General features: G+C 43.1%; 1 protein-coding gene across 1 annotated transcript; it reads right to left on the bottom strand.

Moving 5' to 3' along the window:
• Positions 1–18,397: 18,397 nt before the first annotated feature.
• Positions 18,398–48,945, bottom strand: MEF2B (myocyte enhancer factor 2B). The gene is made up of 8 exons (XM_063457297.1): positions 48,881–48,945; positions 36,775–36,978; positions 30,438–30,548; positions 25,188–25,341; positions 24,718–24,824; positions 22,005–22,080; positions 21,809–21,926; positions 18,398–18,914 (listed from the first exon to the last, which is right to left on the bottom strand). The coding sequence occupies exons 1-8, from the start codon at positions 48,932–48,934 to the stop codon at positions 18,653–18,655; spliced, it is 1,086 nt and encodes a 361-aa protein (XP_063313367.1). The 5' UTR covers positions 48,935–48,945; the 3' UTR covers positions 18,398–18,652.
• Positions 48,946–72,089: the final 23,144 nt, after the last annotated feature.

Here is a 72,089-nt window from a genome sequence, read left to right as displayed (position 1 = left end):
AGGGGACTCAGAGGCAGGTAAGCCCAAGCAACAGGCTGACCGGGACGAGCAGGGAGCAGGGAGAACGGCCGCGAACAAGCTCCGCCCACAAAATGGCCACCACACGTGGAAGCCAGGCAGAGCCCAGACACGGCCTGCTCACAGGGCATGCGCACAGCATGCATGTGGGCCACTAGTGAGCTCAAGGAAAATGCGGTCGGCAACAAGCTGTGGCAACCGCTCTCACACGCTGTCACACACACAGAGAAAGGCAGGTGTAGCCGCAGGGGGAAAAAACCCCGGTGGGAACCTGGGGCGAAAAACTAGAGGACCCCAACCAGGCACACCACACAGCAAGAAATACAGTTTAAATACAATAAACAGAGCGAAACAATTAATCAGAACAATTATAAGCAAAAAGCAAAAAGCAAAAAAAACACATGAAGAAATCAAATACTTAGCTGGTCTGAGGGAGCAGCAAAGAAAGATGGGGATTGTGGGAGACACAGTCCTTTTATAGTCACTTCCTCTGTTATGTGATTGGTTGCCTGTGTGCCTATACCATTTTTTCTTTAATTTTTTATAATATTTATATTCCTCTATCTTTGCTGCTGAGGGAATGAAGAAAGAGTTATGCATAATAGGAGCCTCCATGTCTTTAATAAAATTATTGTACTCAGGGCCAATCCTACAGTGGTTTACGTACAGTTGGTTCAGTTGGTTTAATTGTCAACACGACTGGACCACCAGAGAAATTGCAATAGTTACCTGGGGCTACTGCTATTTCTGGTCCAGGACAAAGGCTTAGGGCATACAATAAGGTTTGAAATGCACCAGAAAAGAGTTGATAAATGGTCAGGCAGCAGGTCTTAAATAGAGGGCAAAAAATATTAATACCACCTTTTCTCAGAACAGAAATAATTAACAAAGCCCCTCAATTATTAGGCCTACTTGTACCTTGACTGATTGAGCATCTGTCACATATCACTGAAAACTTTCCAGGTTCCTAGAAAGATCAGCATGAAAGACTTAATAATGTAATTAATTGGTAAGATTGGGCAAAAATGATACCGTAACCCAGTAAGTAATGTTAAAAACGTGAAGCTATGAAAGTTGTAAGATAATTAGTGATGTCGCGAACATAAAATTTTCGGTTCACGAACGGCGAACGCGAACTTCCACAAATGTTCGCGAACGGGCGAACCGGACGAATCGCCATAGACTTCAATGGGCAGGCGAATTTTAAAACCCACAGGGACTTTTTCTGGCCACAATAGTGATGGAAAAGTTGTTTCAAGGGGACTAACACCTGGACTGTGGCATGCCGGAGGGGGATCCATGGCAAAACTCCCATGGAAAATTACATAGTTGATGCAGAGTCTGGTTTTAATCCATAAAGGGCATAAATCACCTAACATTCCTAAATCGTTTGGAATAACCTGCTTTAAAACATCAGGTATGATGTTGTATCGATCAGGTAGTGTAAGGGTTACGCCCGCTTCACAGTGACAGACCAAACTCCCCGTTTAACGCACCGCAAACAACTGCAAACAGTCCATTTGCACAAGGTTGGATACCAAGCTAGCCATGTCCCATTCCTTGTCCTCACTGATGTCATTGAAGGTCTCTTCCTCCACCCAGCCACGTACAACACCAAGGGTCCCCGAAAGGTGACAACAAGCCCCCTGGGACGCCTGCTGTGTTTGGTCTTCCACCTCCTCAAAGCCACCTTCCTCCTCTGACTCCTCTTCTTCAGATTCCTCTCTCTGCGTTGCCTCTCTCTGTGTTATTATAAGGTGTGTTAACCCCTTAAGGACGGAGGACGGTTCAGGACCGTCATCGGCATTTTTGCGTTGCCGACAGGTGACGGTCCTGAACCGTCCTAACCGTCCAATGTACTTACCCGATCGCCGTCGTTCCCCCAGCGGCGATCGGCGGTGCTCCCGAGTACAGGTTGGGGATTGCCTTTTGTGCAAATACATTTCGGCCGGGTACCTTCCACTGCGGTGTCCCAATAGCTAAAATTTTTTTGAACGCTTCAGACTCCACCAGCTTGTATAGTAAAAGCTGGCGGGCTAAGAGTTCAGTCAAGCCAGCTGTCAGACGCCGGGCAAGGGGGTGACTTTGTGACATTGGCTTCTTACGCTCAAACATGTCCTTGACAGACACCTGACTGTGGGCAGATGAGCAGGAACTGCTCAAGGCGAGAGACGGAGGGGCGGATGGTTGAGAGGGGGCAAGGAGGACAGCAGTGGTTAACGTGGCTGAAGATGCTGGACCAGGAGGAGGATGGCGGCTTTGAGTTTGTGTGCTGCTTGTACTCATGTGTTGATCCCATAGGCGTTTGTGATGTGCGATCATGTGCCTTCGCAAAGCAGTTGTACCTAGGTGGGTGTTGGACTTCCCACGACTCAGTTTCTTTTGGCACAGGTTGCAAATGGCATCGCTGTTGTCAGAGGCAGACACACAAAAAAAATGCCACACTGCTGAGCTCTGCAATGACGGCATTCTGGTGGTGGCAACAACATGTGTTGATTGGCGTGCTGTCTGGCTGACCCCGGGTGCCGATGCATGCTGTCTGACTGTGCCACTAGCTCCTTGTGACAACCTCCCCCTGCTTCCAACTCGTCTCCTCCTCCTCCTCTTCTCTGTCTCCCAATCTGAACTTTCCCCCTGTTCTTCTTCTCTTCTAGCGGGCACCCACGTGACATCCACGGACGCATCGTCATCATCAACCGCTTCACTTGTATCTGACAACTCAGCAAAGGAAGCAGCAGTGGGTACAACCAGGGCCGGATTAACATAGGGGCTGAAGGAGCTGCAGCTCCAGGCCCAGGCCCATGGAATAGGCCCATTGGTTTTAAAAAAAAAATTTTTTTTTTACATTTTTTTTTTTTTTTTTACACACTACTCTTAGGGTTGCCAGGTATTTCTCATGTATTTCTTAGGGTTGCCAGGTATTTCTCAGAAGTATTTCTCAGGTATTTGAGGCTGCCTAGCCGGTGCCGGTATTGCAGTAATACCGGCAATACAAATGTCTGTCTCAGTATAAACATAGATTATTCTGCAATACCAGCGCCGGCCAGTAGGGGTCGCTGTTTGTGTGGAGAAAGGCAGTGATAAGAAGTTACGGCATCTCCCTCCCTGCCTCTCTCTACTCACTGATCCGCGGGGGAGCAGCTCTGCACAGAGAGTCCAGACAGCAGCTCCGAGACATGGGGACGCTGAGACATTGGGACACTGGGGAACATGGGGACCCTGAGCATGGACGTCCAAAGGAATTTTTCCAGGGGGAGGGGAGGGGGGGCATAATTGTAATGACATCCATGCTTGGCCCCTTTTTGACAGTGTCATGAAAAGGAAGGAGCATAGTCATTTTCACATAAAGCAAGGATGAATAGCGTTTTCACAACTATGGTGTCAGGAATATATGTTTGTATTCCTGACACTATAGTGTTCCTTTCATCAAATTACAGGAACATTCTGGTCACCATAACAACTTTATCTAAATGAAAATGCTGTGATGCAAGGAGGCCCCTGGGTGCTCTTTCTTTGAAGGGGTGAAACCGCTCTCAAATGGTTTACCCCCAAAGGCTTACTTCAGCTCCAGATCTCCAGGTCGCTCAGTGGTATTCGACTTCTGAAACAGAGTGTCAGGAAGTGCAGATTGACGTTGGGCATGGGTGCCGCTGATTGGCTAGAGTGGTCAGCTGACACTCTAAGCCAATCGCTAGTTCCCGATTTATATTTTTTTTTACGTTTTTATGAATGGGGAGCTACTGATTGGCTTAGAGTGCTAGCTGACCCATCTAGCCAATCAGTGGCACCCCTACCCAGCGGCCCTCTGTGTTTCCTGACACTCAGTAAATAAAAGTGAACACATTAACACTGATATTGTTTGTTTTTACCTGGGGAGATGAGAAGGTCCCTGCCAGGCCCAGGTACCAACGCCTTATGATGTGGTGTCCAGAATGAAGTGCTCCAATCTCATTTTCTTCTCAAATCTAATTTTCTTCTCCTTCATTTGACACAGTCTTCTTTGTCTTCTGAGGCTCCTTCTGCTCCTTTACCTTTCTGCTTATTTTGCGCCCTTCTGCTCCTTTCTCTTTCTGATCCTTTTCTGCTCCTTGATGGCTCTTCCTGCTCCTTGATGGCCCTTCCTGCTTCTTGCAGACCCTTCCTGCTTCTTACTGCCCTTCCTGCTTCTTTCTGCCCCTTCCAGCTTCTTGCCGCCCCTTGCTGATCCTTTCTGTTCCTTTTGATTCTTCCTGCCCCTTCCTGCTCCTTGCTGCCCCTTCCTACTCCTTTCTGCCCCTTCTTTCTCCTTGCTGCCCCTTCCTACTCCTAGCAGACCCTTACTACTCCTTGCTGACCCCTCCTGCCCCTTGCAGACCCTTTCTACTCCTTGCTGACCCCTCCTGCTCCTTGCTGCCCCTTCCTACTCCATGCTGCCCCTTCCTACTCCATGCTGCCCCTTCCTGCTCCTTGCAGACCCTTCCTGCACCTTGCAAACTCTTCCTGCTCCCTCTTCCTACTCCTTGCTGCCTCTTCCTACTCCTTGCTGCCCCTTCCTACTCCTTGCTGCCCCTTCCTTCTCCTTGCTGCCCCTTCCTGCTCCTTGCTGCCTCTTCCTACTCCTTGCTGCCTCTTCCTACTCCTTGCTGACCCCTCTTGCTCCTTGGTGACCCCTCCTGCTCCTTGCAGACCATCCCTACCCCTTCCTGCTGCCCCTTCCTATTCTTTGGTGACCCCTCCTGCCTCTTGCAGACCCTTTCTACTCCTTGCTGACCCCTCCTGCTCCTTGCTGACCCCTCCTGCTCCTTGCTGCTCCTTCTACTTTACCCTCCTGCTCCTTGAAAACCTTTCGACCCCTTCCTGCTTCTTGCTGCCCCTTTCTATTCTTTGCTGACCCCTCCTGCCCCTTGCAGAACCTTTCTGCTCCTTCTACTTTACCTTCCTCTATGCGGTCTCCCCCACCCCCCATCCCTCACTTACCTGCTCTGTAGGCTGCCTCTGTGCTGCTCCCCTGCGGTTTCAGTCATGAGAGAGAGGCAGGGATAAGCTGTAGCTTCCTGCCTTTCTCCATTCACAGCGCTACCTACTGGCCAGCGCTGGTATTGCACTGTATTCTCACACTAAAACGAAAAATAGCATCACAAGCTGAAAAATCCGGGGAGGGGGGGGGGGAGGGGAGGCAAGTACCCCCATTTGGACGCCCATGACCCTGAGACACTAGGGACACAGTGGCCCCATGTCTCCCAGTGGCCCCAGTCTGTGTCCCCATGTCTCCCAGCCACTGTCCCTAGTGTCTCAGTGGCCCCATGTCTCCCAGTGTCCCCATGTCTCTAAGTGTCCCCTAGTGTCCTAGTGGCATCAGGACACTGGGAGACATGAGGACACAGACTCTAAGGGACACTGGGAGACATGGGGATACAAACACTAGGGGACACTGGGCGACATGGGGACACTGGGCGACATGGGGACACTGACAGGCATGGAGACACAGGGAGACATGGGGACACTGGGCGACTTTGAGACATAGGAGACATGGCAGTGCCCCCATGTCTCCCAGCCAGTGTCCCTAGTATCTCAGTATCCCCATGTGTCCCTGGTGTCTCTCAGTGTCTGTAGTGTGCCAGTGTCCCTAGTGTCTCAGTGTCTCAGTGTTCCCTAGACTCCCAAAGTCCCCTAGTCTCCCAATGTCTCTGTGTCCCCATGTCTCCTAGTGTCTCAGTGTCCCCTAGTATAAAATAAAAAATCTCAGGCACTCACTTTAGGCAGGTTTATTGGACACCACAACGTTTCGACCTGTACCCAGGTCTTTATCAAGTCTCCAATGTCCCCTATGTATCAGTGTCCCCTATGTATACGTGTCTCAGTGCCCATAGTGTCTCAGTGCCCATAGTGTCTCTGTGCCCGTAGTGTCTCTGTGCCCGTAGTGTCTCAGGCACTCATTGTGATAGCTTTAAGCAGGTTTATTGGACACCGCAACATTTTGACCTGTACCCAGGTTTTTATCAAGTCTCCAGTGTCCCCTATATATCACAGTGTCTCAGTGCCCCATGTCTCCCCGTGTCCCCTCGTGTCTGTCACCCAGTGTCCCCAAGAGTCTCAGAATTACCAGGTCTCCCAGTGTTCCCTAGTATCTGTGTCCCCATGTCTCCCAGTGTCCCAATGTCTCTCAATGTCCCCTAGTGACATGGGGACACTGGGAGACATGAGGACACAAACACTAAGGGACTGGGAGACATAGGGACACAGACATTCCCCCTTTTTGTGTATGTTCGCCCTTTCGGATGTTCTGGTTATGTGATTTGTGTCAGTAGCCCACCCTTTTACCGCATCCATAGACTTCCTGCTTTACTGGACACTGCTGTTAGGGGGTATGGGTTTACTTGAAAGATGAAAGCATGAGATTAGCAAAGGGTATGTGTTTTCTCATAGTTGCATCCTATGAGTTTCCCTACAGCATCATCTCCATCAGATACATGACGCTTAGGAGGTAGGACTGTTTTAGTGTTTTTGGTCAATAAGATTTTGTAATTAGGCCCATCATAATTATCAGCACCAGGCCCACTGGGCTCTTAATCCGGCCCTGGGTACAACATCATCATCATCACACCGTACGTGTGTAATGCTGCCTGACTGAGACATATCCCTGCTATCTACATCCTCTGGCAATAATGGTTGCGCATCACTCATTTCTTCCAACTGATGTGTAAATAACTCCTCTGACATACCAAGTGAAGCGGCTGTGGTGCTAGTGTTGGTGGTGGCGGCAGGCGGGCGAGTGGTAACTTGAGAGGTGCCCGAAGCTAAGCTGGAGGAGGATGGTGCATCGAGGTTCCGAGCGGAAGCTGTAGAAGATTGGGTGTTCTGTGTAAGCCAGTCAACTATGTCCTCAGAACTTTTCAAGTTCAGGGTACGTGGCCTCTGAACACTGGGCATTATTCTAGGGCCAAAGGGAATCACAGAACCACGACCAAGACGGCCGCTGCGCGGTGGCCTGCCTCTGCCTGTCATTTTTTTTTCGATTAGTGGTACTATGCGTGCAAGCTACTGTGACAACAGATATGAGTGGCACTGGTGTGACACTGTGCCCTGGCAGGCCCTGAAACGCACACTAGTGAAGGAAACTGACTGCTATTATATTACAGTCCAAAAAGTTTTTTGTTTGTTAAATGCAAGCTATTGTGACACCAGATTTGAGTGGTGGCACTGGGCAAGTGGGCACAGTATACGCTGCGAGCTTGACACACATGCTGGCAGACAACTAACGGCTATTCAATCTATGACAGTCAAAATTGGAATTTATTTTTTAAAAAAAATGTACACTACTGTTACACCAGATATGAGTTGCACTGGTGTGACACTGTGCCCTGGCAGGCCCTGAAACGCACACTCGTGAAGGAAACTGACTGCTATTATATTACAGTCCAAAAAGTTTATTTTTTTTTAAATGCAAGCTATTGGGACACCACATATGAGTGAGTGGTGGCACTGGGCAGGCCCTGAAACGCACAATCGTGAAGGAAACTGACTGCTATTATACTACATTAAAAAAAGTATTTTTTTGTTTAAATGCAAGCTATTGTGACACCAGTGAGTGAGTGGTGGCACTGGGCAAGTGGGCACAGTATATGCTGTGAGCCTGACTCACAGGCTGGCTGGCAGGCAGGCAACTGCAATTACATTACACAGAAAAAAAAAAAGCAGACTGATGTTCTAGCCCTAAAAAGGGCTTTTTGGGGTGCTGTCCTTACAGCAGAGATCAGATGAGTCTTTCAGGACTGTAGTGGACACTGAATACACTAGCCTAGCTATCAATTTCCCTATCAAATCAGCAGCAGCTACACTGTCCCTACTCTCACTAAGAATGCAGCTTCACAATGAATGTAAAATGGATGCTGTCCAGGAGATGGGAGGGTCTGGGAGGGAGGGTCTGCTGCTGAATGGCTGGAATGTGTCTGCTGACTGTGAGGTACAGGCCAGGGTCAAAGTTTACTCAATGATGACGAATAGGGGGCGGATCGAACAAGCGATGTTCGCCAGGAACTATTCGCCAGCAAACAGTTCGGGACATCACTAAAGATAATGTATTAGGTGTAAGTATTGCTCATAACTAGCTGCTGTAGGAAAATACTGTATCTTCTCAGTGGCTCGTGTCTTGGTGCATAATCCAAATCTGGACCTGAAAACATATTGGCAGAATGCTTTTAGACCCCTAATCCTCTCTTTTTTGTTTCCATCACTCTGTCATTCCACATGTTGTAGCAGCAGTTATAACCATACCTGAAACAGAAGAAAATTGTTATGCTGAAAGGTTTTTAATGAGCTCCTGTATGGTTAGTGGGATAAACTGTATAACACCCAGGTACTGACGGACCTATCTTATGCTAAGCGGCTAAACAATTGAACAAAGATGTATGACTTGGGAGGCCTTTCTAGTTGTGAAATGGCGATGAGCTGCTCTAACCATGAGTTGAAGCATTGGGTATGTATGCCACCAAGCATTGTGGTGGGGTGTCGGCCTCTTGGTGATAATAATTTGGAGATTCAAGATCAGGCCGGGACTGGCCATCGGGCACACAGGGCAAATGCTCAGTGGGCTGCGATGGCTATGGGCCGAGGCCAGCAGGGGGGGTCACATAATCTCCCTGGGCCAGTCCATGCAGGGCCTGTGCTATCCAAGCGCCGGCCCTGCTGTATTCCATGATGGGCTGGTGGGGAGATCAAAGATCTCCCTCACCAGGCCCACAGGCAGTGACATGCGGCCGCAGGCTAGGAAGGGAGACAGGAGACGATATGACAATGCTTCGGGTCTCGCGAGAGTGAACTCTAGCCTCAGAGCTGCAGGTTACAGTTCACTGCCACCTGACCACCAGGGATTGCAGGAAATGTCCCCCATCCCCGAGCAAAGGAAAGAAGAAAGGAGGATATAAAATGTAATAATTTTTGTTCTTCTTATATTTCAGACCATACCAGCCTATTAATAGTTTTGAATACTTCATTGTTTATGGCTTGGTATAATAGTCATCATAATTTCATCATCATAATTTAATTTGCTCCCACCTGCTCCCCAAAACACAACACACACACACCCCACTCCTCACTGCACCCCTCTCACACTCACACTGCCCCACACATACACACACTCACTGACTCCTCAAACACACACACATACTGCAACGCTCCGACCTTGCAAGAGGAAACCCGCAGGGGTTGCAGGCTAGAGCTCCCGGTCTCCTCTCTCCCTCCCCTGCCGGCTGCCAGCAATGTACCTGTGGGCTGGAGGCAATGTGCCTGAGGCAAGGGAGAGGGAGAGCTGTACAGTTTCTCAGGGGGAAAGAGGGGAAGGGGAGGAGAAGTGGCAATTGCCCTGTTGCTCCCCCCCCCCCCAGATCCTCCACTGTAAGGAGAGGGGTAGTATCAGAAAATTGAGTCACTTGCGTGGTGTCCTGAAATGTGTATGTGAAAACAATGAAAACCTAATTTGACTAAATATATATACCAGGAAGCTTGATGAAAGCTAGAAGCCTAGAAGTTGATAGTAAGAGAAAGTGAATAGAAAAGTAGAGGGCAAAACGTGTATGGTGGTTCAATACCCTAAACCCAAAACCGGAATGTGACACAAGTAAACCTAGTGTTCATTATTCAGAACTACGTTACTAAAACCGTGAAAATGTGGCAGAATGATTGCCAGTAAGGTAGGTAATGTACCGTATATACTCGAGTATAAGCCGACCCGAATATAAGCCGAGGCCCCTAATTTTTCCCCAAAAAACTGGGAAAACTTATTGACTCGAGTATAAGACTAGGGTGGGAAATGCAGCAGCTACTGGTAAATTTCTAAATAAAATTAGATCCTAAAAAAAATATATTAATTGAATATTTATTTACAGTGTGTGTATAATGAATGCAGTGTGTGCGTATGAGTGCAGCGTGTGTGTGTATGAGTGCAGCGTGTGTGTATGAGTGCAGTGTGTGTATGAGTGCAGCGTGTGTATGAGTGCAGCGTGTGTATGAGTGCAGCGTGTGTATGAGTGCAGCGTGTGTATGAGTGCAGCGTGTGTGTGTGTATGAGTGCAGTGTGTGTATGAGTGCAGTGTGTGTATGAATGCAGTGTATGAATGCAGTGTGTGCAGGGCCGGTGCAAGGATATTTGCCTCCCCCCCATATGTCCTGACCTCCCCTCCTCCTCCCTCAGTGGTCCTTACCTCCCCACCCCCGTGTTCCTTCACCCCCCTCCCCCAGTGGTCCTGACTCACCCCTCCCCTAGTGGTCCTTACCCTCCCCTCCCCTAGTGGTCCTTACTTCCCCGTCCCCTCCCCTAGTGGTCCTTACTTCCCCCTCCCCTCCCCTAGTGGTCCTTATCCCCCCCTCCCTCCCATAGTGGTCCTTATCCCCCCTCCCTCCCATAATGGTCCTTATCCCCCTCCCTCCCATAGTGGTCCTTATCCCCCCCCCCCTCCCTCCCATAGCGGTCCTTATACCCCCCCTCCCTCCCATAGCGGTCCTTATACCCCCCCTCCCTCCCATAGCGGTCCTTATACCCCCCCTCCCTCCCATAGTGGTCCTTATCCCCCCCTCCCTCCCATAGTGGTCCTTATCCCCCCCCCTCCCTCCCATAGCGGTCCTTATACCCCCCTCCCTCCCATAGTGGTCCTTATCCCACCCCCTCCCTCCCATAGTGGTCCTTATACCCCCCCCCCCCTCCCACAGTGGTCCTTATACCCCCTTTTTTATTATTATTTTTTTTATTATTATTATTATTTTTTTTTATTATATTTCTTATTTTATTTATATATTTTTTTTTCGTCCCCCCTCCCTGCTTGATATATGGCAGGGAGGGGGGCTCTCCTTCCCTGGTGGTCCAGTGGCAGTTCAGTGGGGGGAGAGGGGGGCTGGCAGAGCTGTACTTACCTGTTCTGCAGCTCCTGTCAGCTCTCTCCTCCTCTGCGCCGTCCGTGCAGCTCCCTCTGTCAGCTCCCAGTGTAAGTCTCGCGAGAGCCGCGGCTCTCGCGAGATTTACACTGGGAGCTGACCGAGGTGCTGAACGGACGGCGCGGAGGAGGAGAGAGCTGACAGGAGCTGCAGAACAGGTAAGTTACAGCTCTGCCAGCCCCCCTCTCCCAGGGCCGGACTGGCCTACCGGGATACCGGCATATTTCCCGGTAGGCCGCCGGCCCTGGGGCCGCTTTGAGACATGGCTGCACTTTCAGCCACAAGAGAAAAAATTATATTTAGCCTGTTGGTCTATGCGGCCGCGGACTCAGCCGCAACCGCGCCGCCGGCCGCTACTGCGGCTTGCTGTAAGAGGAGGCTGGAACTGAGGGGGCGCACAGATTTTTCCTGTCAGCCGACGGATGTGAGCGGCATATGACGTCACATCCGGCGGCTGCGCGGCGGCGGTTCTACAGTCAATGACTGCACCATTGAGCTGCATCGTGTAGTACAGCAGGTAAGAATGGCTTGGGGGACCTATTGTGTTTTGCATTTGGGGGATGGTGGGGTCAGTAATGCATTAGAGTGGTCAACTGTGTATCAGGGGAGAGGAGGGGAGGGGGGGACAACTGTGTATTAGGGGAGGGGGGTCAACTGTGTATGAGGGGAGGGGGGAGGTAAAATGTGCATGAGGGGAGGGGGGTCAACTGTGTATTAGGGGAGGGGGGTCAACTGTGTATTAGGGGAGGTCAAATGTGTATTGGGGAGGGGGGTCAACTGTGTATCAGGGGAGGGGAGGGGGGGGAGGTAAAATGTGTATGAGGGGAGGGGGGAGGTAAAATGTGTATGAGGGGAGGGGGGTCAACTGTGTATGAGGGGGGGGAGGTAAAATGTGTATGAGGGGAGGGGTGGTCAACTGTGTATGAGGGGAGGTCAAATGTGTATTGGGGAGGGGGGGCAACTGTGTATTGGGGGAGGTCAAATGTGTATTGGGGAGGGGTAGGTCAACTCTGTATTAGGGGAGGTGAGGGGGGAGGTAAAATGTGTATGAGGGGAGGGGTGGTCAACTGTGTATGAGGGGAGGTCAAATGTGTATTGGGGAGGGGGGTCAACTGTGTATTGGGGGAGGTCAAATGTGTATTGGGGAGGGGTAGGTCAACTGTGTATTAGGGGAGGTGAGGGGGAGTCACACTGCCCCCACATATACACACACTGCCCCCACATACACACACTGCCCCCACATACACACACTGCCCCCACATACACACACTGCCCCCACATACACACACACTGCCCCCACATACACACACACTGCCCCCACATACACACACACTGTCCCCACATACACACAAACACTGCCCCCACATACACACAAACACTGCCCCCATACACACAAACACTGCCCCCATACACACAAACACTGCCCCCATACACATTGCCCCCATACACACACTGTCCCCATACACACACTGCCCCACAAACACACACTGCCCCACAAACACTGCCCCCATACACACACTGTCCCCATACACACCGCCCCACAAACACTGCCCCCATACACACACTGCCCTGCACACACTGCACACCCATACACACACAGACACATACAGTGCCCTACACACACTGCTGCCCCCCATACACACATTGCCCCACACACACACGACCCCCCTATACACACAGTGCCCCCCCATACACACACTGCTCCACACAGACATACAGTGCCCCCATACACACACTGCCACCCTCACACACACACTGCCCCCTAACACACACTGCCGCCCTTACGCACTCACACTCACTTCACCGCTGACACACACACTGCACCTTTCACACACACACTTCACCCCTAACACACACCACTTCTCCTATGCCCTATATCCCAGCAGACCCCAGGTAAGTTGTCAAACTGTTCTTAAACGGTATGACTACTTACTCTGGGGTGGGATCCTGGCACTACTGGCACCAAAACTACTACACTGAGCTGTAGTGGTTATTGTGCCAGGATTATTTTTTTTAAATAATCTATAAGTGCCCCTCCCGAGATCAGGCTCTGGATCCGCCACTGGGTCTGGCGGCACACTCACGGATACTGACAGGCGTGCAGCTGTCAGTAAGCATTGGAGGAATGAGGATGGGGCGGAGCTAACTACCATGCTCCCATGCGGTTCCCACAATTCCCAGCACAGCCACACCATAGAGTAGTAATTACTCTATGATGTGTCCATGCAGGGAATTGTGGGAACCGCATGGGAGCATGATGGAGAGAGAGAGACAACATCACATTGCTGTCCCTGCCGTTCTAGATCTGATTTCAGACAAGGTCAGTCTCAGTGGGTGAAGGAGAGAAATAGTGGGAGGTGGAGAAGAGAGACACAGGGGAGAGTGATACAGAGAGCTAGTAGGGGAGAAAGAGGGGGAAGAGAGAGACAGAAGGGGAGTGAGGGAGAAAGAGGGGAAAGAGAGACACAGGAGGAAGGGAGGGAAAGAGACAGAGGAGGGAGAGTTAGAAAGAGGGGTAAGAGAGACACAGGGGGAGGGGGGTAAAGAGACACAGGGGAGAATGAGACAGAGGGGTAGTGGGGGAGAAAGAGGGGTAAGAGAGAGACACAGGAGGAAGGGAGAGAAAGAGACAGAGGAGGAAGAAAGAGGCAGGGGGTGGGGGAAGAAAGAGACGGAGGAGGAGAAAGAGACAGAGGAGGAAGAGAGAGAAACAGGCGGAGGGGGGAAAAAGAGACAGAGGGTGAAAGAGGCACACAGAGGGTCTGCGGGAAGAAAGAGGCACTTAAAGGGACTGGGGGAAGGCAAAGAGACACACAGAAGGTTTGCTGGGGGACAAAGAGACATACCAAAGGTTTGTGGGGGACAAAGCTGGGCTGGGGGAAAAATATGCACACAGAGGGACTGGGGAAAACAAAGAGACACACAGAAGGTTTGCTGGGGGGGACATAGACACACACAAAAGGCGATGGGGAAGAGACATAGAGAGGGCTGGAGAAGGGTAAAAAGAGACACACAGGCTGGGATGAAGTAAAAGATACACGAGGGAGTTAAAAGACACATAAGGGGGGTTCTAAGAGACAGGAGAAAAATTAGAGACAAGATACACTAAACGAGTTAAAAAAAAAATCAAAAGAGGGAATAAGCAACACAAGAAAACAAGCGAAGATGCATTTTTTGTGTGTGTGTTTGGCAGTGATGCATTTTTTGTGTGTGTGTTTGGGGGTGATGCATTTTCGCCTGTGCTGCCGCGGCGCATTGTTGGGCTGGTATAGAATTTTTTCCAGGGCTGCTTTTAGTTCCCAGTCCGGCCCTGCCCTCTCCCCCAGTCTGTATTATGGCAATGCAAATTGCCATAATACAGACCTTGACTCGAGTATAAGCCGAGTTGGGGTTTTTCAGCCCAAAAAATGGGCTGAAAAACTCGGCTTATACTCGAGTATATACGGTAAGTAAAATGAACCCAGAGCGATTCAAATATTACAGATTAAAAGATACCTATTAAACTAAGTGAAATTGAACAGTATATTAAATGACTCAGTTGACCATTTATGCTAAAATAGCCCTAAACAAAACTTACTGATGAGGTAGAGAGGTGGCCATACTTCATAGCCCTAAGCAAACAGAATGCTACGTACAGCAATTGCCAAATAAACATGAACTGAACAGTGAGAAACTGTAATAATAAATGTTACTGTAGATGAGGGTTTTTTGTTGTTTGTTATGTACAGGGTCACCATAACCTCTTGCATCTGACAACAGGTAATCGTATGTCCAACTAAAAGCAAACTGCACCCTTGTAGTCAGGGCAGAATTAAGAGCTTACTGGGCCTGTTGCTGACAATTATGATGGCTCAAATCACAGAATATTACAGACAGAAAATACTAAAACCGTTATACCTAACAAGCGTCATCTATCTGATGGAGATGGTGCTTGATGGAAACTCACAGGATGCAGCTATAGGTAAACATATACTCTATGCTAATCTCTCGTTTTCATCTTTCAAGCAAGTCCACAAGCCCTAACAGCAGCGTCCGGGTGTGTGGGGTAATGGGGTGGACCAATGACACAAATCATGCAGGCTTGCCCAGAAGGGTGCGGGTCTGTTCGAAGAATTGGATGGTCATTCTGGTGTAAATGCATGTCAGATTGCCTGCCAATCATGCAGGCTGGCCAACTGAGGGTGTAGTATGCAGACAGGGCTTTGAGCTTGTTGCAAATGTGTCTAATGATGCGCTATGCTTTCTGTGGACTGTCTCCAAGCTGCAGTACTAAGAAATAGTATTTATGAACTTCGGGATGTAACTTAAGCCAGCAATTGTTAATAGTCACAAACACCACCCAATTCTGTAGAGGTGTTATAGATAGCTATTTAAAATATGGATTATTAATTGTGAACTGGATTCCAACCTCCTGCTAAACGTTTGAAAATTAAATTCGCTCAACTAGGAACCAAACAGGTTAGGCTGAGAAATATAGGAGTTGCAGTGTTAGAGCCATAGATATTGTAATGGTTAATTTCTGGCAACTTTGTGACTTTAGATTAAAAGTGCTCAGAGGATAAATAAGTTTAGTTTGAAGTATAATGCAATAATCCAAAACTTGTAAATTCAGCAACAATTAATGAACAATAGATAGGTTTATAAAAACACAAGTAGGACACTTAGTACAAATTACACTTAGGGACGCAGTGCAGACTAAGTGATGATATAAAAAAATTATATGTAAAAGCCTAATGACAGGTAGCTTTGCTGAACGAGGCTTAAAATAAGTAATGAAATAATAGGTGGCAGGTTGGAGCGGAATTAGGGAGATTTGGTGGTAGGCTTGTGGCTGTACTCACCCACAACAGCCTTTCTGATGCAACCTCTCCTTAATGTAAGGAAACTACAATGGTGTATATGCTGTAGGGAAGCTTATTGCAGTCAAATAATAGCTGTTTTAGCGTAATAATCGAATAACCATCAGGTCACCAGCCTTCTGTGACCCTACAGATAACTATCCATATTGGGGTTCGCATCACAGTCTTTTTAGTCTTCCCTTGCATAAGTCTGAGGGTTTTGTAATGGGTTGGGTTTCATTGATATTGGCTTAGCATTTTTATCGTAGTCATCATTGTTTCTTGACCTGGTATTAACTAGGACTTGATTAGCCCTCACCCATCTAATTATATAGTTCTGTGTATTTTTACTATCCATGATCTCCATGGCTATTCTTGCTGTGCCTTCATCAAGGTGTTAAGCCTGGCCACTCTAAGGCGCTGTAATATGCCCTGTATCATTTCCATATTTAGAATCTCCAAAAAAAAGTGTGCACACTCGCTTTAAACCAGTGACAATGTGAAACCTTTAATATAAAAAAGCAGCAGGCACCATAACATAGAAATGTGTAAAATTAAGTAAAACAAACCAAAAAAGTAATGCGCTCCACAATTCTCTTAATTGAAGAAAAAAACAAAAACATTAAACTTATACATTGGTGTTGAGCCTTCGTCCAAAATAAACAAACATTTCACGTGTATCTACAACATAAAACCCAAATATAATGCAAACATATCTCCTAATCATGGTTTAGTATATTGCCCCTCTGTCTCATTTCAATACGTATATTTGCACGCGTGAATGTAAAGTAACTTTTTATGCTGTGTAAAGATACTAATTTTTATTAAACATGATACATTGTACAAACGTTTATAGAGATACTCGAACATGGGTGAATATAAGACACCATTTATGTCTGTTCGTCCACCCATTGTAAAACGCTCTATAAATATCATAATAATAATAATAATAATATAACAACATTAATGGACTCTACACGTATATTTATTTTTTACTGGCTGTCCAATTAAAAGCAAAAGGAAGGACTGAAATAAAGGTCCAATAAAGCATAAGAACTGGCAATTGTCAATACTATTTAATCAGAAAGGGTGAACAAAGATTGCATCTGAAGAAGTCCACGTGTTACGGACTGGCATGGATTAGTGAGATTAGGTGGCTGTTGGTGAGTTATAAGGGAGATTAGGTGGAAGGTTGGTGAGTTAGTAGGGGGATTAGGTGGCAGACTGGGAAATAATTAATAGGTTTAGAAGAGGTTTAGAAGAAGGTTTAGAACAAGAAGAGATTAGGGTGATTATATGGGGAGAAAGACAGAGTAGAGAGATTAAGTGCCAAACTAAGAATTGGTTAGGGATTACATTGAGGGGAGGGATTAGGAAGATTAGGTGGCAAACTGCAGGTTGATTAGGGAAGTCAGATGGCAAGATTGGAAGGAATTAAGAAGATAAAATGATTATGGAGTTCAGATGGCAGGCTGGGTAGGGATTTGGTGAGATAAAGTTGCAACCTGGGCAGGGAGATTACATGGCAATCTGGGTAGAGATTCGTTAAGTTAGGTGGTCTGTTAGGGAGGGATTAGTGAAATTTGGTGGCAGATTGGCAACAATTTGGGGAAATTACCTGGCACAGTGTGTGGAATTAGGCAAATTAAACAAGTTAGGTTGGAGGTTGATTATGGTTCAGGGTAATTAGATGACAGGCTGGGTAGTGATTAGGGTTATGACGTGTACAATAGTGTCTGTGCGTGTATCAGAGTATTAAAGTAAATATGTGAGAGTATTATTAAATGAAGGTGACGCCATCACTTCTGAGTTTTCCATTCTCCATATGGCAAAGTAGGCAAAATATGGCAAATAATAGAGATTCATGGCCACATCATGCCATTGCTCAATAGCAGTCACTCACACAGTCTATTGTATGGTATGCAACTGGGCATTCACGAGAGACCTATGGAGGTTCATGCAGTCATCTAATTTTTTGTAGGGGACCAATAAGCAGAAGCTAGCTGCTAGCTGAAGGACTGCGTTCGTGAAGAGTGCAAATGTGTGTAAACGTGGATGTTGATCTATGTGGAGTACCAGTCTGCGAATGCATTGCATTGTGTATTTGTGCATTGCATTTGCCTATTTCTATCAGTCCCTACTAGAGTACGTCTCTTCATCTGCCCCATTGTATTTCTCCCAATTCCCATCTGTTCATTTCACCATCTTCATCATATGTCTCTCTCTATTTATGCTATCCTTGTGTGCTTCTCCCAAAACCAAAACCCAAAAACGTTTGTTGAGACATGAACCAATGAAAATACAGTTGTGTACAGCACATGATAGAATACAATATACTCTTCAAATTATTACATAAAAAGATCACCATTAAGCATTATTATTTATGTGTCAATATCTTTATATTTCAACATATGTTCTAGTTTGAATAAAATATCACCACAAATAAATCCCAACTGTGTCTTTTATTTAACTATTTACACAAATTGATCTATAGTAATGTTGTCCAACATTTTAATAAAGATGGTTGCAGTTCATATAGAAACAGCATAGTTCTAGTTCCCCTCATTCCAGATGGCAATCCTTATCAAGCATATGTAGGTGTTACTTCACAGCTCCCATTTCTGAAGATAGCATCTTGCAAATAAGTTCTGTTTATCTACCCAAGGGTACCATAAAGTGCAAAAGGGGTCTGCAGGTGGTCAGCAGCTTCTGAAGGCTTTTAGCCAGGTAAAAGATCTGTATGCCACTAAACTAATATTTAAAACGTGACAGCAGAGAGCCGCCATGCTGTTAAGGTCAAAAATGTTTAAACCTTAATTCCCCTATGTCTTTGTATGTGGAAAGACATCCTCGATGCAGTTATTACTGGTATACTCCAAACTCCCATCACTTTAGTGGTTCCAAACTACTGGCAACTGCAGATGCCTATTGGAATGGCCTGATCTCTCATCCACCAAAGGCCATGGCCGTATAATGGAGTAAGGGTGGTGGAGTTCCGTGGTATTCCTGTGCTGGGGCGATGGGGTGTGCCGAGAGACTGAACATTCCATTGGTGAAGTAAGCGGTTCTGTTTTAATGTTGATGCCTTGTGGATGAGATGGAATGTCTGGGGGAGTCTTGGTTGCCATATCTTGATGAAACCTGCTAGAAACCCTAGAGGAAGATGAGAACAGTATGGATAACAAAGATAACACTTCCTCCTACGATTTTGCTAATTAGATAAAATCGGTTAGCTGCATAACTTTGGGGTAAAAGCAAGTATGTTTGATTTTCTATTACTGGCAGGCAGGTAATAATTATAACAACCCACTTGGTGGCAGCAAAGTATACATTTTATTCTAACTTAAAGGACAACTATCACCAGATTTAAAACATATATATATATTATTATTATTATTATAAGAATTTTTGCAGCATATAATGAAAAGATATGTTTTTTTTAAATGAAGTATATCTAAAAATGCCTGGAAATCTGTCCCCTACTTTCACAGAACACTAGATCCCTCTGCCATATTCATACACCTTTTGGTCTGTGGACCAGGTACACTATGTACTGACACTACTTAAGCCACACAGGGCAATGGCTGATGACATCATCACTCTGTTCATGGAGTGATGCAGGAGTATAACAGTCGGATTCTACCTCAGTCTAAACAAAGCTGTATAAATATGGCAGAGTGTTCTGTGAAAGTAGGGGGTGGATTTTCAGGTATTTTTTTTTACATATGCTTCATTTTAAAAAGGCATGCTGCAAGAATTCTTGTAATATTAATAAAACATAAATTTTTAAAAAACATTTCTTGTGTCCTTTAACAGATATTCTGCATTGTTCAACAATTTCTCGGTAACTATCACACAATACATTTCTGTCATCCTACCTTAAAGACTGTTATTTTACAGAACAAAGTGAAGACCTTTCCTGTTATATGCCCTCACTTTTCCCCTCACAGCTCGGCAATCATCGGAACTCGCCCTGCCTCATCATCGGAACTCCTCCATCCTCAGGGCATCGGGATCCAGAGGGAGGAGGAGTTCTGATGACATGAGAGGGGGAGTCCTGATAATTGCCGAGTAATGAGTGGAAATATGAATGGCATGTATCAGGATCCCAAAGTAAACATTATTACACTAATGATAACAAAACATTACTTCATCTTATATTTTATATGAAAGGGACACTCTAGGCACTATAACAATTTAAATTCTTTGGAGTCCCTTTTGCTGTCCCTCTATTCATAATAGATGCCAAACATCCAGATTTTTCTTTCCAGAACAATCCCACATTTTGAGAGTCTATCCCATGAAAAATGGGTTCTGGAAACCAAACCTGCATTTTCAAATCTGCCTAGCAGTTCCATCGTCTGAGCTGATTTCAGGATCTGGCACCATTCACAGCTGCTCTCTGTGCATGATTAGCCATGAATGGGGCTGTCAGTCAGGCTGGCCACCAAATTTAAGGCACTCCCACACAATTTATGGGCAGACAATTATTCTGTGTGAGTCAGCTATGCATTCAGAGTTGCAATAGTACAAAAAATTCTAGCACACTAATGATGGGCTGTGGGTAGTCAGGAGAGTTCCTGAACACCCACAGTCCAAACCCCACTTAAAGGATCACTATAGGGTCAGGAACACAAACATGTATTCCTGACCCTATAGTGTTAAACCACCATCTAGCCCCGCTGGGCCCCTCATGCCTCCATAAATATAGCAAAATCTTACTGTATTCAAGCCAGAAGCTGTAGATCTGCATGCTGTTTGCCGGAAAAAAAACAAGCAGTCTGCTGAAATCATCAGAAGTGGTAGCCTGATCCAATCACAGTGCTTCCCCATAGGATTGGCTGAGACTCACAAAGAGGCATATCAGGGGCAGAGCCAGTATGATTCAAACACAGTCCTGGCCAATCAGCATCTCCTCATAGAGATAAATTAAATCAATGAATCTCTATGAGGAAAGTTCAGTGCCTGTATGGAGAGGGAGGAGATACTGAATGTTTGGATGCATTTTAGGCAGCCATGACCCAGGAAGGATCTCTAACAGCCATCTAAGGAGTGGCCAGTGAAGTTATCATTAGGCTGTAATGTAAACACTGCATTATCTCTGAAAAGACAGTGTTTCCAGCAAAAAGCCTGAAGATAATGATTCTACTCACCAGAACAAATTCAATAAGCTGTAGTTGTTCTGGTGACTATAGTGTACCTTTAAAGTACCAATTCATACCAGCCATGGGCAACTGTGATAAGCTAAAACCACTTCCTGCCAATCATCTCCCCCCATTGTTGCTCAGACTAATGCTCCAAAGGACTCTTGTTTAGTTTTAAACCATTAAAAACTGGTAACACTGAACAGAAATACTGCACTAGGAAACTCCAGACACTTTGACCACTTCAACGCCTTCACCCATCATGAGCATTAGAGGTATTCCCTCATAACCCACCATGGTGTTTACAAGATTGGCACCCTTGTAAACATAATTTAATGAAACATCTGTCCATAACGTTAAGGGCAATGGGACTACTTAAAGATATTTTTTACGGTGCAATTTAACCACATATAGAGGGAATATGACAAAATACGATGCAAAATTCATAGGTATATGAGGCAACATATGGGCAATATTGTGATGGATATTTGCTTGGGTGATTACAGAATATTTAAGAATATTAAGGTATCTGTGGGTTAAATAATCCACATCCAGAGGACTGCAGCATAGATTCAGAGTTAAGAAAAATAGAAAAACATTGGCAATCAATAAATATAATTTAATCTTGTTAACTGAACTTTAACTTCATTATTCTGTAAGTGATTTATGATGATGAAATGTGAATACTGACATTATAAAAATACTTTGACACATTACTTTCCCTAACACAGGAAAAATTGATTTTGGTGGCAAGTGATTGGAAATCCCCTCATGGTGAAGGAATTAATTAAAAGTATAGATCTACCAGTGCCTGTAACCTTTACATTTGTTTTGTTGAGGAATATGGAGTGCATATTTATCTTACATGTAGCATTATGGTTTTTGAATGTATTAGTTTCTCACCTGAGTGGAGTGTGTCTCTGTGGGGAGTAGGGATGAGTCCATGGGGTAAATGTGTGTCCTGGCAGCCTAGGTGGAGAACTCAAGGTTGGATGATCAGAAGAGTCAGAGATGTGGTAATCTGAAACACATGCATTAATAGATTAGACATATGTGGTCACTTGAGGTTCATACAATTAAACATCAGCTGGACATTCACCTGTGTGATTCACAGAGAAGTACGGATAACTTGCCAAACCTCGAGACTGCACACCAGAGTATGCCAGAATTCTTTGCTGAAAAAAAACAAAAAAAAACAAAATGGTATTAATATGTACTTAGTAGTACCTATAGTATAGAATAGGAGAGAAAATATATTCCATTAATAATGGCTGGAGAAAATATATAATTGTCTTCTGTACATTAAAAAATAAATCGTATATTATTATTAATATATATATTAAAAAAAATTCAAAGCAGTAAAACAATCTATACTTTGGAGCAGAAGTCTAAAAAACACTTTACTGCAGCTACTGAGGGAGACAGACTGTGTTTTACTCTTGCTGTGCCTTTGTGGGAGTGGGAGACAGCTTTGGTCATTTATTCTATTATGCAAGGTGAGGGCAAATATACCAAATCTTTAAAACAAGCCTTATTGTCCAGCTCTAGGGCAATCATGACTTTCAGCAAAATGTTCATCGGATCACTATATACTGTTCCTGAGTGCTACTATTGAAGTAGGTCAGTGGGTGCCTTTCACTATAGATTTATGGAGTGCTCCTATTGACCAGCATGCCTTCCTCTCCTTGACAGCACACTGGTGGTAGCCCACAGTGCCTGGGAATTGTGGGGCAGTGGAGGAGGCCTGAGCTTAGCAGCATGTCAGTCTGGGAGTGTATCTGTAGAGCAGTAGGGCTGTCAATCTGTCCTGCTACATACTGAAGTGATGAAAAAAAAAAACACACTGCAGCAAACATACTGCAGGCAATCTAACGTATGGTGTAAAAGTTGTTGGCAGATCAGCAATTGGACAAATGGTGTCAAATTGGTTGGGAGATCAGGATAGGCATTAATCTGCATGTTGACTTCATGGTCAAACCTCTAACACACCCTATGTCTTATAGTGAAGGGTGCAATTCAGGGTGCCAACACAAAAGTGGCAACCATACGTGAGCATTGCAGTAGGATTGCTGGGCATTTCCACAGTAGTGTAAGGGCTATCCAAATCTTGAGACAACAGCAAGAGGAAAGCGGGCTTACCACAAACTGCCAGTACGCAGTAGAACTCTACTTTAGACATGCTGGAAAGAATTATGGAACATCAAAGGGAAATTCATAGTCTATTTTCCCACCACTCCATCGGCATTGACTCCTCACTGTGGCATGAGGATTGGACAATAATAGTGGGAACTAGTGTCAGTTCTTATTCCATTTAGGTACATAACAGAAACTTTGAGCCATGTTAATGCCAGTTTTGGACAGCACATCCCCTTGTTCACCCACCTCATAAACAAGATGGATACCTTCCTAGAAAATAGGGAGTTAGCTACTGGTGGCACACTCCACACCAATGTAGAAGAAGTGGTCAGAAAGCTGAATAATCTACTCAATGCGTGCCAAACAAATTGTCAATTGCCTTAACTAATGCTAGCTACTCCGTGTGATCCTAGGATTAAGGGAAAAGTGGCATTCTGATATACCATGACATACTGAAGGGACAGATATATTAACATGGTATATTATTTGCAGGGAAAGAGAAGCATGCTGGTTGAGGAAGATGTGCACATGGAAACTACTATGTTGTTGCAGTCTACTACCTCCAGCAGTAGACTGCAGAAGCATAGCCCCAAGACAGAAGAGCAAAACAGATGCGGTTTGTGCTGAGGATGTTGGCAGTTTGGTGGGAACATGTGAAACAGCAGCAGCTGAAAGAATAGTAGTGCCTCTGAAATGGTCAGAACCTCTTTTGTCTCCTAGCGAGGACCCTCTGAAATACTGGATAGAGAATAAAAGTGTGTGGCCTGCTCTGTACCTGGTTGCCCAACAGCTGTTGTGATTTCCACCGAACAATGTCCAAATTGAACGTTCACAAAGAGCATTCTAAATTCCTAATACTCACAAATGTCCCCACAATTGAATAAGTAAATAGTCATCCTCGAGTTTAGGCTTCTCAAGTTGGATTACCCTGCTCTTCACTTATTGCTAGCTGAAATGCAATTGGCCGCTAACCTCTCCCTTCCAAGTTGTTGCTAAATTTGGTGATACATGAAAAGTATTTTGAATTACATTTCTTCTGCTGCTCCCCCTTTTTCAGATGCTTTTCATTGTAGTGGTTTTGACCTGTCTGGCTGAGTCTTGCAAGGTGACTATGCCTGTTACCTCCGCAGATACAGTTGGGAGAAGCTGATAAGGCACTGTTTTTACCACACTGAAGGACACTAGAGACTGGATGTGTGGGAAAGCTTTGTTCCTGTGAAGGTGGAAGGGGTGAGTGAGTAGGTGGTCAATTCACCATTGACTTTTTCCTTTAATTGTTGGATAAACCTGAAATGACTACTTCTACCCATACTGTGTTAATACAAAATAGAAAAAGTTAAAAGATTATAATGCTGCATTATAAAACGAAGTTCAATCAATTCACATTTTTTAGTGAAGATATATAATAATCACATTTTTGCAGATCAGCATTGGCATTGCAAAAATGCATGATATTGTGTAGCCATTAGGCCAGGCAATATTGTAGCTATGTTAGTTACAGGCACCATTTCCAATGCATTTTCTGACTGTCTTTCAAAACCAAAATTTGTCCAAGCCGAACAGCACCATGAACAACATTTTGCCGAAAAAAAATATTTCCCGTCAAAGTGTTTTGTTCAGACTGCACAACAAGTGAACTACTGAACTATCTCACAGATTCTTTATCAAAAACTCACCTTGGCATTGGCCAGATCTGTCTTCTGAGTATCACCACCCTGGTATAAGGAGGTTACAGTCTTGCTCTGGCCTCCATGACTCTGGTTGCTGTAAGGTGGCAAGGACCCTGTATATGGATTGGACAGGTGTTAGTTAACAGTGAGAGCGACTACACAAGGTACACTATATAACAAGTTTGAGATCTACTTTAAACTCAATTGACATGTGGTCCACTGTAGTTTTGTCAGGGATTTACCTGTGGAGTCTTAGTCACTGAATTAAACTCCCCAGTAAATCCCGGCCGATTGATACAAAAAAAAAAAAATATATATATATATATATATATATAATACATATATATATAATTCTGATGAAATGTCCTAAACAAGTGTTCAACAAGTCTATTAATTAATGCTAATTATCAGTGGGTGAGGATGCAGGTAAACGGGCATATTAAGCTATTATAAGTGCTTGGAATTGAAATAGGTACCTTGTTGTATCAGACTCTCCGTGGAGGAATTTTTCAAAGCTGTAGGTTTGAAATTCAATGGTCGGATTATGTTTTGAGGTGAATTGTGGTCCCCATACTTCTTGTGGGGAGAGGAAGCTGCACTCAGAGTACCGTGGCTCATCTGCAAAGGCTTCTGGGGGGGAAAAAGGAGACGATAGGTAACAATACGTTTTCATTAGGAGACATTTTTGTATCTCCCATTACTGGTTATTGCAATCTTGCTACTAGATGTGAACTAAAAGGACAGGCAGAGACCAAACGCTGTAAATATTCAAACAACAGAAAATAACACAAGGGAGAGATGAACACATAATGGAGCCATTTCTAACTACATATGATCCTTTAGTCTTTTTTTTTTTTTACGTCTCTGCTTGCATTGTCTATATAAGTATATCTGTGGGTTTTATACAAAAAGTAAAGCAATAGCGACTATTTCTATTCTTAATGCTATATTTTCTGAAAAGGAAATAGAATGGTTTACTCATTTGATGGTGGAAGTGTCATAGTAATATGGTATATTTTACCACAAGCTTACAAGAAATGAGAAAGAGATAGAACGACAGATAGAAAGAGGAAGCTTTAGCTCTAAAATACCATCTTAAATACAAAGACCAGAGGGGCATTCGAGGCCATTCATTTGCAAAAATTACACTTATCCATAACCTTAGAATATATCCACTTAATGCAAATAACAAGGCAGACATTCATGTTGTCTGTTTGCCACCTATCTTGCCCCCTTTACCTTCAAGTTACAATTGCAAGAAAACGTTTGTGCACTTTTTCTAGTGCCATAATATCCTTTATTAGAACAGGTGACCACAATTGCACAGCATATTCAAGGTGTGGTCTTACCAGTAATTCATAAACAGGCAAAATTATATTTTCGTTTTGAGAATGAATGCCCCTTGTTATACCTTACTGGCCTTAGTCACTGCTGATTGACCTTGTACATTGTGGCCTAGTTCGTTATCTATTACAATTCCCAAATTCTTCTTGTGTGTGTGGTTATCCCAAATTCACTACCATTAAGGTTGTAAGTCGCTTGGGCATCCTTTACTCTGAAGTGCATAACTTTGCATTTTTCTACAATAGATTTCATCTGCCATTTGAGTGCCCAGTCCCATTTATCTAAATCCCTCTGCAGCAAAGTAATATGCTGCTCACATTGTATTACTTTACAGAGTTTTGTGTCATCTGCAAACACTGAAACATGACTTTCAATGCCTGTTTCAAGATCAATTATAAATATGAAAAAGAAATGAAGGATATGACCACCCCGTTAGAAACAGGCTAATCACCTTCAAGCCACCCCAAAATGGCGTCTCACACAAAATAATAGATAACTTTATTGGAAAAATAAGGGTAAAAACTCAAGCGGCAAAAAAATGCCTAAAAGAAAATGAGTAGCAGGGCTAAATTACTAATAGGGTTGCCATGGTGATTTATACTTTATACTTTGAACTGACATAATTTACTAGCAGGACACTATACTTTTCTATTTAGGAGCCTTTTTTGAGACTCTGGAAATCTATTAAAGGGAGGCTGGGCTACATTTTCTTGGTTCAACTGTGGTTTGATACTACCTGTATATATTATCTTCATCAGGTCCACTTTATTTTCACTCTTATGTTATGCCCTCCTCTATCCTTTCGATTTCTGAATTTTAAGTGTTAATCCTGTGGGGCTTGGTGCTTGCTACATTTAAGCTACATTGCTAACTGCATCCATACTTTCCATTATTGTTACAGTTTGTAACCAACACTCAAGATTGATATTAGGATGTTTAGCTGTAGCCACCTATTAGTAATTTAGCCCTGCTACTCATTTTCTTTTAGGCATTTTTTTGCCGCTTGAGTTTTTACCCTTATTTTTCCAATAAAGTTGTTTATTATTTTGTGTGAGACGCCATTTTGGGGTGGCTTGAAGGTGATTAGCCTGTTTCTAACGGGGTGGTCATATCCTTCATTTCTTTTTCCTATTTGTGCTGTATGCAGGGTTATGCCCTTTTCTCTACCCCAATAACCCTTTTCCTCTGGGGCTCCCTATTAGGTTTTATACCTAGGAAGCACCTCTTTTTTCCTCAATTATAAATATGTTGAATAGAAGAGTCCTGAAAACAGAGCCCTGAAGGACACCACTTACCAGTTTTGCCCAGCTTAAAAATTTACCATTTCTTTCTCTGCTTAAAATTTCAGATTCAGTCTGAAATATTGTAATATGAGGGATACCATACAATCTCTAAAGTGTTGATCCCTACACCATTTCTTGTAAAGGCCGAACAAGGAAAGGTATAATTATTGTATTATATATATATATTATACAGCATTGTATACATACTGCTCTTTATTCCCTACATAATAAATGTTCACTGCTTATTTATTGGTTTCTTATGTGTTACACTTTGTAAAGGGAATGTTTTGGCAGTTTTTGCACCATAAATATACAAAATTAAGCCCTGCGCTCAAATTCCCACTACTCCTGGGCAGCAGCATTGACTATAGTACACATCAGCCCCAAGACATACAATAAAAACTAAAGAAAAAAAAACATACAATAAAAACTAAAGAAAATTGTTACTTGCACACTATCCCAAATCCCAATGGACATTTAAATAGTTGGAGTTTTTTTTTAGTATCACTCCAGTGGCCATTTAAATGTAAGCTCATCTGCCACATCAAGGGAAACCTCTTAGGTGGGTTCTACATTAACAATTCACCTTGCTTCTTTCAGTTTCAGGTAACAAGCTCTGAGACAGACAAGAATATTTTTCTCAACCCCTACATACTTATTAATAGGGAACATATAGGGTAGGCTGAAAGAAGCGAGGTGAATTGTTAGTGTAGTACTGACGGTTTTGCCTTAATGTGGCAGGTGAGCTCACTGGAGGGATATTAAAAAACCAAGGCATGTGATATGGTTCCACACAAAAGGCTAGTGTTCAAACGAAATGAAATTGGTCTAGATCAGTGATGGCGAACCTTTTTGAGCCCGAGTGCCCAAACCGCAATACATGCCAACTTTTTTTTCCTTAAAGTGCCAGCACGGCAATTGCCGTGGGGGGGGGGGGTGGTGCATGTGTGTGTGGGGGTGCTGTGTGTGTGAGGGTGTTGTGTGTGTGTATGAGGGGTGCTGTGTAAGTGTGTGGGGGGTGCTGTGTAAGTGTGTGGGGGGTGCTGTGTAAGTGTGTGGGGGGTACTGTGTAAGTGTGTGGGGGGGTGCTGTGTGTGTGGGGGGGTGTTGTGTGTGTGTGTATGAGGGGTGCTGTGTGTGTGTATGAGGGGTGCTGTATGTGTGTGTGGGGGGTGCTGTGTGTGTGTGTGTGTGGGGGGGGTGCTGTGTGTGTGGGGGGTGCTGTATGTGTGGGGGGTGCTTTGTGTGTGTGGGGGTGCTGTGTGTGTGTGTGTGGGGGTGCTGTGTGTGTGTGGGGGGGTGCTGTGTGTGTGGGGGGGTGCTGTGTGTGAGAGGGGTGCTGTATGTGTGTGTGTATGAGGGGTAAAATGTGTGTGTGAGAGGGGTGCTGTGTGTGGGGTAGGGGTGCAGTGTGGGGGGTAGGGGTGCTGGGTGGGGGTAAGGGTGCTGTTGGGAGGTAGGAGTGCTGTGGGGGGTAGGGGTACTGCTGGGGGGGTAGGGGTAATGCTGAGGGGATAGGGGTACTGCTGGGGGGGTATGGGTACTGCTGTGGGGGGTAGGGGTACTGCTGTGGGGGGTAGGGGTACTGCTGTGGGGGGTAGGGGTACTGCTGGGGGTGGTAGGGGTACTGCTGGGGGGGTAGGGGTATTGCTGGGGGGGTAGGGGTACTGCTGGGGGGATAGGGGTACTGCTGGGGGGATAGGGGTGCTGGTGGGGATAGGGGTAATGCAGGGGGTTAGGGGTACTTCTGGGGGGTAGGGGTACTTCTGGGGTGTAGGGGTACTGCTGGGGGGATAGGGGTACTGCTGGGGGGTAGGGGTACTGCTGGAGGGTAAGGGTGCTGGGGGGTAGGGGTACTGTTGTGGGGGGTAGGGGTACTGTTGTGGGGGGTAGGGGTACTGCTGGGGGGTAGGGGTACTGCTGGGGGGAAGGGGTACTGCTGGGGGTGGTAGGGGTACTGCTGGGGGGATAGGGGTGCTGGGGGGTAGGGGTACTGCTGTGGGGGAGTAGAGGTTCTGCTGTGGGGATAGGGGTGCTGTGTGTCAGTATCCCCCCCTCCCTCCTTCTTACCTTTAATGAAGTAGGGGGGGGGGGCGGCACAGCCATCCCTGGTGGTCCGGTGGTGGTAAGCACTGCAGGGGGAGGGATCTGTGAATCAGCTCCCCTGTCGTCCCGCGCGATGCTGTGTGGAGCGTTGCCATGGTAACGCTCGGCAACGCTCCACACAGCATCGCGCGGGAGGACAGGGAAGCTGCATCACATATCCCTCCCCCTGCCTCCAGACCCAGAAGCAGGCAGGTGCCTAATCTGCATTAATGGCGGACCTATGGCCGCGTGCCAACAGAAAGGGCCTGGCGCGCCACCTGTGGCACGCGTGCCATAGGTTCGCCATCACTGGTCTAGATGAAAATTTGTGTTCTTGGGTTGAACTTAAAAAATGGCTTAAAAATAGAGAACAGAGAGTTGCCATTAATTATATTTTTATCACATATATTAGGTGCTAAAAAATAATAATTCCAAAACTTCTAACAGGCACAATACCCACATGTTATTTGTGCCGCTTTCTGGATACAACCAGGTACCAGGTGAGGGGGGCTGGGCCACGGGACATGTAGCTAGGGCTCCATAAACATAAATTGCTGAAAAATGAGCAGTGAGGAAGCAGAGGCATGATATATATACACACCAAAGCTAAAATTCGTTAAGCTCGTTAAGCTAAAATTGTTTTGTGCTTAGAGTATCCCTTTAAAGGTCCCCTTTAACCCCTTAAGGACACATGGCATGCGTGACATGTCATGATTCCCTTTTATTCCAGAAGTTTGGTCCTTAAGGGGTTAAAGTACAAATGTTTGTGCAGATGACGGATTAACATTAAAGAAAATAATTCTGCAGAGGAAGAATGTTGCTGCATATGCTGCCAGTATAATGGCTGTATTTATAGTACAGCGAATTTCCCCTTTTTTAAAGCAAGAAAGTGGAACTGAAGACCTACAAATCTATTAATAGAAAAAAGTGGTCTGCTTTTAGTGTTTCTGCATGTAGAGACACATCTGAAAATAGCCATGTATTTTTGCATTATATGTGGCATATTTAACTTACAGGAGGCATGGTGTGACGAGGAGTGGACACGTTGACAGTTTCCCCTGGGATCCTCTGGGCCTGTTCCAATCCATCCTCAGTCTCCAATCCCAGACTCCTCCGTTTCAAAGTCTATTCACAAGAAAGGACATAATATGTTATCAATGAGCTGGTTTCTTCCCTAAAAATAACCCTGGAATTAGTCCATAGGCATCAATCTTCTGATCTATATCATCATAAGTAGAGTTCAGGGCGCAGCCATGGTGTACTACTAGTGATAATGTTGGGGTAGCTGTGACCTGTAGAAGTTAGATTAGTAACGGTCTTGATTATTTAAAGAAAATCGCATTGGTATTAAATGCTGCTAAATGCACAGGGGCCTCGACAATGTTTGAAGAAATAAATGAGAGACATTAGTTGCTGGAATGGGAATCTTGCCTGCCAAGAGTTGACAAATTATGTTAGAAACTATAATGAAAAAACATTAAAGGATCACCGTAGTGTCAGGAAAACAAACCCGTTTTCCTGACACTTTACAATCCTAAGGGTCCCCCCACCCTCAGGGTCCCCCTCCCGCTGGGCTGAAGGGGTTAAAACCCCTTCAGCCAATTACCTTAATCCAGTGCCAGGCTCCCTCGGCGCTGGTGACCTCTCCTCCCCGGCCGATGTCAGCTCCCGAGTGGAGCTCAATGCTTTCCTATGGATGTTCTGCACGCTGGATGCGATTTTCGCATCCAGCGTCGCAGAAGCGCCTCTACCTAGAGTAGAAAAAGTTTCTACTTAATTTTTTTACTTTTTTGTTATTAAATATATCTCACTAATGCACCTTAGTATACTATACTATTTGTCTAGTAAGCTTAGTAGCCATCACAAAAATAAAATTGCCAGACAATAGTTATGCATGTATATGAAGTAGACATCACAGGCTTTTTACCTAACACTATTTTGACATTCAAACATATAACATGTGTATGTGTATTTCATAAAGCCGATGTGTGCTATAGCTGTACAAAACCCATATTGGGTTTGGCTACATCTGCGGAGTACAATTTGAGGCATTATAGCAGTTTGACTGTTCAAACTACAAAGGCCTACCATTTGTGAAAGTAGACTCCAGGGTATCTCATATGATCTATGTTGTACCATTTTTCCCCGCAAATTTATGTCAGTTTGTGGTAAAAAAAAAAAAAAAAAAAAATTTTTTAACATACACGTTGCTTGGTATTGTGTCCCTTTTATTATGTGCCACTGTGATAAAAAAACCCTAAAAAAAAACAAAGTCCCCCACATTATGCTCAGTTACATCTTTTGAGTAAAACAATATGCCTAATCAGAGCGGATCCTGGGGGTTGCGGACTGCCAAGGTGCTCTGTAGATAGGAGGGGTATGCAGCGCTAGGATCCGACTCAAGGTGATCCTGCCCCTCTCATTATGCCCCGCCACTCTGCCACCCGATGCTGCTCATGAGGGGCCTGATGGACCGGATCTACCTGTGAGGGACAGAGTCTAGCGTTGCACACCTTGCCTGTCTACAGTGCACCTGGGCAGTCCACACCTCCACAGGATCAGCTTTATGCCCAGTGTATGACCAATACACTATTGTGTGAAGTTACAGTGCAGAGAAGAGACGTGACCATTCAGGTTTTTATGTGTGAATTTTCATAGATGGTGTTGATGGGTCAGTGTTCATTTTTGGAGCATTTTAGTAGGTTGCCACAAAGAACTACCATTTCTAAAAGAAAACACCCCACTATAGCTCCTATGCCCAACATGCACCCACCACAGTCCCTATGCCCTTTTCACCCACCATAGCCCTTATGCCTTCTTATACTCACCACAGCCCCTGTGCCCCCACTGCATCTCCAACACAGCCCCTATGCACTCACCACAGTCCCTATGCCTTTCTGCAGCCACTACAGTCCCTATGCCCACCCTGCACCCACCACAGCTCCCATAAATTCAGCCCTGAATCAATGCATCTCTAAAAGGAACGCTCAGCACCTACATGCAGAGCATGGAGACTCTGAACATCAGATTCTGCAGCACTGTCCCAGAAAGCACCTTTAGTGGGCGTCTTAGTGACTGCCACTGGAGGTGTTACTAGGAAGTAGTGTAAAGCCTGCAGGGGCCATACTATAATCACCAGAACAACTACATTAATCTTTTCCCTTTGACTAAAGATGGATCCAAGAAGGATTAAGCATGGATCATGCTCTGAAATAGTGTATAATAATTTACAAAGGTGATATAGCTGTCAGATCTATCTTCTGTTTACTGAGAAAAAAATGTAGGTGTATATTGGAAACTATAAAACTTATAAATAAGAAAATATTTTCATTCAGCATTGAATTCCATTGGAAGAGTGAGAATGTGAATGGGATTTTCAAGAGTCTCTAATTTACCCATTATACAAGCATTAGCTAAATATCTACATATACTTATTTCTGCCTCTTTGATCTCTTCTTAAAAACGAAAGCAGTGTTTTTAATGTATACATTACATTGTGGTTTTGTAAACGCTTGCCATTAACCTCACTATAGTAATTGTTTTAATGGTTTTACTGCACTTATGTTTGCATTGCTATTGATCATAAATGTAAGTGTGTGGTTTGCCAGAGCGATGTCTGGTGTACTCAGTAACACTCTTAAGCGTGGCCAAACTGCCCTGCACTTTCTCGCCCATTAGGCCCCTTATGCAAATCGGGACTCTGGTGGTAGTGGGTGGAGGCAGGGCCGGACTGGGTATGAAAACCAGCCCTGGAAAAAAATACATACCAGCCCCATAGCATTGCGGAGTCATCAGAATTCAGCTTCACAGCCCATTAAAATGCGGACGGCATATAACACCGTAACAGCGTTAAAGGGACACTATAGTCACCCAGACCACTTCAGCTCAATGAAGTGGCCTGGGTACAATGTCCCTCAGGTTTTAACCCTTCACATGTAAACATAGCAGTTTCAGAGAAACTGCTAGGTTTACATTTGCGGTTAATCCAGCCTCTAGTGGCTGTCTTCCGGACAGACACTAGAGGTGCATCTGCGACGCTGGAGGCACATTTCGCCTCCATCACGCAGAGTGTCCATAGGAAAGCATTGAGAACTGCTTTCCTATGGACACTTTAAATACGCGCGCGGCCATGCGCATTCAGCTCCAGTGACGTCGGACGGGGGAGCTGACGTCAGTCAGGGAGGAGAGGTCACCAGCGCCGAGGGAGCCTGGCACTGGATTAAGGTAAGTAACTGAAGGGATTTTAACCCCTTCAGCGCCACGGGAGGGGGACCCTGAGGGTGTGGGCACCCTCAGGGCACTAAAGTGTCAGGAAAACCGCTTTGTTTTCCTTACACTATAGTGATCCTTTAAGAGTTTAAGGGGTTATTTTGGCCTGGGGAAGCCAATGGTTATACACCTATGCTCTAAACCAGGAGTAGACATACTTTGCCACTCCAGATGTTGTGGACTACACCTCCCATGATGCTTTGCAAGCCTTAATGGAGATGTAGTCAAAAAACAAAGGGAGTGTCGAAGGTTCCCTACCCCTGCACTAAACCATAAATATATAATACAGTTCCTACCCCATAAATATAATATTTAATGCTCTCATCCAACCCCCTTCCTTCCACAGTTCCTAATAAATATATTACAAATATAATTCCCTCACCCCTGTAGCCCCCTCTATTTACATTTCCTTCTATACACACACACATATATATATAAAATATTCATTGAGCCACAAATATAAATGTAAAAAATATAATCATTGCCTCATCTCAAATTCCCAAGTCACATCTTTCCCGTCCCCCCTCCCCCTATCTAATACACTGCTGACCCCCCTCCCCCTAATTTACTGCTGTCACCCCCTCCTCTAATATACTGCTGACCCCTCCCTCCCCTTATACACAGTTGACCCCCTCCCCTAATACATTGCTGCCCCCTTCTTCCCCTCCCCAATACATTACTGCCCCCCCTCCCCAATACATTACTGCCCCCCTTCCCCAATACATTACTGACCTGTCCCCTTCCCCAATACATTACTGCCCTCCCCTTCCCCAATACATTACTGCCCCCCCTCCCCTCCCCAATACATTTCACCCCTCCGCAATACATTACTGCCCCCTCCCCCCTCCCCAATACATTACTTCCCCTCCTCCCCTCCCCAATACATTACTGCCCCCTCCCCAATACATTACTGCCCCCTCCCCTCCCCAATACATTACTGCCCCCCCTCCACTCCCCCAATACATTACTGCCCCCCCTCCACTCCCCCAATACATTACTGCCCCCCCTCCCCTCCCCCAATACATTACTGCCCCCTCCCCTCCCCAATACATTACTGCCCCCCTCCCCTCCCCCAATACATTACTGCCCCCCTCCCTTCCCCAATACAGCCCTCTCTCCCCTCCCCAATACATTACTGCCCCCCTCCCCTCCCCAATACATTACTGCCCCCCCTCCCCTCCCCAATACATTACTGACCCCCTCCCCTCCCCAATACATTACTGCCCCCTCCCATCCCCCCAATACATTACTGCCCCCTCCCATCCCCCCAATACATTACTGCCCCCTCCCATCCCCCCAATACATTACTGCCCCCCTCTCCCCTTCCCCAATACATTACTGATCCCCCCTCCCCAATACACAATACATTACTGTCCCCCCTTCCCCAATACACAATACATTACTGTCCCCCCTTCCCCAATACACAATACAATAGGTCCCCCCTCCCCAATACACAATACAATAGGTCCCCCTCCCCAATACACAATACAATAGGCCCCCCTCCCCAATACACAATACAATAGGCCCCCCTCCCCAATACACAATACAATAGGCCCCCCTCCCCAATACACAATACAATAGGTCCCCCCTCCCCAATACACAATACAATAGGTCCCCCCTCCCCAGTACAATAGCCCCCCCCTCCCCAATACACAATACAATAGGTCCCCCCTCCCCAATACACAATACAATAGGTCCCCCTCCCCAATACACAATACAATAGGCCCCCCTCCCCAATACACAATACAATAGGTCCCCCCTCCCCAATACACAATACAATAGGTCCCCCCTCCCCAATACACAATACAATAGCCCCCCCCTCCCCAATACACAATACAATAGCCCCCCCCTCCCCAATACACAATACAATAGGTCCCCCCTCCCCAATACACAATACAATAGGTCCCCCTCCCCAATACACAATACAATAGGCCCCCCTTCCCCAATACACAATACAATAGGTCCCCCTCCCCAATACACAATACAATAGGTCCCCCCTCCCAATACACAATACAATAGGTCCCCCCTCCCCAATACACAATACAATAGGTCCCCCCTCCCCAATACACAATACAATAGGTCCCCCCTCCCCAATACACAATACAATAGGTCCCCCCTCCCCAATACACAATACAATAGGTCCCCCCTCCCCAATACACAATACAATAGGTCCCCCTCCCCAATACAATAGGTCCCCCTCCCCAATACACAATACAATAGGTCCCCCCTCCCCAATACAATAGGTCCCCCAAGCCCCTTTATTCTTACCTTCAACAACAGCTCAGGGAAGAGAGGCCGCGATGCAGTCTCTGTAGAGCCGCCGCCGGGCAGCCGCCGGATGTGACGTCATGTAGTCATTTGCCGCTCACATCCGGCGGCTGACACAGGAAGTAGCTGTGCCCTCGCACAGCAAGCAGCAGCGGCCGGTGCAGGTGTGGCTGCGGCCGTGCGGTTGTGGCTGCGGCCGCACGGCCGCATAAGCAAACAGAAAAGATTTTTTTCATGTCTTGTGGCTGAGTGCAGCCACATGTCAAAACGGCCCCAGGGCTGGCGGCCTACCGGGAAATTTCCCGGTATCCCGGTAGGCCAGTCCGGCCCTGGGTGGAGGTGGGAGTTTGACTCTGTGAAACAACACTGGATGTCCTCACACTTTGCATGAAGATGTCGAGTATCTTGTAAACCCTGTGGGAAAGTATTGAGTCAATGCTTTGGTGTGGGGAAGGGTGATTTGTGTGTGGCATTCGCCACGCATGCGCCACGCATGCGCAATTGGTTCTTGGATCGTGCTGACATCATCGTTGGAGTCTGATCAGGTAAGAGAGTAAGATGTTTTTAACACCTTCTTGGCCAGGTTCAGGAGCAGAGAGGGCCACAGAGGAAGAAGGACACTGTAGTGTTAGGAAGGCAGTTTTGTATTTGCAACACTATAGTGTTCCTTTAATAAATTAAATACAAATCTTGGTGCACACCATATTGAAATGGGCTGCACACACACCTATGGTCACAAATAATCTTCTAAAGTGTTTATTACATGAGGTCTGACACCTGTTTTCTACATATCACAAGGTAGATGATCACCTACCTCCAGGATGTCTGAGTTAGTCCGGCTCTCATGAGGCTCGGTGTACTCAGTGTATTTTAGGAGCACATGGTCCATGTCAGTGCTAGCATACTGGAATAATCGATTGGACCCATTGAAAATGATGAGTGCAATCTCACAGTCACACAGGACACTCAATTCGTATGCCTTCTTCATCAACCCAAACTTCCTCTTGGTGAAGGTGACCTTAAAAGAATAGAAATTAGAGTGGTTAAAATAATTCCTTTTGAGATATACAGAGCTTACTGCTATGATGGGCTTGTGATAAAAGGGCCTCCTAAAAATCTGATTGTCAATGTGTTATTTTTTATATATGTTATACTGTTTTAGTGTATAACAGATCTCAACAGCAATAATAAAGCAATGTGTCTTTAAATATTACAATAAATGTGTTTTGAAAGGAGTATTTGTTAATAAGATACATTGTTCTTCTTCCAAATTGCATTTTAGTTGCATACTTTTTTTATTAGTAAGTCACCTAAAATTTATGAGAACGGCCCGCTTAATCCCTAGAATTAAAGTAACCCTATGTGTCCATTTGAAATGTTGAGAAGTATGGCAATGTAACACCTGTGAGGGAGATTTCCCCCACTTTATATAACCAGCAAATTGCAAAAAAATAAATACCTAAATTACATAATTTAGGTGAAAATAACCAAACACTTCTATAGCAGATTTGGAGACTTTTTCCAGATCAGCTATTTTTGTTTAAACTTTGCTATTCAGCTTTGGATTCACTATAATTTAGAGGTAAGTAAATAAACTGTGTGAGGAAGCAACATGGTTTATATACTGTATAGCATCACCTCTGCCAATCTCTTGCAACAAAGAGATGGAGGGTTAACCCCTTAAGGACCAAACTTCTGGAATAAAAGGGAATCATGACATGTCTCACACGTCATGTGTCCTTAAGGGGTTAAAGGGACACTATAGTCACCAGAACAACTACAGCTTATTTAATTTGTTCTGTGGAGTAGAATCATTCCCTTCAGGCTATTTGCTATAAACACTGTATTTTCAGAGAAAATGCAGTGTTTACATTACAGCCTAGTGAGAACTCAACTGGCCACTCCTCAGATGGCTGGTAAAGGTGCTTCCTGGGGCAGTCCTGCCTAGTGTGCAGCACTGCCATTCAGTGTCTCCACCCCCTGCATGCAGACACTGAACATTTCTCATAGAGATTAATTAATTCAATTAATATCTATGAGGAGATGCTGATTGGCCATGGCTGTGTTTGACTTGTACTGGTTCTGCCCCTGATCTGCCTTATTGACAGTCTCAGCCAATCCTATGGAGAAGCATTGTGATTGGCTCAGATTACCACTTCTTATTATGTCAACAGCCAGAGGCAGTTCAGGGGCAGAGACAGCAGCTTCAGACTTGAATACAAGTAAGATTTTACTATATTTAGGGACGCAAGAGGAGGCCAGGGGGCTAGATGGTGGTTTTAACACTCTAGGGTCAGAATATGTTTGTGTTCCTGACCCTGTAGTGTTCCTTTAATAATGAATTCCTAAGTTCTGTATCACAATGACTGTGCCTCCCCTTAATGAAGGACCGAAAAGCCAATTTCATTGCTAAAAGAAAGTTCCATTCACCAGCAGGATTTGCTGAATTAATACCCCCCATTAACTAATGTATTTTCATTATATTGCAATTAATAGTAGTAGTTTACTTAAGAAAACCAAAAGGAGGGCCGTGGCCTGGACCTGAACGTGAGTGGTCGCATGTATGGTTAGCTCCGCGGAATTTTGGCCCTCTCACAGCTTACAAGACCCATTAACATAAGGAGAACGGTGCCCTGATCATGTCCCACCACAAGGGCAGGCGGGCGATGACAAAGCAGGAGAATCTGCATTTCTTTGGTGCCAAGCAAGGGCACGCAAAAGGCGCTCATCAACTGGAGGACTCCCAAGATGGTGCCGATACGGACCACGAACAGGCCGTGCATCCGGAATCCCCGGGATTCATACTCACCACGGACAGCCTGCAGACATTACACCAGTCGTTTACAGACCTCCGAACAGACAGCCAGAAGTTGAGATCCCGCACCTCTGAGTTAGAAAACAAAAGGGAGGCACACGCGGAGGCCCACAACCACCTCGCCACTAAAGTGGAGGAAGCATGGGACAGGATCAACAGGTACGAAGCTAAACTGGCAGACATGGAGAACCAGGCTCGCTGTAGCAATATGAGATTAAGCAATGTGCACAAACACGTAGGCCCACACGACCTACAGGCCTACGCTACTGCACTCTTCCACCTGCTGATCTCAGACCTACCCAAGACATGTTGCTGATGGACTGCATCCACAAAGTAGCCAAGACACAATACTTACCTCCTGATATACCCAGAGACATAGTCCTCTAGATGCATTATCATCACGCAAAGGAGGCGATCCTTAAATCCAGTAGAACAAAAAAGGACTTACCTCCTGCATACCAGAAAACAAAGATCTTTTTCAGATATTTCCGCCACCATGCTCAAAAAAGGAAGACCTTCAGCACAAGCACAGAACTGCTCCGGTACAACAGCATAGCGTATAGGTGGGGATAGCCGACCAAACTACTGGTTCAACGCAACAGCTCTCTCACTGCCCTCAACACCCCTGAGGACGGCATACAGAAACTGAATGATTGGGGAGTCAAAACACCGGACAATCTGCCTGAGACCTCAGCCAGCGTATGCTACCTTCTGAATGGAAGAAAGCACGCAAATGAACAGTTCACCTTGTGGCAGACCACCGCAAATAATTCTCCAGAGTTTGCAAGTATAAGTTGCTGTTCCTATCTACTTTGTACATACTTAACAGTCATGATGTAGACTATATCACTACTAAGTCACTATGGGGCACACAGCCGCATATAATTCCCCAGAGTCTACAAGTATAAGATGCTGCTCCTATTTAAGTTGTACACATTTAACGGTCATGGTTTAGTTTAGATCATATCTAGATGTAAAAGAAACGGTGTCTCAGATAACCTTAACTGGCACCTTAAGGCATAGCACATCCACATGACTGAGACACACCGTAAGCGGTCGTATAGACTGTCTAAATTTGGGTCAAAATATCTACCACACACATTCAATGAGGGCCGACCTCACGGAAGCACTCCCCCAGGATCGAAGCTATCTGCTCCGACCCCCATGGCGCCTCATATAGGTGCCTAGCCACCGCTCTGGCTTTTTGGGTTCTATTTACTTGTTTGCTTCTTCCTTATTATGTGTTTTATTATCTACTAGGTCTCCGATGCGGGATGCCTGGGACACATGAATATGCTACAGAGAGACACACAGCGAGGAGTCTGCCTGGCTCGACCAAGCTGGGGAAGGCAGTGCATCAACATGGAAAAATGTCAACTGATATTACACAAATACTTCACACACCTACCACCATAAAAATCTATAGCCACAATGTGAGGGGATTGATTCTTCCGGTGCAGCGACACCTACTGGGGAGAGACCTAAGGCAAAGTGACGCTGACATAGTGTGCCTACAGGAGACACACTTCAAAAGGAATGCCCACCCTTTAGAAGTAAGAAGGCCCAACATTTAGAAGTAAGAAGGTAGCATTTGAACTACTCCTAGAGGATAAAGATCAGGATGGCAGATATGTAATCATAGTGGGACACATAAACAATGTCCTGTACACCATTGCTAACCTCTATGCACCCAACACCAACCAAAGAAACTTTCTGCACAAGATAACACACAGGGTTTCAGTAATCCAACAAGGCACAAACATAATATGTGGGGACCTGAACCACGTCCTGGACTCCACTTTAGACCCTACACTCTCTCACACTATTCCTAGATATAAACTGCTCAAATGCCAATCTGTGGCCTTGGTGAAACTGTCCATACACCATTATTATAATGCCTGGAGAGTCACGCACACAGAATACAGGGATTACACCTATTTCTCGTCAGTTCATAATACCTATTCTCGGATAGATGGGTTTCTAGTGGGAGGTGCGGCGTTGGGGCAGACAGTCGAGGCAGGGTGAGACAACTTCTGTGGTCAGACCATGCACGTGTGGAACTGATCCTTAAAGACACTTATGACTTCAAACATAGGAGCCTGTTGAGGCTTAACGAAACCCTCCTGACAGACCCTGTCTTCACAGATGATCTGTCTGACTCCCTACAACGCTACTTCACAGACACACAATCTGGCAACCCAATAAGGCTGTCGCATGGGGACAAGTGCCATACCTTTGACGCAAGACGCAAACTCAACTGTTAGACTGTCAAAAATAACTTTATACCCTAACAGCCCAAAATCAGGTCCATCTGACCCCGCAACTGTGGAAACAAATGTCCCTCATACGCTAAAATCTATGCCAACACGCACTTCACAAAGTGGGGTACCATTTGAGGAAGCTTAAAGCGGCTCATTACTCCCAGGGGAACAGGGCGGGTAAATTACTGGCGCTTCGGCTTAAAAAGAAACAACAGGCACAAAAGATAGGCACAAAAGATAGCATACCTAAACTCCAAGAAGGGGGGGGGGAAATACTGACACCTACAGACATTAGCAATGAATTTGCAAACTACTATTCCGATCTCTACAATCTTCAAGACGACCCAAACACACACAAGCAATCGGACTCGGAAATATCTACATATCTAGACAAAATAACACTGCCCACTCTGACAGCACTACAACATGACACCCTGTCCCAGCACATCACCCCAGAAGAGGTTATTGCGACAATAAAAACCTTTCCAAAAGGCAAAGCCCCGGGCCCAGATGGCCTCGCCAACCCTTACTATAGCAAATTCCGCTAAGGGTTGGCACCACGACTAGCGGGAGTCTTTAACAAAGCCATACAAGTGGAGTCACTCCCTGAGGAAATGCAATTGGCACACATTATTACCCTTCCTAAACCAGGGAAACCACCGATAGCACTCCTCAATACGGATGCCAAACTCTATGCATTGAGACTCGGACCTCTACTCCCCCACATTATACATGACGACCAGGTGGGGTTTGTGATGGAACGCCAGGGGGCTGACAACACCAGAAAGGTCCTCAGCATAATGCATAGCCTCAAAGCATTAAATGAGGGAGGGCTGCTGAAATCCCTAGATGCAGAGAAGGCCTTTGACCGCGTGGGGTGGAAGTTTTTGGAGGCAGTTCTACACAAATTCGGGCTCCCTGTGAGCTTCATCTCGACATTCAGGGCCTTATACTCAGCACCGACAGTGCGAGTTTTAAACTCTGGATTTGTCTCTGACCAATTTAACATTACTAACGGCACTAGACAGGGCTGCCCCTTGTCGCCCCTACTTTATGTGATGGCATTGGAACCTCTGTCGTCAACAATCCGAGCGAACATACACCCTGAACCTCTTCGCAGACAATATACTACTGACACTGACGCAGCCACATATCTCACTACCTAACCTACAACAATGCATACAGGACTACAACACAGTCTCCTATTACAGACCCAACTTAACAAAATCACATGCAATGGGTGTCGGCATTCCTGGGCACCTTATACAGACCCTGAAGACATCCTTTAACTTCTATTGGAGGGAAGACTTTGTAACCTTTTTAGGAATACGACTTACCAAATCGACACACTGTATAAACATAACTATGAGAAGCTATCACAGGAGATCACCCAGACGCTCCAGTCATGGGGTAGTGATTTTCTATCCTGGCACGGATGAGTGGAGGCATTTAAAATGTCCATATTTCCAAAATTACAATAGCTATTAAATAAAAACTCTCCAGATCCCTATCCCTAAACACTATCTAGTGGCCTTACAAAAAGCCATTACACAATTTGTGTGGGCGAACAAAAAGTCCAGGTTCGCAATTCACACTCTAAAGAAACCCACTTCAAGGGGGGGATGAACTTTCCAGATATAAAATTATATTATAAGGCCACACTCCTCTCCACTGTGGCAACTACACACATAACAACCAAAGCACCCCAATGGGTGGACATTGAATCTCACTGGTAATGCAGGGCTGGATTGCACCACCTATTTTGGGTACTGAAAACACAGAGACCTGCGATGCCACAAATACTGGCACCAACCACACTACTGCTGAGCACGTGGGACACCTACCACGAACACATAGGGGGACCTAATGCAATATCATTGGCCACGACAAGCATATACCTGAGGAACCAGACCTTTGACTATGTCACATGGATGACAGCGGAATGTACACATGTACACCATCTATATGAAGGGACCACTCTGAAACAGTTCCCAGACCTACAGACGCAATTTCACCTCCCTAACAGGGCACTTTTTTCTTATTTGCAGCTCAAATCCCTCCTGCAGCCGACTATGAACCCATGCTCTCCAAATTTTACACATTGTGCCTCACAGGAACACCACACAGAAAAATTATCTCGATAATTTCCGCAATACTGCTTGAGAGTAAATCTGAGTACACTGACAAATTCATGCAAGCATGGCAGGACGATCTTGGCTCCACAGATCAGTGGAGCCAAGCATTCACAATACATAAAGGGAACACAGCGTGCATCACACACTTTGAACAAATACGAAAATTACAATACAGGTGGTATTTAGTCCCAACGAGACTGGTACACATATATCCTGGCACATCCAACAAGTGTTGGAGATGCAGGTCTGAAATAGGCTCAATATACCACATATATATGGTAGAGGTTAACACAGTAAAGGAGTTTAAGCATGCGTGGGATATGCATAAGGCTATCCTAACTATAAGATAAGGCCAGGGAATTATGAAAGTATTTAAAAAATTGGGCAGACTAGATGGGCCGAATGGTTCTTATCTGCCGTCACATTCTGTGTTTCTATATGGTTGACATGCAAACTTATCTGCCCGTACTGGACAATGGTGAGTGAAATTCTTACCCACTTACTACCTATGTCCCTAGAGTTGACACCTGAGGTGTGTCTCCTGTATATATGGCCTGAGAATCTAGGGAAGGTCCACGCTAAACTACTGTTCCATACATTAATAGCTGCATGCACCCTCATTGCCAGAGCATGGAAAACACAAGAAACACCCTCTAAACGCATGTCCAAATCCAAACGAACTGGGACTATGAGCTAATGGCAAACCGACAAATTAGAAAGGGAGGTGCGACAGAGATGGCAGGACAGATATGGGAAAAATACTGGCTGACAGTGGGGAAACCTAAAGTGAGTGACATGTAGAGCTAACACGAGATTGAGGACAAACGATTGTTCATATGTCCGATACCCCAACAACAGTGAAACAGGGACACAAAGAGTTCAACGGAGTACCACACCGCACACTACACACCACACATCATGCCTGGGTGACATTGGGCACAAAAAGAAAAAAAAGAAAACATTTGTAAAAAAAAAAAAAAAAAAAAAAAAAAAGGGTCCCTCATCGGAACTCCACCCCTCTATTTACACACTCAGAGCTGTAAAGCTAATAACGAAAAATGACACCTCTCACCAGATAGATGCTGGCTACTGGCGGTAGCCTTAATACAATACACTACAACCCACTTGTATATATGTTTACCGACACTCCCCCTCTCCCCAACACAGTGCTGAATGTGAAGTTCAGGGTTGGGAAGGGTAATATCAACTAAGAGAGGTCTGAGTTGGGAAATCTACTAGACTGCACCATGAATATGATACAGATCTAACGATATAACCATGAGTGATGTCCTGCAACAAAGTTTACACAATGCGTATCATGTAACCCTTTAACATGATTAACCACCCCTAGCATTCCTTTCTGTACACCCGCATACTGCTATAAACCAATAAAAATAGTCATATTAAAAAAACAAACAAAAAACTAAACAAAAGGAAACCACCTGAGATTTACAGAGATCAGCAATGTTCATGATTGGATGAGATGAAACCCTGACCATCACATTGCAGAAACTATTCCCCACCAGAAAGCAATTTGGAATTTTCCGTGTGTTAATTGTTATGTGGTAAATGTAGGTGCCACAGTATGAGATAATATATTGTAATATCCTGCAGAAAAAAAAAGAAATATAAAGATACCTCTGAATCCCAATTGTTTTATGCAAATGCCCATTATCTGTATTACCCAATTCTGCTACTTCTATTGGTTTCAACTGCAGCACTGTGCACATCCTGAAAATATCTGCAAGAAGAGTTATGCAGTTCCTCTGTTGTAAGTAGCTTCATTCATTAAAACAGTGCGCACCATGTGGCTATAGCTACTTGTTGCTAGTCAAATATTTGTAATGATTGTTCTCTTGTGCATTAAAGAGACACTATAGTCACCAAAACAACTTTAGCCAATTCACAGAGGTAGAAAAGTGGATAGCGGATAACAAACTCTTCATAAACACCTACAAAACTATTACAATGATCATTGGAACTGTACCTAAATTACATAAACTACAAAATCAACAATTGTGTATCAGAATAAATTCGAATAGCACACTGACAGCAGTCTGCTCTTTTTAATATCTATGTATGTTGCTAGACCCCAATCTATCTTTTGGCCTTCACACTGAAAACATCTCTTCAAAACTAGGTGCCCTGTACAGAAACAAATCCTGCCTAAGCCCTACAGTAAGGAAACAGATAGTGCAACAAATGCTAATGCCGGTCATTGATTAAGGGGATGTAGAGTATGCACCCGTACCCAGGGCCGGTGCAAGGATTTTTAGCTACATAGGCGAAGATGCATTTTGACCACCCCCGCCTCCCCCCCAAAAAAGTGCATCTTCACCTGTGTGTCTTGTAACCCCCCCGTTTTGGGTTTCTTACTTTCTTACCCTCTTTAGTGTTTCATATCCCCTCTTTTGAATGTATTACCCCTTTTGTGCTTTAATGTATTTTATTCCCTCTTTAGTGTGTCTTACAACCTCCTTTGTATGTCTCTTACTTACACCCAGCCCCTTTTTGTGTCTCTTACCCCCAGCCCCTTTCTTTGTTTTTTTCTCCACCCTCTATGTGGCCATTTCTCCCCCGAGTCCGTTTTGTGTGTCCCTCCCCTCCAGATATGGAGGCAGAGACATATAGACACACAGGCAGAAACATACACAAACAGTCACACAGAGACATACAGACACAGTCACGTAAAGACGTAAAGGCATGAAGACACATACATACATACATACATACATACATACATACAGAGACATACATACATACAGAGACATACATACAGAGACATTCATACATACATACAGATGCATACAGGCGGCCAAACCCTCATCCTCGGTGACACTGCGCCCTCAAGGGGAAACTCCAAGGTCCCGTTACCTGGCGGGGGTCATCCCGGTCTCCACCAAGCAAGCACTTACCTCATGATTGCTACTTGGCGACTACTCTTAAGGGACCTGCAACGTGGTCTCTCCAAAATGGCGGACTCCACAGAAACCATCCGAAGCTGGGAAGCTACTTTCCACGCAGCGTATGAAGCAATATGTCAGCATTTCTGGAGGAGCCTGGAGGCCAGACAGACACACTCCCAAGACACAGCATATACACAAAGCACTGGTTTGGCGCCCTCCTCCAAGGCGGGGAGCCAAGAAGGGCCATATACCCGACCGCAGTCCACACACCATCACCTGGGATCCCGATATATGGGTGAGGAGGGCCCATGGACTTGGAAAAATGGTTCCCGCTACCACCGGCGGCTGCAATGATGCCGCATGACATGGCACCATGGATGGCACAAATCCTCTCAAGTACAGAGTGGAACCCAGCCTGTCCGCTACAGGCATAGGGTGATAAGACAACACTCACGGAGTCCGTTGCTCAGTGAGCTTACACAAGCTGTTGCCTTGGCCAAAAGTCACTGACCCTGCTTACACTCCACCACAACCTGCCACATGTCTACCCCCTCCATGGAACATAACAAACAGGGTGCATACACTGTGCCCAGAATATATACTGCTTGGTGGCCCTTTACTCCTGAGTATTATCTTGTCATGTCAGCATGCCTACATGTTTATCTTTACTCGTTTTGCTTGTTTCTGCCTGACTCACAAGTATATCTATTTTCTATTATTAGCACTATTTTCTCCTTAGCATGTATCCGCTGGGCCTGTCTGCCTGCCTTTCCTCCCTGTCTCCCTCCCCTTACCTCAGTGTTGTCACTGACTGACTCACTCCTCTCACTTGTGTTCCGGGCTGGCTCCACTGTATAGGCGCCGCCATATTAAAGCCAGCCAGCAGGGGGAGCCCGTCCCTGCCAGCATCGGACCGCAGGGGACTCTGGGGGAGGTGAAAGTCGCACCCCTCCTGACATCATCAGGAGGGGGCGGGCCCGGGCGGCACAGCACAGACTTCACCTCCTCTGGGACCAGACCGTCTGTGGAGGGAGCCAGCAGCCAGGAGAGCAGGGCAAGGTAGGCTGCGGGCGGCTGTATAAAAATCCAAATCCCTAGCCAGTGGCTGGGGATTCGGATTTTTGCGCCCCCCCTGCTTGGGCGCCCTAAGGCGGCCGCCTGGGCCGCCTTATGGACGCGCCGGCCCTGCCCGTACCGCAAACCCACCTTAATAAACTTAATACGTTATATAATTCGTTCTGCTTTTTACTAGAATGTTATTACTTTACCCACTACTGTGACATGTTAAAAGAGCTAAACTGGCTGTTGCTGGAATCCCAACGCACTCTTCATCTTTCCAGCCTTGTGCATAAGAGCATTTCTGGGAAGCTCCCACCCTACCTAAGTAGAATGCACTCACTGGCTGTTCCCACCTCCTTTAACCTCCGATCCAGTACTAGCACGATATTTAGTATACCGCAATACAAAAATAAAGTGGCTCAGTAATGCCTTCACATTACCTGCATGTATATACATACATAGGTTAGCGTACCCACGCACAAAATGTATCCTCAAATGTTCTCTATCAGCATTCTAGCTAGTCACTTTCATGTAAAAATGTATGACATTGCTTGTCTAGACCAGAACATATAGTTCGGTATTTTCTTTATTGTAACAAAAAATGTGCCTAGTATCTGAAATCACATCTGTATACTCATCTGTTTAATGCTCCGTTTGCATCAACCGTTGTGGTAGTGCAAACCTGACTGTTATTTCATACAGAACCTAAATAAAGAATTAAAAATATAAAAAAAAATAAAAAATAAAGTGTCTCAATCCTACTTTCCCTACAGAGCAGCGCATTTATGGAATAACCTCAGGGACACAGTGAAATCTTCATTCAATCTCAAATCTTTTAAGATATCTATGGTAATATACCTCAGCACAGAATTCACCTGTCATGGTTGAATATATTTATTACCTGTTATGTTTTAAATGTATATATGTGTGTATATATATATCTATAGTGCGTATATTGTATTTTTGTAATATTGTATCCTATTGTTACAATGCAATGTTTTGTGGACCCAGGACATACTTGAAAACAAGAGAAATCTCAATGTATCCATCCTGGTAAAATATTTTATAAATAAATAAATGAAAGTGTATAGTTCATGCCTCTGAGGTTTCACTGCTCAATTATCTGCCATTTAGGAGTTAAATATTATTATTATACTATTATTTCTGTCCATGTAGCCCTAGCAACACCTGCCCTGGCTGTGACTGACACAGCCTGCATGAAAACAACATGGTTTTAGATGTTGTTTACTTTAAATGTTTTTATTTCCTGCTCTGTAAATTGAACTTTAATTGCATACAGGAGGCTCCTGCAGGTCTAGCAGGCTACTAACAGAGCAGGAAATGAGAAATTCTAAATTAAATTTCAATATTTCCAATAAAGGAAGTGTAAACATTAGATGACTCTTTACAAGAAGTATTTAGAAAGGTTGTGCAAGTCACATGCAGGGAGGTGTGGCCAGGGCTGCATAAATAAAATTATTTAACACGTAAATGGCAGAGGATTGAGCAGTGAGACTGCAGGGATATGATCTATACACCAAAACAGCTTCATTAAGGTAACATTGTTTTGGTGACCATGGTGTCCCTTTAACCCCTTAAGGAGCAAACTTCTGGAATAAAAGGGAATCATGACATGTCACACATGTCATGTGTCCTTAAGGGGTTAAGCCTATTCTGTATTCAACTTCCCCTAATATTGCAGCTATAAGGGCTGGCCTCTTTTGAGGATGCCCCCTTCACATACCTGTCTGTTACGCTGGTCCAGGATACGAGCTACTTGTATTTTTTTTCTGCCCATCAGGATGTACTGCTAGTCGTCTTCAAGAAAAAAAAAATACCTTAAGAAAACAAAAATAATAGAGTACATGTTTAAAAGTCAGGATGGCAGGAAAGCAGATAATATTAATACCAAGCAACATAGAAATCCAGGCTTTAATGACAATAACTTCATCCACATTTTCACATTTCCAATATCCAGCCTTCTCTTCTGGATTTACTGTTTGGACACAACATTTTCAGCTGACATCATTTAAGTAACCAATTAATTGATAGATTCATACATTTCAGATGCACTGTACTGACTATTGCAATATCAGAATCATGGTTGACAGATTATCTGCTATTGTGAGATGTGCAATAAGACACCCCTCACCTGGCTTTCCCTCAGCCTGTTTAGACATGTCCAAATTAAGATAGTACTGAGACTGAGTCAATATTTTTCATAGATAAAAAAATATATGTAATTTATTCAATCAATGTAGAAATACAGTTGCAAGAAAAAGTATGCGAACCCTTTGGAATTATATGGATTTCTGCACAAATTGGTCATAAAATGTGATCTGATTATCATCTAAGTCACAACAATAGACAATCACAGTCTGCTTAACCCCTTAAGACCGCAGGACGTACTATGCTGTCCTTATTTGGGCGGCTCTAAACGCCGCAGGACGTTCTAACTGTATTTTGATATTAATATATATATATTGATATAAAAATACACGTAGAACGAAATAATATATATGTATATACCTAAGTATATACGTATACATCACTATATGTATACCTATATATAAATAAAAATAATTGTAAAAAAATTATATACATATATATATCCACACACGTGTATATATAATAATTTTACATATATATTTATGTAATAATTTTACATAATTAGGTATCCTAATTAATTACAATTAGCGGGACCTGCCTAACAACCCAGGCCGAAAGTATAGGGAATTTAATTTGCTAGCATTATATTTAACCCTATAACTTTCCAAGACACTATAAAACCTGTACATGGGGGGTACTGTTTTACTCGGGAGACATTGCTGAACACAAATATGTGTGTTTCAAAACCGTAAAATGTATTACAACAATGATATCGTCAGGGAAAGTGAAATTTATTGCATTTTTCGCACACAAACGGCACTTACACTGACAATATTTTTGCTGTAATACTTTTTACTGTTTTGAAACACAAATATTTGTGTTCAGCAAAGTCTCCTGAGTATAACAGTACCCCTCATGTACAGGTTTTAGGGTGTTTTCAAAAGTTACAGAGTCAAACATAAGGCTTGTGTTTCAGTTTTTTCACAATGAAATTTGCCAGATTGGTTACGTTGGCTTTGAGACCGTATAGTAGCCCAGAAATAAGAATTACCTCCATAATGGCATACCATTTGCAAAAGTAGACAACCCAAGGTATTGCAAATGGGCCACTTAGTCACAAACACTGGCCAAAATTGGCTTTCAAATTAGTTTTTTGCATTTTTCACACACAAACAAATATTAACGTTAACTTTGGCTAGTGTTTGTGACCAAGTGGCTACTAAAAAAGACTGGACATACCCCATTTGCAATACCTTGGGTTGTCTACTTTTGCAAATGGTATGCCATCATGGGGGTAATTCTCATTCCTGGGCTACCATACAGTCTCAAAGGCAACGTAACCAAACTGGCAAATTTCAATGTGAAAAAACTGAAAAGTGTAACATGCTTTATTTGACCCTGCAACTTCCCAAAACACCATAAAACCTGTACATAGGGGGTACTGTTTTACACGTGAGACATCGCTGAATACAAATATGTGTATTTTATTGCAGTAAAAGCAAACAGTATTATGACATTCACAGTTAGAATGTCACATAGAACTAAGAAAATTAAAAAAAAATCTTATTTTCTCTAATTTTTTTATATTGTTTTCATATTACGTTATGTTCCATACCTAAATATTTGATGTTAAATGAAAGCCCTGTTTCCCCTGAATAAAATGATATATAATAAGTGTGGGTGCATTTAATATGAAAGAGGTGAATTACGGTTGGACAGACATATAGCGCAAATGCCAGGTTTTGTTTACGGTTTTTTTGGATCACAACTTGTACATTTGGCTGCGGTCTTAAGGGGTTAAACTAATAACACACAAAGAATGAATGTTGCCATGTTTTCATTGAACACACCATGTAAACATTCACAGCGCAGGTGGAAAAAGTATGTGAACCCTTGGATTTAATAACTGGTTGAACTTCCTTTGGCAGCAATAACTTCAACCAAACGTTTCCTATAGTTGCAGAGCAGACGTGCACAACGGTCAGGAGTAATTCTTGACCATTCCTCTTTACAGAACTGTTTCAGTTCAGCAATATTCTTGGGATGTCTGGTGGGAATCACTTTCTTGAGGTCATGCCACAGCATCTCAATCGGGTTGAGGTCAGGACTTTGACTGGGCCACTTCAAAAGGCGTATTTTCTTCTGTTTAAGCCATTCTGTTGTTGATTCACTTCTATGCTCTGGGTCATTGTCCTGTTGCAACACCCATCTTCTGTTGAGCTTCAGCTGGTAGGCAGATGGCCATGGCCTTAAGTTCTCCTGCAAAATGTCTTGATGAATTTGGGAATTCATTTTTCCTTTTGATGTTGGTGTGCTGTGCCTCTTTTTCGCCACAAATAGTGTTGTGTGTTTCTTCCAAACAACTCAACTTTGGTTTCATCTGTCCACAGAATATTTTGCCAGTACTGCTGTGGAACATCCAGGTGCTCTTGTGCAAACTGTAAACGTGCAGCAATGTTTTGTTTGGACAGCAGTGGCTTCCTCTGTGGTATCCTCCCATGAAATCTATTCTTGTTTAGTGTTTTACGTATTGTAGATTCGCTAACAGGGATGTTAGCATTGGCCAGTTACTTTTGTAAGTCTTTAGCTGACACTCTAGGATTCTTCTTCACTTCATTGAGCAGTCTGCGCTGTGCTCTTGCAGTCATCTTTACAGGACGGCCACTCCTAGGGAGAGTAGCAGCAGTGCTGAACTTTCTCCATTTATAGACAATTTGTCTTACCGTGGACTGATGAAAAGCAAGGCTTTTGGAGATACTTTTATAACCCTTTCCAGCTTTATGCAAGTCAACAATTCTTAATCGTAGGTCTTCTGAGAGCTCTTTTGTGCGAGGCATCATTCACATCAGGCAATGCTTCTTGTGAAAAGCAAACCCAGAACTGGTGTGTGTTTTTTATAGGGCAGGGCAGCTGTAACCAACACCTCCAATCTCATCTCATTGATTGGACTCCAGTTGGCTGGCATCTCACTCCAATTAGCTCTTGGAAATGTCATTAGTCTAGGGGTTCACATACTTTTTCCACCTGCACTGTGAATGTTTACATGGTGTGTTCAATAAAAACATGGCAACATTTCATTCTTTGTGTGTTATAAGTTTAAGCAGACTGTGATTGTCTATTGTTGTGACTTAGATGATGATCAGATCACATTTTATGACCAATTTGTGCAGAAATCCATATCATTCCAAAGGGTTCACATACTTTTTCTTGCAACTGTATATATGTTTGTCTAATAAAAGTTTGTTTTGGGTCAGGACTTGTTTAATGTAGTTTATTGTCCTACTTACTACTTGTTGGGTCACATATGGATATATTTCTCTTGTCTGCATAAACTCCAAAACTGACCTAAATTTCTGTTAAAAACTTTTCTAAATTCTGAGGTGTGAAATGTATGCATTGTTGTGTCAAGCAGTCTACAGTGTTTACACACATAGGTTATTCAGAAAATATGAATGTGCCTATGAACTGCTGCAAAACTGGAAAGAACCTAGTATTAGTCATAACACTGAACAGATGCTGACTTACATAGTTACATAGTTAGATAGCTGAAAAGAGACTTGCGTCCATCAAGTTCAGCCTTCCTCACACCTGTTTTTTGCTGTTGATCCAAAAGGAAAAAAAAAACAAAAAAAAACCCCAGTTTGAAGCACAATTTTGCAACAAGCTAGGACAAAAAATTCCTTCTTGACCCCAGAATGGCAGTCAGATTTATCCTTGAATCAAGCAGTTATTACCCTACATTGAAAGATTATATCCTTGAATATTCTGTCTTTGCAAGTATGCATCTAGTAGCTGTTTGAACATCTGTATGGACTCTGATAAAACCACTTCTTCAGGCAGAGAATTCCACATCCTGATTGTTCTTACAGTAAAAAAACCTTTCCTTTGCCTTAGACGAAATCTTCTTTCTTCCAGTCTAAACGCATGGCCTCGTGTCCTATGTAAAGTCCGGTTTGTGAATAGATTTCCACACAATGGTTTGTATTGGCCCCGAATATATTTGTATAATGTTATCATATCCCCTCTCAGGCGACGTTTTTCTAAACTAAATAGGTTTAAATTTGTTAACCTTTCTTCATAGCTGATATGTTCCATTCCTTTTATTAATTTTGTAGCCCGTCTCTGCACTTTTTCCAGTGCCATGATATCCTTCTTTAGAACAGGTGCCCAAAATTGCACAGCATATTCAATATTTGGTCTTACCAGTGATTTATAGAGAGGCAAAATGATATTCTCGTCCCGAGAATGAATGCCCTTTTTCATGCATGACAATACCTTAATGGCCTTGGCCACTGCTGATTGACATTGCACATTGTTGCATAGTTTGTTGTCTATAACAATTCCCAAGTCCTTTTCGTGTGTTGTTATCCCTAATTCGCTTCCATTAAGGGTATACGTTGCTTGTGTATTCTTTATGCCGAAGTGCATAACTTTGCATTTTTCAACATTAAATTTCATCTGCCATTTGAGTGCCCAGTCCTCCAGTCTATCTAAATCCTTCTGCAGCAAAGTAATATCTGCTCACATTGTATTATTTTACAAAGTTTTGTGTCATCTGCAAACACTGAAACATGACTTTCAATGCTGTCTTCAAGATCATTTATAAATGATCTTGGTGATTCCGAGTCAGATCCATACACTTCAATGTGCCATTTTTTATTTTTTTTTTGCAGGTGAAATAAAATACAAATGCAAAATATAAATATCTGCAGAAACATCCAGCAGGCAACAGGAAAAATGAAAAAAAAAAAAACTAAATGAGCATTAGGGTGCCAGGGTGCTTACACTCCACCGACACCCTCGGCACTCTACTAATAGAGGTTTTGTGGCATGTTTACAGGAAAAGAAGCGTGGTTATGGAAACCTACTTCTTTATACCATTATCCACTCCTCACTACACAATGAATGTGGGAATGTGGCGGACCTTGCGCACATCCATTAATAATCATGGGATCCACAGCATAGAGCACCCTCTATTTAATATTTTTACTTTCAATTTGGATATAAATGAATGTTGCTTTAAAAAAACAAAAAACAAGAAACAAAAAGGAGAATAAGGAAAATTAAATGGAAAAAGGGGATCAGACATGAAGACTTAGGGTCTCTGAGTTTTAAACAGTCATGGCTACCATAGTTGTATTTTGTAGATCCACTGAAAGTGTATTTATTTTTAATCAACCGTTTGGCAGCTGTCTGCTGTTATTCTATAAAGTATTCTACTAGTGTGATAACTATAAGTGCAGTGTAACTGTAAATCCATCAAATGGAAGTAATTTAAACTAAAACAATTGGTATAAATATAACAAAATAACAAAATAAGACATGCCCCTTATTGTTTGAATGGTAGAGGGGTGAACAAGGCATTACTATGTAAAATGTGTAAATAATTTTCCTTCATTCTCATTATTTAACTCAAGGAATTACAAAAGGAAACCAAGAAATGTTAAATATATACAAACAGTAAACTGGGTGATTTTAACAAACACCAGTAACAATTTCAGGATCCCAGAAGGGAAAGTGTTAAATATATTAGCAGTTGCCAGTTTTAATTGCCTTCATCTAGGGATAATCTCAGACGACATCAGAAACCAAACGGAAGACACAGGGGAACAACAGTGTTTTTCTGAACTTCACTGGTCCCATGCTTCCTGTGCCACAAAGACCCCACAAATGAAAAATCACCCCCCTTGATGATTTTACAATAGTAACCTGGAGACAAGCAGCAAATTATGGCAGGTCTTGCATCAGGCAACAGGTGATGGAAAGTCCCTGGGGGTTCATTAGAGAAAGGCATTAAAGCAAAATATCGAAATGGATAGCTTTATGAAGCCTTTGAAACTGGATTTTCAACACCAAATTTGCAATTTACAAAAATATTTGAATAAAATATTGCAAACTAAAAAAAAAAGAGCTAGATTAATTGTAATTTAGTGTATTTTGTTAATTAATGCAGATATGGATGATTACAAAGTGGTTAGAACATATGATTTGCCCAGATTAAAAATCTCAAACTTCATTTTCTTAATCTCCTTTCACCTGATCTCACAGCTATGGGTGGGAATAGTTAATCCCTGAGATTATTCAATATGTTATGTCTCATATAGCCCATAAGGAAAATTATTTTATAATTTGTCAGGGTTCCTGCTCAAACCGGCGTCAATTTTGCACTCTCTTTTTTCAGCATTGATTCTGATGCAAGCCACTTTTCCAAAGTGATACTGCGCATCATTTCTGTGTCAGTTATGATGCAAGTGATGGCGTGTGTCTTTAGATTCAAGAGTAGAATAGATGGTGAGAACCGCACTCATGCCCAGCGGCCACGGGTGCTCCAGAGCAGGACCAGCAATCCCAGAATAATAGGCAAAGAAGAAAGACTCGCAGGCACTCCGAATTCAAGCCGCAGGCAGTTTTATTGTAACAGAATGCAATGCAACGTTTCGAAGGTCTTTTTCAAGAAACATTGCGTTGCATTCTGTTACAATAAAACTGCCTGCGGCTTGAATTCGGAGTGCCTGCGAGTCTTTCTTTTTTAGATTCAAGAGTGACATGGACCACTACTTCTGTGCTAATTTTATATGCAAAATTTATTTATTTATTATTTATTAAAAATTCTTAAGAAACGCAGTCTTATTACCCATAGGGTCTCGATGCGCATACCAGCAATAAAAAAACAGACAAAACAATATCCAGCAAACAACAGCATTATAATCACATGCATTTGGACCAAGTTAAAAATTTTCATGTCATCCCGTACGCCTGAGCAAATAAAGCTGTTTTTAAGCTCCGGCGGAACTTCAGTAGATCGTTCTCAAGCCTTACTGACAGTTGGTGGCCAGTGGTAGCTTGCTTGTCTAAAGCAAAAAGTGACACAAGCACAGCCTCATTCTGGCAACTCTGGACAATCATATTTTGGGATCTCTCAAATGATTTATATATTGTCAGAAATGTGCCCTGTCATGGTCTCTAGTAGACAAAGAGTGTCTTGTGATTATCTTTGCTCTTTCTGGAATTTTGACTTTGCTTTGCCTACTGCCCATTCTGACTTCTCCAATACCACCTCATTGTCTAGTCCTCACCTCTCCAATACTGTCTCATTGTCTTTCTATGTTTCTTAATCCTCATCCTTTGGCCATTCTCATTCTTGCCTTAAGCCAAGCTACCTCTAAGAACCAGTAATACATTTTTCTCTAAGCTCACCAAGATTTCCATGTTAGGATAGGACTCCCTACCTTCCTGACGTGATTGACCTAATACAGGAGATGACCAAAATATGTATGTTACAATGTAGAAAAAGTCAGCAAGCAAACACAAGTCAGAGGGACTAGGAAAAGACAGTAAAGTGTAAAAGTGAAATGTAGGTACAAGGCCGAAGCATGGCTAGAGTCATAGAGGACCTACACGGAGATCGAAAACAAAATACCCTAAGGAAAAATTGTAGTCAGACAGGTTTTGAACATGAGACATTCTCTAAGTCATTATGTTTTAAGTTCAAGTAGTTGGGCCAGAAATTTGAAATACACTTTGAAGTCACGTGGAATTCTCACTTTAGTGAATAGCTTTGAGTGTTACTTTAGGGATTCATGTAAAAAATCCATATAAGGGCTGTAGGTTAAATGCTATTTTTAAGTATTAATTTGTATGTGTTCATTAAAATGGTGCCTTGTTTTAAAAAGCTACTGAGCAGCCTTTAACCCCTTAAGGACACATGACATGTGTGACATGTCATGATTCCCTTTTATTCCAGAAGTTTGGTCCTTAAGGGGTTAAATAACAAGGGGAATTAGGTGTAGACTACTTTAAATATGCATGGGGGGACCTAGTGGGTGACGGTAGGGTGTCCAAATAATAATAAAGTGGGGGACCTAGTGTCTCTTCCAGCCCCTACCCAGGGGCGATGGACGAGGGCTGAATGTCCTCCCCAGCCACCACCCATGGGCAATAGTTGGGGCCCTAATACTAATAAAAAGTGGGGGACCTAGTGTCCCACCCAGCCCCTGCCCATGGTGGACAGGTGGGGGGCCCTAATAATAACAAAGTGGGGGACTTACTGTCCACCAAAGACCTCCTTCATGGGTGATGAACCTTAATTATTTATAAAATAGGAGGGATGAACATTTCATTGTCCACCCATGTGATAACAAAATGACTTTGATTTAATTTAGTCGATTGGCTAAGGTATTGGGGACACCTAGTCACCCAATAAATTAACGTCCCTGCTTACCCACACTCACTATAATTAGCAATTATTATTATTAGACAATAAACCTAAAACCTGTAAAAACCAAAAAAAAAGCAAATTATACTAACCATCAGATGTTTTCTTTCTTCTAACTCTTCAGCCTTAATAAAGGCCAAATTAAAATTCATAATAACCAATTAAAATAAAATACAAAAAGGCCTTATTGCAAAATAAAAAAAAACACACTGGAAAAAAATAATAAATGTGCCTCAATAAAAATAAGCCATCTTAATGGGTTAATTTCATGCCTCAGAATAAGATATGATAGCGGGGAAAGCCTGCTATATTTAGACTTTCCCACACTATCACATAGCATGGTGAAAATGTAGAAAAACTTTAGTTTTCCTAATTTATCGGGAGAATTTGTTGTTTTACCCTGGATCCAGGGCCGCCATCAGGGGGTGACAACCATGACGGTTGTCACGGGCCCGGCGGCCCTGGGGGGCCCGGACTGCTCTGGCAGTCCTGGGCCCCACTTTCCCTCCCTGCACACATAGATAGCGAATATCGCTATCTATGTGTGCAGCCGCGGGCCCCCGGCTCCCTGTTACCGCAGAGGGGGCCCAGGCAGCACACAGCTTCTTCTCTCTTGTAATAACTCTCGCGAGACCCGGTTGCCATGGCAACGCTCCGCGGGTCTCGCGAGAGTTATTGGAACAGAGGAGAGAAGAGAGGCTGTATGCTGCCTGGGCCCCCTCTGCGGTAAAGGGGAGCCGGGGGGCCCCTCACCGGACCACCAGGGATCATGGAATCTCCCCCCTCCCTGGACAAGGTAAGCAGGGAGGGGGGAGAAACCATTTAATAAAAAAAAAAAAAATTATGTAAAAAAAATTTCCCCCTTCCTCTGAGTCCCACCGGGTGGCCCATGCACTTAGTATCAGCAGGGGCCCGGTCGGGCGCTCTTTCCCCCCACGACCGGGCCCCTTGCTTTCCGGCAGCCGGCTGGGAGGGAGTGAGGATGGGGGATCCTCACTCCCATCATCCTCAGGCACCACACTGGACCCCAGGGAATCCACCCTCCAGCAAAAGGTAGGAAACTGGAGGGTGGGTTTAAAAATGTACATTTTACATGTGTGTCAGTATGTCTGTGTGTCAGTATGTCTGTTTGTCTGTGTGTCAATATATCTGTCTGTGTGTCTGTATATGTCTGTTTGTCTGTGTGTCAGTATGTCTTTTTAGACCTTGTGCTTTGTCAGGGGCCCCAAAATTTCTGATGGCAGCCCTGCCTGGATCTATGAGACTGAAGTAAGAATCCATAGAGTGTCCCTTTAAGTGCAATCACTAAGAGATCAATGGTATAGATTATACTGTTTTATTTATAAAGTGCCAACACATTCTGGAGCGCTGTACATGGGCACAATGGTACAAGTAAAAATACAAAGGTACAATACGTATGAGACAATACAAAATTGACAAACAAACAGTAAAATTAAGGGCCCTAATCCCATGGGAACTTATTATCTAGATGGATAGGAAGCGTGAGAAACAGGAGGTGGGGGACTGCAAAGGTGAGAATGCAATTTATACAGAGTGAGATGAGGCATTTATTGGTTAAGTGGAATTATATCCTTCATTAGCAGGCCTACAGTCCTCTAATGTGTTTGCCAACACGGTCATTATTAAAGCATAGTTTCTTGAATCTACCTCTCGGGAATATTGTGCAATTTCCTCTATGTTGTGTAAGAGATTTCCTACTATAATAAATTATCAATTAGATACATTATGCTTCAAGAAACAAACTAACCGCTGTCATTTCACGTCAAAGCAGAGCTTTCAGATCTTTTTGTGGAATATGATACCCGTTTTCCTTCTTTTTGTTGGGGCACCTGCAGCACACCTGTACACCTGTACGTCTATCCTAATACCCTTCTGTGTATGCATCATTATACCATTATTTTAAGAGCGGGCATTTTAATTTAAGGCAAAAACAAACTAACAATATTTTTCACATTATCACAAGGGACAAGTTTATCCAGTGTTTGGGGAGTAATAAAAAAAAAATAATATTATTATTTCCTATGTCCGTTCACCATGTTTTTACGGCGCTGTGCTATAGCCATTTCTGTGCCATGAATTCTGCCAAGTTTGCGTCTGTAATATATAATTTAATGTAGTTTTCATAACTGCCTACTAAAAAGGCACCCTTGAAAATGCCATTTAGAACTAATTCCACTCCGTCACAAGTGAATCACAGCTGGCTCGCTCCCCAAATAGTTTGAATAGTGCTCACCGACACAGTTTGTTTTTCAATGAAGGATCATAGGAAATGTGAATTCATTTACGTTAACCTTTTGAGTGCCATATGCCGGCCCAGCTCAGCAATGCGCAGGCACACAGAAAGGGTTAAATGCCCCGTCTGACACTTCTAATGTAGGTTTAGATTTTCATAGAAATACAAAAAGTAATAGCTAGTTTGCCTAGGTTAAAAAAACATGTCCATCTCAATTTGAAAAATGTACAGCTACTTGTTTAGTGCTAAACAAAACAATTGCAAAGATATGAAGATTTTTATTATTAAATTATTAAAGCATTTTCATGCTTTTTCAACACTACTCATATGAAGCGTTTATAACGCTATTACTCCGCAGAAGATCCATTATTTTGTCATGAGTTCCCTGTCTCTTCGGTCACGATGTTCGAACTATGAATGCACTGACCAATTAATTTAAGGGTGGATTTTTAAGGAAATCACTCTCAAGTAGAACTGGCATTACGCACTGTAGATTTACCTTTGTTTGTACAGGAAGTTCACAGAGTCATTTAAATCGCGTGGACTTAGCTGGTAGTTTTCCACACGAACAAATGGAGACGATCTAAATCATCAAGTATTTCAGAGTTATTCACTACAGTAAGAATTTAGGACAAATTAGAAAAAAAATATCCAAGTCACTTCTGTTTGGCCATTTTGCATTACATTTTAAATTCACTTTCAGAGATATTTACTAAAGTGAGAATTCAAAGTGGATTTTCAAAGAAAGCATAACGGACTTAGAAATGTTTTCCTTTTCAGCTATTTTGACCTTAAATTTGAAATTCACTCTGAATTGTCACTTTACGGAAAAACGCTGCTTGAATTTACAGCAATTTAGTAAATTATCCTGAAAGACTTGTTGATTCCCAACATCCCCATTTGTTGATACTTTTAATAATTCTTAGTAAGTTATAATCTCTCAATAAGCAACGGTCTGTGAAATCAGTTCTGCTCAAACCCGTCGGAGAACACTTGATTTCTCTATATGACGTACCTTTAAAATAAAGCTGATTAAATACCCACTTACCCTAAACTCCCCTAATCCCTCTGCAACGACATGCAATTTATGCTACATAGAGATATACTGCTGGACCCCCATCCCGAATTATAGAAAAAAATTAAAATTTTACAAAAAAACAGCTGCTTTCCAAAAATACTATAGTTATAAATCATTAATAGATTATGATGGGCAGCACATGAAAAGTACTACACTGTACTAAGTATAATTAAAATGCTGCAAATCAATGAGGATAATGCACCATGTAAATGCTTCCTATGGCAGAGCAGTATATTTCATGTGCTGCCCATCAACATGAAGAAATTATATATTGCCACATCATTAAAGCTTCAACTACCACATACTGTAATGATGCCTAACATTATTATTATTATTGCTGTTATTATTGGCATTTACATAGCGCCAACTTATTCCGCAGCACTTTACAATATTATAAAGGGGGATGTAACAATAAATGACACTATTACAAAATGTTACAGGAACAATAGTGTGATGAAGACCCTGCGCAAAAGAGCTTACAGTCTTATAAACAGCACTATCGTGGAGCAGCACTCTTTGCAATGCGGCAACAGTATAGTGGGGCTTTAATGACTATTGCCCTTAAATTTAGACACATGGTATTCCTGGAAGCACTTTACTTCTTGATGGGCACCGCATGGAAAGGGCTCTCTGCAGTATGTAGAATTCAGATGCTGTAGAATTCTTCATGGATTACTTAATGTTCTACCTGCAGAATCTGAATACTACATACCAATTCATAAGTTAAAGTGATGTGTCTAAGAAACCATGGTAGATCTGGAGACCCTGCTAGAATGTGAATGATTATATTGAAGCTCATTCTTCTGTTATGACAGTCAGAGACTCAGGTACCTTAAATCCCTTGCTCTGAGCAATCTGCAGCTAATGCTGTCTCGTTACCTGTGCCAGTTCTCATTGACTCACCTGCTTTGTGTGAACCGCTCTGTTAGGCTGTCCAGGTGTTTAATGCTGTCACTGTTTCTCACCACACCAATCCTCTCAGCTGCGTTTCTTATTTTCTTTCTTTCTTTTTTCTGGCTCATTTGCAGCGTTGAAAGGAAACGGACACCTATAAATAGCAGGCTTTTCTTGTAACTGCTGTCATTGATTCCTCTTTTAAAAAAAACACTTCACTCAGACTTTGCCTCCTCCGTAACACAGACTGTAGCCGCAGATGCCTCATTTCCCAGTGTCTTCATCATTACGCTGATTAGCATAGCTCCACCCTGCTGGTTCAATTTACAGCTGGAAGGAAGGAGATTATAAAACAATGCAGGAGAGAGCTATGGGGAAGGGATACATGGAGTAATTGGAGGGGGTTATATGGGGGTTGTATGGAGTAATAAGGGTTATATGGAGTAATAGGGGGTTATATGGAGGGTAACATGGAGTGATAGGAGGGGGTTATATGGGGGGTTGTATGGAGTAATAGGGGTTGTTTGGAGTAATAGGGGTTATATGGAGGGTAACATGGAGTGATAGGAGGGGGTTATATGGGGGTTGTATGGAATAAAAGGGGTTAAATGGAGCATTGTATTGAGTAATATGGGGGGTTGTTTGGAGTAATAGAGGGTTATATGGAGGGTTACATGGGGAGTAGTATCGAGTAATAGGCGGTTTTATGGAGGGTTAAATGGAATAATAGGGGTTAAATGGAGGGTTTGTGAAGTAATATGGGGTTATATGGAGGGTTGTATGGAGTAACATGGGTTATATGGAGTGTTGTATGGAGTAATAGGGGTTAAATGATTGTATGTAGTAATAGGGGGTTATATGGAGGGTTGTATGGAGTAATAGGGGGTTATATGGAGGGTTACATGGAGTGATAGGAGGGGGTTACATGGGGGTTGTATGGAGTAATAGAGGTTATATGGATGGTTGTATGAAGTAATATGAGTTATATGGAGTAATATGAAGAGTTACAGGCAAGATTTATACGGAGTGTTAGGAGTAATTTATGGGAGAGTTTATATGGAGTAATAGGAAGTGTTCTAGAGAGAGGTTAAAGGGAGAGGGTATATGGAGTAACAGGTGGAGCTAAAGGGATAGGTTTTACGGAGTAACAGGAGGAGTTAAAGGGAGAGGTTATATGGAGTAACAGGATCAGAGATAAAGGGAGAGGATATATGGAGTAACAGTTGGAGCTAAAGAGAGAGATTATATGGAGTAACAGAGGAGCTAAAGGGAGAGGTTATATGGAGTAAGAGGTGGAGTTAAAGGGAGAGGTTATATGGAGTAACAGGAGGAGTTAAAGAGATAGGTTATATGGAGTAACAGGAGGAGTTAAAGGGAGATGCTATATGGAGTAATATGAGGAGTTAAGAGGGAGATGCTGTTAAAGGGAGATGCTGTATGGAGTAATAGGTGGAGTTAAAGGGAGATGCTGTATGGAGTAATAGGTGGAGTTAAAGGGAGATGCTGTATGGAGTAATAGGTGGAGTTAAAGGGAGATGCTGTATGGAGTAATAGGTGGAGTTAAAGGGAGATGCTGTATGGAGTAATAGGTGGAGTTAAAGGGAGATGTATGGAGTAATAGGTGGAGTTAAAGGGAGATGCTGTATGGAGTAATAGGTGGAGTTAAAGGGAGATGCTGTATGGAGTAATAGGTGGAGTTAAAGGGAGATGCTGTATGGAGTAATAGGTGGAGTTAAAGGGAGATGCTGTATGGAGTAATAGGTGGAGTTAAAGGGAGATGCTGTATGGAGTAATAGGTGGAGTTAAAGGAGATGCTGTATGGAGTAATAGGTGGAGTTAAAGGGAGATGCTGTATGGAGTAATAGGTGGAGTTAAAGGGAGATGCTGTATGGAGTAATAGGTGGAGTTAAAGGGAGATGCTGTATGGAGTAATAGGTGGAGTTAAAGGGAGATGCTGTATGGAGTAATAGGTGGAGTTAAAGGGAGATGCTGTATGGAGTAATAGGTGGAGTTAAAGGAGATGCTGTATGGAGTAATAGGTGGAGTTAAAGGGAGATGCTGTATGGAGTAATAGGTGGAGTTAAAGGGAGATGCTGTATGGAGTAATAGGTGGAGTTAAAGGGAGATGCTGTATGGAGTAATTAGGTGGAGTTAAAGGGAGATGCTGTATGGAGTAATAGGTGGAGTTAAAGGGAGATGCTGTATGGAGTAATAGGTGGAGTTAAAGGGAGATGCTGTATGGAGTAATAGGTGGAGTTAAAGGGAGATGCTGTATGGAGTAATAGGTGGAGTTAAAGGGAGATGCTGTATGGAGTAATAGGTGGAGTTAAAGGGAGATGCTGTATGGAGTAATAGGTGGAGTTAAAGGGAGATGCTGTATGGAGTAATAGGTGGAGTTAAAGGGAGATGCTGTATGGAGTAATAGGTGGAGTTAAAGGAGATGCTGTATGGAGTAATAGGTGGAGTTAAAGGGAGATGCTGTATGGAGTAATAGGTGGAGTTAAAGGGAGATGCTGTATGGAGTAATAGGTGGAGTTAAAGGGAGATGCTGTATGGAGTAATAGGGGGAGTTAAAGGGAGATGCTGTATGGAGTAATAGGTGGAGTTAAAGGGAGATGCTGTATGGAGTAAGTTAAAGGGAGATGCTGTATGGAGTAATAGGTGGAGTTAAAGGGAGATGCTGTATGGAGTAATAGGTGGAGTTAAAGGGAGATGCTGTATGGAGTAATAGGTGGAGTTAAAGGGAGATGCTGTATGGAGTAATAGGTGGAGTTAAAGGGAGATGCTGTATGGAGTAATAGGTGGAGTTAAAGGGAGATGCTGTATGGAGTAATAGGTGGAGTTAAAGGGAGATGCTGTATGGAGTAATAGGTGGAGTTAAAGGGAGATGCTGTATGGAGTAATAGGTGGAGTTAAAGGGAGATGCTGTATGGAGTAATAGGTGGAGTTAAAGGGAGATGCTGTATGGAGTAATAGGTGGAGTTAAAGGGAGATGCTGTATGGAGTAATAGGTGGAGTTAAAGGGAGATGCTGTATGGAGTAATAGGTGGAGTTAAAGGGAGATGCTGTATGGAGTAATAGGTGGAGTTAAAGGGAGATGCTGTATGGAGTAATAGGTGGAGTTAAAGGGAGATGCTGTATGGAGTAATAGGTGGAGTTAAAGGGAGATGCTGTATGGAGTAATAGGTGGAGTTAAAGGGAGATGCTGTATGGAGTAATAGGTGGAGTTAAAGGGAGATGCTGTATGGAGTAATAGGTGGAGTTAAAGGGAGATGCTGTATGGAGTAATAGGTGGAGTTAAAGGGAGATGCTGTATGGAGTAATAGGTGGAGTTAAAGGGAGATGCTGTATGGAGTAATAGGTGGAGTTAAAGGGAGATGCTGTATGGAGTAATAGGTGGAGTTAAAGGGAGATGCTGTATGGAGTAATAGGTGGAGTTAAAGGGAGATGCTGTATGGAGTAATAGGTGGAGTTAAAGGGAGATGCTGTATGGAGTAATAGGTGGAGTTAAAGGGAGATGCTGTATGGAGTAATAGGTGGAGTTAAAGGGAGATGCTGTATGGAGTAATAGGTGGAGTTAAAGGGAGATGCTGTATGGAGTAATAGGTGGAGTTAAAGGGAGATGCTGTATGGAGTAATAGGTGGAGTTAAAGGGAGATGCTGTATGGAGTAATAGGTGGAGTTAAAGGGAGATGCTGTATGGAGTAATAGGTGGAGTTAAAGGGAGATGCTGTATGGAGTAATAGGTGGAGTTAAAGGGAGATGCTGTATGGAGTAATAGGTGGAGTTAAAGGGAGATGCTGTATGGAGTAATAGGTGGAGTTAAAGGGAGATGCTGTATGGAGTAATAGGTGGAGTTAAAGGGAGATGCTGTATGGAGTAATAGGTGGAGTTAAAGGGAGATGCTGTATGGAGTAATAGGTGGAGTTAAAGGGAGATGCTGTATGGAGTAATAGGTGGAGTTAAAGGGAGATGCTGTATGGAGTAATAGGTGGAGTTAAAGGGAGATGCTGTATGGAGTAATAGGTGGAGTTAAAGGGAGATGCTGTATGGAGTAATAGGTGGAGTTAAAGGGAGATGCTGTATGGAGTAATAGGTGGAGTTAAAGGGAGATGCTGTATGGAGTAATAGGTGGAGTTAAAGGGAGATGCTGTATGGAGTAATAGGTGGAGTTAAAGGGAGATGCTGTATGGAGTAATAGGTGGAGTTAAAGGGAGATGCTGTATGGAGTAATAGGTGGAGTTAAAGGGAGATGCTGTATGGAGTAATAGGTGGAGTTAAAGGGAGATGCTGTATGGAGTAATAGGTGGAGTTAAAGGGAGATGCTGTATGGAGTAATAGGTGGTGTTAAAGGGAGATGCTGTATGGAGTAATAGGTGGAGTTAAAGGGAGATGCTGTATGGAGTAATAGGTGGTGTTAAAGGGAGATGCTGTATGGAGTAATAGGTGGAGTTAAAGGGAGATGCTGTATGGAGTAATTGGTGGAGTTAAAGGGAGATGCTGTATGGAGTAATAGGTGGAGTTAAAGGGAGATGCTGTATGGAGTAATAGGTGGAGTTAAAGGGAGATGCTGTATGGAGTAATAGGTGGAGTTAAAGGGAGATGCTGTATGGAGTAATAGGTGGAGTTAAAGGGAGATGCTGTATGGAGTAATAGGTGGAGTTAAAGGGAGATGCTGTATGGAGTAATAGGTGGAGTTAAAGGGAGATGCTGTATGGAGTAATAGGTGGAGTTAAAGGGAGATGCTGTATGGAGTAATAGGTGGAGTTAAAGGGAGATGCTGTATGGAGTAATAGGTGGAGTTAAAGGGAGATGCTGTATGGAGTAATAGGTGGAGTTAAAGGGAGATGCTGTATGGAGTAATAGGTGGAGTTAAAGGAAGATGCTGTATGGAGTAATAGGTGGAGTTAAAGGAAGATACTGTATGGAGTAATAGGTGGAGTTAAAGGGAGATGCTGTATGGAGTAATAGGTGGAGTGTTTAGGAAGAGTTTACATGTATACTATTCTCCAGCCTCTGCCTCCTGCTCTACTGTGAGTGCAATGGCAGGGCTAGTTTTTTAGGGTTAAAGTGTGTTCAGGTAAAGTAGATTTAGGGGTTTTGTGCAGTACAAATGCTGTGGATTGTATCTCCTATCACTACTGCTTTACTTGGCTGATAAATGTTTGAGTAACAGTTTACAGCATCTAACCCTAAGCCTCCTGCAAGGCCTAGCCCCCTAACTCTAACCATTCAGCGGCAACTATGAACAGAAAGGAAATAGCAGTGGAATGAATAGCAGTGGCAATGGTATAATAGACAAGTAAACAGAGAGAGTTATTTTGAGAAATCAATGACGTATTATGACCTAGACTGACAAGACACAGGGCAGCAGAATTCAGTATTTTTTTTCCAAGAGCTTCTCGACACTGCTAAATTGGACCTACAGCATTGACAACACAGGCAGGTGGTGCAGAATGATATGCTGGCACCTACCTACTGGTAACTGTGCTGACTGCAGCGGAGGAGAAGGAAGGGGTTCCTGTTTTCCAACCACTAGGCACCAGGGACTGCCGTAACTCTGAATTCTTCTCATTGCCCACCGCTGGTGCCCACATAGATAAACTGCAAGAGGAGCATACGGAGATTTAATCAATAAAAACAATGGTATTACACTTTACAGGGTAATTCTGAACTGTAGCAAATACAAATGGTGTATGGTATAATTTAGGCCCAAATAGGTGATTTGACGAATTATCCTACTTAGATATAGCCACAGTTGAATTTTTAGTCTTAAATTCAGATTCGTATTCAGTATAACTCTACCCCTCTCCAAATTTTTGTTTCCCTGTTGTCAAACTCCAGCTTGTAATACTGTACATCCAATGTGGAAAAAGTCACTAACAGGGCTTAACAAATTTACAATTTGGAATATGTATGTCCCTAACAAAGGGCAAATCAATTTTATCACTCAGACATTGAAAGCAATGAAAACATTTTCTATAGGGACCTTAGTTGTCTATGGAGATTTTAACTTGCCTTTGGATCCATCTGTAGACAGAAATTTTATGGGAGAGATAAAATTGGATTCTCATCTAGTACAAAATTCTAAGAAGTTTAATAGGTTATTATCAAACTATAATCTTTTTCTTACATGGAGAATTTTTCATCCGTTAGAGAGGGATTACTCATTTCATCAAACCTGATGAAATTGCCGCATGTTTTGAGAAATATTATTATGATCTTTATAATTTGAATTCCTCTAATATAGCTGATAGCGGGAAAGAAAGGAGAATTGTGGAATTTTTAGATAAGATCTATCTTCCCAGGGTTTCTTACACAGAGTTGATAAAGTTAAATGAAGATATAACGGAAAAGGAAGTTAAATGGGCAATCTCTAAATTGAGATTTGGCTCAGCTCCTGGACCTGATGGCCTAGTTACCGTATATACTCGAGTATAAGCAGAGTTTTTCAGCACATTTTTTGTGCTGAAAAACCCCAACTCGGCTTATACTCGAGTCAATGTCTGTATTATGGCAATTTAAATTGCCATAATACAGACAGGGGGCTGTGTGCGTTTACTTACCTCTCCTGCAGCTCCTGTCAGCTCTCTTCTCCTCCGCGCCGTCCATTCAGCACCTCTGTCAGCTCCCAGTGTAAGTCTTGCGAGAGCCGCGGGGTCATAGTGCGGCCGCGAGACTTACACTGTGAGCTGACAGAGGTGCTGAACGGACCGGCGCGGAGGAGGAGGGAGCTGACAGGAGCTGCAGGAGAGGTAAGTAAACTCTCTGCCAGCCCCCCTCCTACACAGCCCATCCACTGGACCACCAGGGAGTGAGAGTCCCCCTCCCTGCCATGTATCAAGCAGGGAGGGGGGACGAAAAAAAAAAAAATACATAATAAGAAAATATTAAAAATAATAAACATTTTAAAAAATAACAATATAACAAAAAAATTAAAATAATAATTAATAAAATAAATAATAATATAACAAAAATGATTAAAATAATAATTAAAAAATAACAATAATCAAAATGCCCACCCCCCACCAACACATACACAAACACACACTGCATCACACACACTCACACTTCATTCATACACACACACTGCACACACACACTGCATTCATACACACACACTGCATTCATACACACACACTGCACTCATACACACACACTGCACTCATACACACACTGAACTCATACACACACTACACTCATACACACACACTGCACTCATACACACACACTGCACTCATACACACGCACTGCACTCATACAAACGCACTGCACTCACACACGCACTGCACTCACACACGCACTGCACTCATACACACGCACTGCACTCATACACACACACACTGCACTCATACAAACACTGCACTCATACACACACTGCATTCATACACACACACTAAATTCATTATATACACACACTGTAAATAGATATTCAATTAATATAATTTTTAGGATCGAATTTTATTTAGAAATTTACCAGTAGCTGCTGCATTTCCCACCCTAGTCTTATACTCGAGTCAATAAGTTTTCCCAGTTTTTTGGGGTAAAATTAGGGGCCTCGGCTTATATTCGGGTCGGCTTATACTCGAGTATATACGGTAATCAATTTTATTCGCTCTGTCAAGAGGAGATTTCCAGCTATCTGTGCCAAACTTTCAACGAAATTAAGAATGCTGGCCGAGAACACCCAGAAATGCCAATTATATCAGTTTAACTGGCAACATTCAATAACTCATTTAGGAATTAAATTATTTGTTGAAATCACGCCTATTTTATGGATTCAGGAGAAGATTCAATCTCCTTTGCTAAAGATACTACTAAAGGCGGGATATAGTTACTTAAGAGATTTGTATGTTGATAATAAATTCCTCCAATTTGATTATATTCAGTCCAATTTTAATATTCCAGCCAACATGTGATTAGAATATAACAGGTTGAAATTGAGCATTTGTTCATCGATTTATTGCCTAAAAGAGTTTAGACAGTTGACTTCTTGTGAAAAAATTATATATTCAACAAATAGGAAGCATATGCTATCGAAATGCTTCAGCTTTTTGAGAGATGGGGATTTAAACATTAAACCTCTGAATGTAAGAATTTGGGAGGAAGAATTAAATCAATCTTGGCCCATGGAGACATGGCTGGCCGCTTTTGTCTCAACAGATAAATTAATTAAACATGTCTCATATAGGGAGTTATATTTTAAAATTGTAAATAGATGGTATATAATGCCGCTTAAATTATGGCAAATGAAGAAAGATGATATCTCTAAACTCTGTTGGAGAGGTTGTAACCAAGTAGGTTCAGCGTTACATATGTGGTGGCTTTGCCCTTATATACAAAAATATTAGAAGGAGGTACAATATGAGGTGTCTCGTATCACTGGTGAAAAGATTGTTTTAACCCCAGAATGGACTATGTTTCATTTCATACCTAGTTACCGCATAAAAGAACTAAAATCCCTCCTGCTTGGTATTCTTTCAATAGTGAAATGGTTGATTGCTATAAATTGGAAAGCAGGGAGGTTGCCAAAATGGTTAGATTCGGAAAGGATCATGCAGAGAAATAGAGCATTAGAAAGAGAGGATGGGCAATTAGGGGTATATATAGCCCCAAATTATTGGTGGGCCATCTGGGATGACTATTGTTTAACCCATGGACAAAATTCTTTATAATCTAGGCTATTCATCAGCTCACCTCCCCATGGAATTTCGGAACAAGGTATGTGAGATGTGTGTGCTTGTGGTTCATGGGTATTGAGGTTTTTTGACCCGGATATACCCCATCTTCCCGGGTTTTCCATTTTTACAACCTTTAGAATATTTATTCACTCTTACTTATATAGAGTGTTTTTTATGTTCTAGGGCTCTTTCTCTAAGATATGGTTGGGGATGATGTTTAACATGTGGGTTTGGAGTATCCTCTTAATTTAGGATCACCGGGGGTTTGGTGAGGAAGTTGGGCAGATGGGGGAAGGGTGCAGGTTATTATTTGTAATTTGGGTTTACCATTATAATAAGATAGTATGTATTGACTGTTGTATATGCTTTTTGTATCTTTTTTTGTGTAACCTGCTTCAAACCAATACATATGCTGAGTGTAATGTATGCTAATGACTTTTTTTCTATGTATCTTGTGATAATATTAATAAAAAAATATATATATAAAAAAAAAAAACAATTAAAAAAATATTAATTTAGGCAGATCAGCAAACAGTCAACGTTTCAGTCCCGTTATCAGACTTTTATCAAGATGTATAGATAAGCTGTAGCTTGTGTCTGCTTAAAATAAAACATTTTTTTAAATCCTATTATACTTAATATATATATTGTATGATTATGTGTGCTCATTTGTTTTTGCTTCATAAATTGTACAATATTAAGCCAGGATTTATTTTAAACCTCTTTGGGAACATGAAACACTTTAAATATATATATATATCTTTTTTAAAGAACATGGTCTATTGTTCAGACTTCCTGCCCCTTCTTCACGTAAATATATGGGTGGGCTTTATGAGTGAGTGGTGGAAACTTAAACACAATACATAGATAAGGAGGATGATGAATTAGTCAGTGGAAAGATCTTCCTCTCATATTGGGAAGAGGATATTGAAAAACTCCCACCCACTATAAGTTAAAACACAAACTTGTGTTACCTTGAGAAATTGAAGAAAAAAAATATTAACTGATTTAAAATTTCACATAGTACATATACTACTCATTTTGCTTCTCTTTGCCCTTGCCCCTGGTTCTGCTTGAGTTTGTCAATTTCCCAGCAACCTGTCCCATCGAAGTTCCTCTCTCCCAGCGTCCCTTCTCTGTTTTATTTCCCCTTACTAAACATTGTCAATTTTAATTCCACTCTTCCCCAATCTATTTCAGTTACCCCATTCCCATTCAGACTTGTTTTGGTTTGCTACACACTTTTTTACATTTTAGTTCCTCTCTCAACCTGCTTCCCCATTTCAGATATCCAATCTTTGTCCCATTTAATTTCTTCCTCCTCCACATGTGTGCCCCATGTAAGATACTCTGCTATTCAAAATGTCAGACCTGATAAAATCCCATATTTTCCCAAATTTTTTTTATTAGGTTTTAGGTAAAGTTGATAAAGCTTGGTGGGCACTGGGTCACATAACCAAACACCTTATGCAAAAATGTCATGTTATGTTTATATTAAAATAACAAAAAGTAAATAAAATGGTTAGGCAGAACTACATAAGGTAGAGTTGGGTAAAATATGAATAATATCCCGATTCGAGAAGACTAAAGAAGAAAAGTGGCCAGGTCAAATCACTAGCAAAACTGGTCCAACCCTCCACCATCCAAGATAAATTAGTATATTAAAATATTTGGTAAATAAGAATGCTATTACAGGCATCGAAAGGTCAAACAAAGGACTCC

This window comes from Pelobates fuscus, chromosome 5 (genome assembly GCF_036172605.1).
Source record: "Pelobates fuscus isolate aPelFus1 chromosome 5, aPelFus1.pri, whole genome shotgun sequence".
In the NCBI taxonomy this organism is placed as follows: domain Eukaryota; kingdom Metazoa; phylum Chordata; class Amphibia; order Anura; family Pelobatidae; genus Pelobates; species Pelobates fuscus.
The sequence above is the reverse complement of the archived record's forward strand: the minus strand, read 5'-3'. Positions and strand labels throughout refer to the sequence as shown.

Excerpts from the sequence above, each read along its gene's own strand:
- MEF2B (XM_063457297.1), bottom strand. The coding sequence starts at position 48,934 with ATGGGCAGAAAAAAAATACAAGTAGCTCGTATCCTGGACCAGCGTAAC. Across the intron at positions 30,549-36,774 it reads CTAACTCAGACATCCTGGAG|ACTTTGAAACGGAGGAGTCT; the intron begins GTAGGTGATCAT and ends TCTTGTGAATAG. Across the intron at positions 22,081-24,717 it reads CAGATCTGGCCAATGCCAAG|CAAAGAATTCTGGCATACTC; the intron begins GTGAGTTTTTGA and ends GTTTTTTTTCAG.